The sequence below is a fragment of the Budorcas taxicolor genome, chromosome 5, assembly GCF_023091745.1.
Source record: "Budorcas taxicolor isolate Tak-1 chromosome 5, Takin1.1, whole genome shotgun sequence".
In the NCBI taxonomy this organism is placed as follows: Eukaryota; Metazoa; Chordata; class Mammalia; order Artiodactyla; family Bovidae; genus Budorcas; species Budorcas taxicolor.
The window spans coordinates 43,910,615-43,982,703 of NC_068914.1; the positions used below are offsets into that span (position 1 = coordinate 43,910,615).

The window sequence follows — 72,089 nt, forward strand, 5'->3', positions numbered from 1 at the left end:
AGAAGTCTTTAGTGAAATTGATTAGGAAAAAAAGGGAAGAGAAGAAAAGTCAAATTACTACAGACAGAAATGAAAATGGAGCCATTATTACTTATTTTATAGAAATATAATAAGAAGGAATATAAGAAAGTAGTAGGGACAATTGCAGGCCACCAAAATGAATAGCCCAGATGAGATTTACAAATTCCTAGAAACACACAACCTACCAAGACTGAATCATGAAGAAATAGAATATCTAAATAGACCTGTAACTAGTAAGGACATTATATCATTAATTTAAAATTTCCCAACACAGAAAAGCCCTGGATCAGATTGCTTCTCTTGGGATTTCTACCAATCTTTCTCAAATTCTTCTTAAAATTTTTTTTTTTAAATATAGATTTATTTATCTTAATTGGAGGTTAACTGCTTTACAATATTGTATTGGTTTTGCCATACATCAACATGAACCCGCCACAGGTATACACGTGTTCCCCATTCTGAACCCCCTCCCTCCTCCCTCCCCATACCATCCCTCTGGGTCGTCCCAGTGCACCAGCCCCGAGCATCCCGTATCATGCATCGAACTACTGAAGAGGAGGAAACACTTCCTAGCTTGTTCTGTGAAACCAGCATGTCTCTGATACCAAAGCCAGATAAAAATATTACAAGAAAAGAAAACTACACACCTTTACTTTTGAATATGATGTAAAAATCCTCAATTAGCAAACTGAATTAGCGGCATAGTAAGAGGATTATACACTGGGACCAGCTGGGATTTACTCTCAGAATGCAATGATGGTTCAACATATGGAAATCAATTTGTGTAACAAATATTAATAGAATGAAAGAAAAAAATCACATGATTATCATAACTGATTCAGAGTTGTGTTTTTTTTTTATAAAATTCAACACCTTTTTATTTTTTATTTTACAATTTTATATTGGTTTTGCCATACATTGACATGAATCCACCACGGGTGTACATGTGTTCCCCATCCTGAACCCTCCTCCCACCTCCCTCCCCATCCCATCCCTCAGGGTCATTCCAGTGCATCAGCCCCGAGCACCCTGTATCATGCATCGAACCTGGACTGGTGATTCATTTCATATATGATAATATACATGTTTCAATGCCATTCTCTCAAACCACCCCACCCTCGCCCTCTCTCACAGAGTCCAAAAGACTGTTCTATACATATGTGTCTCTTTTGCTATCTCGCATACAGGGTTATTGTTACCATCTTTCTAAATTCCATATACATGCGTTAATATACTGTATTGGTGTTTTTCTTTCTGGCTAACTTCACTCTGTATCATAGGCTCCACTTTCATCCACCTCATTAGAATGGATTCAAATGTATTCTTTTTAATGGCTGCATAATATTCCATTGTGTATACGTACCATAGCTTTCTTATCCATTCGTCTGCTGATGGACATCTAGGTTGCTTCCATGTCCTGGCTATTATAAACAATGCTGCAATGAACATTGGGGTACATGTGTCTCTTTCAATTCTGGTTTCCTTGGTGTGTATGCCCAGCAGTGGGATTGCTGGATCATATGGCAGTTCTATTTCCAGTTTTTTAAGGAATCTCCACACTGTTCTCCATAGTGGCTATACTAGTTTGCATTCCCACCAGCAGGGTAAGAGGGTTCCCTTTTCTCCACACCCTCTCCAGCATTTATTGCTTGTAGATTTTTGGATAGCAGCCATTCTGACTGCTGTGAAATGGTACCTCATTGTGGGTTTGATTTGCATTTCTCTAATAATGAGTGATGTTGAGCATCTTTTCATGTGTTTGTTAGCCATCTGTATGTCTGCTTTGGAGAAATGTCTGTTTAGTTCTTTGGCCCACTTTTTGATTGGGTCGTTTATTTTTCTGGAATTGATCTTTAGGAGTTGCTTGTATTTTTTTGAGATTAATTCTTTGTCAGTTGCTTTGTTTGGTATTTTATTTCCTCCCATTCTGAAGGCTGTCTTTTCACCTTGCTTATAGTTTCCTTTGTTGTGCAAAAGCTTGTAATTTTAATTAGGTCCAATTTGTTTATTTTGGCTTTTATTTCCAATATTCTGGGAGGTGGATCATAGAGGATCCTGCTGTGATTTATGTTGGAGATTGTTTTGCCTATGTTTTCCTCTAGAAGTTTTATAGTTTCTGGTCTTACATTTAGATCTTTAATCCATTTTGAGTTTATTTTTGTGTATAACACCATTTTATGATAAAAAAGAGTCAGTAAACTAGGAATGGAAAGAAATTTCCTCAACATAATAAAGGCCACATAAGAAAACTTTCATATCCAAAGGTGAAAGATTGAAACGTGTTTTTGTTAAGACCAGGAACAAGAAAAGGATGCTCATCTTTTGCAATTTCTTGAAGAAATAAAATTATCTCTGTTCACAGATGGCATGATCATATATGCAGGAAACCCAAAAGATTATACATAAAACTTGTCAGAATTAATAAATGAATTCAGCAAAGTTGCAGGACACAAAATCATTGTACAAAAATCAGTTGCATTTCTATACAAAAACAATGACAATCCAAAGAGGAAATTAAGAAAACAATTCTACTTACAATAGCATCAGAAAAAATAAAATACTTAGGAATAAAGAATCAAGGAGGCAAAAGTCTTGTACCCTGAAAACTGTGAAACATTGCTTAAAAGAAATTAAAGAATACACTAAAAAATGGGAAGACATTATTTGTTCACAAATTGAAAAGATTTTATGTTGTAAAATGCCAGTACTATCCAATGTGTGCATGCTCGGTTGTGTCCAAATCTTTGCAACCCCATGGACTGTAGCCCGCCAGTCTCCTCTGTCCATGGAATTTCCTGGGCAAGAATGCTAGAGTGGGTTGCCAGTTTTTACTCCAGGAGATCTTCCCAGCCCAGGGATTGAACCCCAGTCTCCCACATCGCAGGTGGTTTCTTTACCACTACACCTGGGAAGCAATACTATTCAAAGTGATCTGCAGCTTCAGTGAAATCCTTATCAAAATCCCAATGATTCTTTTTTTCAAAAATAGAAAAACTTATCTTAAAATTCAAGGTACCCTGAATAGCCAAAGAATACAAAGTTGAGGACTCATAATTCCAGATTTCAAAACTTATTACAAAGCTACAGTAATTGAAAAAAAAAGTGAGATACTGGCAAAAAGACATACACATATAGAAATGAAATAGAATAGAGAGCTCTCAAACAAATCTTTTCACATAAATAAACCTTTGCACAAGGATGCCAAGACCATTCAATAAAGAAAAGACAGACTCCTCAACAAATTGTGCTGAGAAAACTGGATATCCTTATGCAAAAGAGTGAAGTTGTACTCTTATCTTACAACATATACAAAAAAAAAACTACTCAAAATGGATCACAGACTTAATTGTAAGAGCTAAAACTATAACACTCTCAGAAGAAAACTGGAAAAAGCTTCATAACATTAGTTTTGGCAACAATTTATTTGCTATGCCACAGAAAGCACAGCAATAAAAGAAAACATACATAAATTGGGCTTAATCAAAATTTAGTTTTATACATTTCAAAGTACACTATCAACAGAGGGAAAAGGCAACCCACAGATTGGGAGATAATACACGCAAACCATAGATCTGATAAGGGGTTAATATTCAGAATTATAAAGAATTCCTGCAACTTAACAACAACAATTAAAACAACCTGATTTAAAAATGGGCAAAATACTTAAATAGATATTTATCCAAAGAAGATGTAGAAAGGCCAGTAAGCACATGAAAAGATGCTCCACATCACTGACTGGTCAGTCAGTCAGTCAGTTCAGTTGCTCAGTCGTGTCCGACTCTTTGCAACCCCATGAATCGCAGCATGCCAGGCCTCCCTGTCCATCACCAACTCCCAGAGTTCACTCAGACTCATGTCCATCGAGTCAGTGATGCCATCCAGCCATCTCATCCTCAGTCGTCCCCTTCTCCTCCTGCCCCCAATCCCTCCCAGCATCAGAGTCTTTTCCAATGAGTCAACTCTTCTCATGAGGTGGCCAAAGTACTGGAGTTTCAGCTTTAGCATCATTCCTTCCAAAGAAATCCCAGGGCTGATCTCCTTCAGAATGGACTGGTTGGATCTCCTTGCAGTCCAAGGGACTCTCAAGAGTCTTCCCCAACACCACAGTTCAAAAGCATCAATTCTTCGGTGCTCAGCTTTCTTCATAGTCCAACTCTCACATCCATACATGACCACAGGAAAAACCATAGCCTTGACTAGACAGACCTTAGTTGGCAAAGTAATGTCTCTGCTTTTGAATATGCTATCTAGGTTGGTCATAACTTTTCACTGACTGGTAGGGAAATACTAATCAAACCTCTGTGTGATATCACTTCACACCCATTAGAAGTATTGGCAAAGATGTGGAGAAACTGGAATCCTTGTGTATTACTGGTTGGACTGTAAAATGGTGAAGCTGCTGTGTAGAAAATTAAACACAGAATCACCATATGATGAAGGAATTCCAGTTATAGGTATATACTCAAAAGAACTGGAAGCAGGGACCTGAACACTCATGTTCACAGCAGCATTATTCACAATAGCCAAATGATGATAACAACCCAAATGTCTATTGATAGGTCAATGGAAGAACAAAATGTGGTATACAAAGCATGGGGTATTATTAAGCTTTAAAAAGGAAGGAAATTCTAATGCTACAAAACTGATGAACTTCGAAGACATTATGTTAATTGGTATGTCAGTCACAGAAGGATAAATACCCTATAGAGCCACTTATATGAGGTACTTAGAATAGTCAAAATTCATAGAGACAGACAGCAGAATGCTTGTTGCCAGAGTCTGGGGGAAGAAGGAGAGATGAATTACTGTTTAAGGTAAATGGAGTTTGAGTTTGGGAAGATGAAGACGTTCTGGAGGTGAGTAGTGGTGATGGTTGCATAGCAGTGTGAATGTACTTAATGTCACTGAATTATACACTTAAAATGGTAAATTTTGGGTTATGAATATTTACCAGGATAAAAAAAATCATTTGCATTTTTATAAGTTAACATCAATACTTCCTTACACAATTAAAAAATGTCTAATCAATAATTAAGCAAGATACATATCACTAGAGCAGGGTTTCCCAACCTTGGCCCTACTGATATTTTGGGACAGATGATTAATTGTTGTGGGCACTGTCTTTGCCTTGTAGGGTGTTTAGTAGCATCTCTGTCCTCTTCTCACAAGATGCCACTAGCACTTTTCCCCCTTTGTGACAACCAGGATTGTCTGCAGACATTGGCAAATGCCACATCCTTACTGGTTGGGAACCACTAATAAGAGTTTTGGAAATTTTGACTTGATCTCAAACTGAGAGTTGTCCAAGCAGCTTCAACTTGTAAGTCTATAGCTATAAATTTATTTCTTGAGGTATCGATTGTTAGACATTTCTGGTAAAATCTTTTCTACCAACATCCTAAGACCGTCATTCCCTGTTGTAATCCAGCTTCCAGAGTCTGTATTAATAGTTTAGAGCAGAGCAAGTTCATAGCTCAGAGAACTGACCTCCTTCGTGGTGTGCATGAAATATTCATGTAATTGACTTAAGTTCCTAAATAGACAAACAAGACTGTTAACCCAAGTCTCCATTGTATTTCATGTGGTAGAGAAAAATTATCAGCATCCTCCTATATGTTGCTGTGTCGCTTCAGTCGTGTCCGACTCTGTGTGACCCCATAGACAGCAGCCCACCAGGCTCCCCCGTCCCTGGGACTCTCCAGGGAAGACCTGGAGTGGGTTGCCATTTCCTTCTCCAATGCAGGAAAGTGAAAAGCGAAAGTGAAGTCGCTTAGTTGTGTCTGACTTTTAGCGACCCCATGGACTGCAGCCCACCAGGCCCCTCCGTCTATGGGATTTTCCAGGCAAGAGTACTGGAGTGGGTTGCCATTGCCTTCTCTGCCCCCTACATGGTTAGACCATAAAGCCAGACTCCTAATCATTGCTACAAGGAATACAATATTAGCCATGTCCAAATCAGAGCCAAAAGCAAGCTTGTCTAAAGACCTGAAACAGAACCAAAACCATGGGGCAGGGACAGAGGGCAGAGAAGCAGAGAGTCAAAAAAACGATTCCTATTACCACTTGAGATTCACTCCAGGAATGAACAAAATATGTTCCTGGGCTCACCTGGCCTCGGGGGTGCACTTTTTTGGGGCAATGATGTGCTGAAAGTTGAATCTACTTGGACGTCACATTGGGATCTCCAAAACTGTCAAGGTATATCCCATGGGCTGAATGGTGCCCCCTCCAAATGCATTTGTTGAAGCCCCAGCCCTCAATATGACTGTGTTGAGAGATGGGGCCTGTGAGGAAATCAATTTGGGATGCCATCAGGTCTACCTCTGGTGCGTCTCTGTCCTGCCTCAGTGGTAGAACGAGCGGGCTGATGGGAAAGAGTAAGGTGTCTGTGTCAGCAAGGGACAGACCAAGTCAGACAAGGAAAGAAAAGCTTCACTGGAAAGTCTGTCTCCACCCCCATCTAAAGCAGGGAGGGACACCTCCAGTGGAAAAAAGCCAGGGCTGTGGATGCCGCTTTTTTCTGTCTTACAGATGGGAGCTAGCAGTTCCAAGAACTACTCCTTTAAAAAGTATTTTTATAAAAACTGGGACAAGTTTGATCCCCAGAGTTTAAAAAAGACATGCCTGATCTTCTTCTGTGATACTGAATGGCCACAGTATCCTTTGGAAGAAGGGGAACGCTGGCCGGTTGAAGCGTATCTTAATTATAATATTGTTTTACAATTAGACTGGTTCTGTAGAAAACAAGGGAAATTGGTAGAAGTGCCATATGTGTTGCTCTTTTTCTCTCCATGAGACATGTCAGACTTGTGCAGATTCGGGTGTGAATCTGTCACCCACCTCCTATCCTCTTACTTTGCCCCTATATCTGGGGCTTCAAATTGAACAGACTGAGAACCGGGGCACCCTTCCAGGAGGGGTTGCCTCAGACTCAGTAGATATTCAAACAGTCCCAACTGTGGTCTAGGATCTAAAAAATACATAGAAGCCTTTATGGGACTAACTTTACTTTATGACTTTACTTGGAGATATGTAACATATGTCTTGGGACAGACACTGACTCCTGATTCAAGAGCTCAAGTTTTGGGGGAAGCTACTACTTTTGGAGATGGCTTGAATGTGAGACAAGTGGGAAAAGAGAACACAAAATAGCCCTCCTCCTGACTGGGAGCCGAGCATTTCCCATAGCAGAGCTAGACTGGGACTATAACATGGCTAAACGAACATGGGATCAGAGCCTTCTTTGTCATATGTATTCTTGAAGGACTCAAGCGAGCACATGCTAAGACTTTAAACTATGCTAAGTTGGCTGACATAGAACTGGGAGAAAAGGAAGCTCCTGACACAGACAATGGGAGGCTCTCTGCAAGTTTACTGACATTGATCCCAAAAGTACAGAGGGAGGAATGATCTTAAAAGAGATTTCTCATTCAGTCGGCTGAGGATATCCACTGTAAAGTACTAAAATAGGCATTCGGACCAAATCAGTCTTTAGATAAACTGCTGCAGACAGTTTACTATGGTAGGGAGGATGAGGAGGAGAAAAGGCAGAAAAACACCAGGAAAGACTGAAGCTCTAACAATGGCTTTCAGATCCATTCTAAAACAGCCTGAAAAATGCCCAGAGGAACCCAGGCGAAAAGGGACAGGCTTGTTATTACTATGGAAAGGAGGGGCATCTCAAGTGAGGCTGCCCTCAGGCATCTAAGCTGCTCCAGCTCCCTATCTGGTCTGGAAAGGACCACACTGGAGGAGAGACTCCCCGAGAGGCGTAGGCCTCAGGGCTTGGACTCTCAGGACAATCAGGACTGAAGGTGCCTGGAGGTCCCCACATGAGCCCCTCTTCTAAAAACACCCAAGGACCCCGGGTATTAATAACTGTGGGGGTGGGGGGGGGCAGTCAATTGATTTTCTTTTGGACTCTGGGGCAACTTTCTCTGTGCTCACTGAAGGCCCTGGCCTGCTTTCTTCCTGATCCACTATCGGGACTGTCCGGATGAGCCAAATGCTATTATTCCAGTCATCCTTTAAGCTGCAACTGGGACTCTAAGCTGTTTCTCATGAGTTTCTGATCATGTTGGAGTCCCCTTCACGCCTTCTGGGGAGGGATATACTGAGCAACGTCCAGGCCTCTGGTTTCATGAATATGGAGCCTGCTCTTTCTCTCCCATTATTTGAACAAAATGTAAATCCTAAAGTGTGGACTGATGGAAAAACTGGGTCGAGCACAAAATACTGTTCCTATCCTTGTCAAGCTCAAAGACCCTCATCTATTTCCATATCAAAAGCAGTATCCACTGAAACCTGAGGTTAAGGAAGGGTTAAAACCCATCATTGAAAATTTAAAGGAACAAAGACTATTAATTCCCTATAACAGTCCATGTAACATTTTGAGTGTAAGAAAAGTCAAATGATAAATGGAGACTAGTTCAAGATTTATGAATAATAAATGAGGCTGTGATTTCTTTACACCCCATGGTGCCTAATCCTTATACTTTATTGTCTGACTTTTAACTTTGATTATACATGATCTTTGAAGAAGGCAATGGCAACGCACTCCAGTACTCTTGCCTGGAAAATCCCATGGGCGGAGGAGTGTGGTGGGCTGCAGTCCATGGGGTCACTAAGAGCTGGACACGACTGAGCGACTTCACTTTGCTTTTCACTTTCATGCGCTGGAGAAGGAAATGGCAACCCACTCCAGTGTTCTTGCCTGGAGAATCCCAGGGACGGGGAAGCCTGGTGGGCTGCCATCTATGGGATCGCACAGAGTTGGACACAACTGAAGCGACTTAGCAGCAGCAGCAGCAGCAGCAACATACATTATCTTGATTTAATGACTATTTTACTGCACATAAATAGGTAAATGGGTCTAGAATGGGTGGTTTTCTCCCTGATGTTTATCAAATATGGAGTGAGGTCATATGGCTAACTCCTGAAAAGAGATACCTACTATCTAACACCTCCATATGCTGGGAACCAAAAGAGCCATCCCCAGAAGTTAGCTGACAACTTAATTATAACGACTAGAAACAGTTGGGATTTTTGCCCCAAGAAACAAGCAGTGTAACCATTCCTATGTGTTCCAATCCCAGTTCAAGTCCTCCTTTTGCCTGGCCAGGCACTGATTGGGACCGGATCCCTCAGTCACGCTGGCTTGCTCCTGACGGGACCCACTGGATGTGTGGCTCTGACCCATGGGCGTGGCCTCCCCCTGGCTGGACAGGGAGATGCACCCTAGGTCTCGATTTTAGTCATGACTTCATGGTTTCAGAGTTTCCAGAGAAGCCTGCTAATCTGCCACACCTTAAAACTCACTGGACAAGGTCTGTATTTCACTGGTATGATTATCTGGCTGCAATATTCATTCCCTCTGGGAACTACTGATATTGTGCTACGAGTTGATGCTCTGACTAACTTTACTCAACAGACTTTACAAGATTCTCAAAAAATCAATTTCAGCCCTTAATCCTGAGCAAATACAAATTAGATAGGTGGTTTTACAAAACAGATTGGTCTTAGATATTCTAATGGCTTCACAAGGAGGAACTTGTGCCATTATTCATACCCAATGTTGTACACATATACCAGATATGAGCACTAATGTTACTCACTTCACTAAGCACATGAACAAGATGATTCAGGCTATGGATACTCCTGAAGCCTCAGTCACCTCATTTTGGGAAACATTAACTAGCTCCCCATGGTGGATAACTATCTTAATAATAATTCTAATTTTTCTGTTTTTATTGTTTGCTCCCTGCCGCTGTAATTGTGTAACTGGGTTTGTTTCTAATCATCTGAAAGCTTTTCAGTTAAAGTGGTTGTCCAAGCTCCTGTGAGTGCCACAGTCTCTCCAACTATTACCTGGGGGCCCTGGATCAGAGGCTCAATGTGAGGGTTAGGGGAATATGCTGCCTCAACAATTTAGGGACAGTGCCCCATCCCAGCAGGAAGCAGTTATGGAATGAAAACACCACCCCTTTTCCTGAGCAACATAATTCTCCTCACAGAAAAAGGGGGGAATGAGAGTCAGTTCTTAGGTTGATGAGAAGTCTGGGGTCCCCAAGGATGAGAAAGGGGTCTGGGGTTCTCAGAGAGGTGAAAAGGATAAACCAGAGCTAATGATTACACAACAAAACAACTCATCTTGCTCAAGGATATTTTCTTCCTTAAACTCTGTACCAATGATTATATAACAATGTATCCTGCTCAAGGACATGTTTCTCCTTCTTAAGAAACTTCTGACTAATCCTGCCATCCGAAAGTATATGTCTGGTTCAGTTCAGTTCAGTTGCAGAGTCGTCTCCGACTCTTTGCGACCCCGTGGACTGCAGCACGCCAGGCCTCCCTGTCCATCACCAACTCCCAGAGTTGACTCAAACTCATGCCCATTGGGTTGGTGATGCCATCCAACCATCTCATCCTCTGTTGTCCCCTTCTCCTCCCACCTTCAATCTTTCCCAGCATCAGGGTCTTTTGAAATGAGTAGGTTCTTCACATCAGGTGGCCAAAGTATTGGAGTTTCAGCTTCAACATCAGTCTTTCCAATGAATACCCAGGACTGATCTCCTTTAGGATGGACTGGTTGGACCTCCTTGTAGTCCAAGAGACTCTCAAGAGTCTTCTCCAACACCACAGTTCAATAGCATCAATTCTTTGGCGCTCAGCTTTCTTTATAGTCCAACTCTCACATCCATACATGACTACTGGAAAAACCGTAGCCTTGACTAGATGGACCTTTGTTGGCAAGGTAATGTCTCTGCTTTTCAATATGCTGTCTAGGTTGATCATAACTTTCCTTCCAAGGAGAAAGCATCTTTTAATTTCATGGCTACAATCACCATCTGCATTGATTTTGGAGCCCCCCAAAATAAAGTCTAACACTGTTTCCACTGTTTCTCCATCTATTTGCCATGAAGTGATGGGACTGGATGCCATGATCTTAGTTTTCTGAATGTTGAGCTTTAAGCAAAAGCTCTTGAGTGATCAAGCCTGGTCCCTGGTCATCCCAAAGCTAAATCTTTTTCTTCAGAGATCACAAATCTGACATAATTTACCAAAGTGTTTAATTTTTACCTTCTACTCGTGGTTTGTTATACTCATCCACAATTCAAAAATTATACAGAAACACACACACACACACACACACACACACACACACACACACACACACACACGACTTCCCAAGTGGCTCAGTGGTAAAGAATCTGCCGGCCAATGCAGGAGACACAGGAGTGCAGGTTTGATTTCTGGGTCAGGAAGATCCCTTGGAGAAGAAAATGGCAACCCACTCCAGTTTCCTTGCCTGGAAAAATCCCATGAACAAAGGAGCTTGGTGGGTTACATACCATTGGGTCACAAAGAGTTGGACATGACTGAGCAACTGAGCATACACACACACACACACAAATACACATATACACACATATATAGGGCTTCCTCAGTGGCTCAGTGGTAAAGAATCCACCTGCCAATGCAGGTGATGTGGGTTCAGTCCCTGAATCGGAAAGATACTCTTGAGAAGGAAATGGCAACTCACTCCAGTATTCTTGCCTGGAAATCTCATGGACAGAGAAGCCTGTTGGGCTACAGTCCACAGGGTTGCAAAAGAATCAGACAGAACTTAGCAACTAAACAACAATAATACATACATACACACACACACACACACACACACATATATATATATATATACATTTAAGATTTTTGCATCGTTTCAATGTGAATTCCTCACTTTATTTTTTGCTATTGATTTATTACTTGCTGTTTATTTTATATTTATTTCAGACTATAGAAATGACGCTAGACAAAAAGTAAATTCAAGTTCAAAATGGGTCATAAAACAATGGAGACAACTTGCAACATCAACAAAGCATTTGGCCCATGAACTGCTAATGAATGTACAGTGCACGGGTGGTTCAGGAAGTTTTGCAAAGGAGACGAGAACCTTAAAGATGAGGAGCACAGTGACTGGCCATCAAAAATTGACACTGACCAATTGAGAGCAGTCATCGAAGCTGGTCTTCTTACAACTACACAAGAAGGTGCCCAAGAACTCAGCGTTGACCATTCTATGGATATTTGGCATTTGAAAGAAAGGTGAAAAAACTTGAGCTGACTGGTAAAAAAAATCATGGTTTGGATGTGCTGTCTTCTGTTATTCTATGGGACAACAACAAACCATTTTTTGATCAATGTGTGACATGGGACAAAAAGTGGAATTTATACAACTGGCTCAGTGGTCAGACTGAGAAGAAGCTCCAAAGCACTTTCTAAAGCCAAAATTGCAGCAAAAAGAGGTCGTGGTCACTGTCTGGTGGCCTGCTGCCCGTCTGATTCACTATAGCCTTCTGAATTCTGGCAAAACCATGACATCTGAGAAGCATGCTCAGCAGATCGGCGAGACGCACTGAAAGCTGCAAAGCTCGCAGCCAGCGTTATCGACAGAGTGGGCCCAGTTCTTCTCCATGACACTGTCTGACCACACGTCGCACAGCCAACCCTTCAAAAGTTGAATGAATTGGTTACGAAGTTTTGCCCCATAGCCATATTCACCTGACCGTTTGCCAACTGACTGACTACCATTTCTTCAGGCATCTTGGCAACTTTTTTTTTTTTTTTTTTTAGTGATAAAGAATGTTCATTTTATTAAAAATATAATCCAGCAAAGGTAGCAAAGACAATCACAGTCACTTGTCCACTTTGGTCACACAGGGGAAGTGGCAGGGCTGGTATCAAAACCCTTTCCTCCTCTGCCATATCTATAATAACCTTTATTTTTGTCAGAAATAGAAAGTTGCAGTATCACTCACTGGGGAGACAGGGCCATCAGGGAGGTTAGCTTCTTGTCACCTTTGCTCAAGTAAGTGCTGTGGGTCCTGTTTCCCAATTGTTGTCTCCATGCTCATCACCCCTTTTCCTGGCCCATCCCCATTCCTACATTTAATCACACACATCTCAGTGAGATTGCTAGGGCTTTATTACAAATTCAGTTGACTGCTTAGAACTCCCTCTTCAAACTTTCTTTTCTACACTCTTCCTCTCACTGCATCCCTTTAGGACAGGGCAGTAGGCCATCAGGGAAGAGAAATAAGGGGAGAGTGAGAAGGAGCAATGCTTTCCCCAGTCTTTAGAAACAACCATCGAGTCCTCCTGGCTCCAGCTAAGAGTCTGGTAGGAGGGTGAGATTCAGAGTCAGCTCTTATCTTCAAAGTCCTCCATGCCTACATGCTGGGGGGCTTTGGCCTTCCTTTTTAATTTGGGCTGTGTTTCACTAGTCCATTTCCATGGCTGCTTTCTCTTTCTGGGCAAGCCTGATCTGCTGGAGTTTTCTGCGCTTCTTCCCAGAGTCATGCTGGCACTGGATGCCCAGTTCTTGAGGTGGCACTGCATAAACAGCCTTCACAGCTCTGACCACCCAGTGCTTCAGTCGCTGATCCTGGTTCTAAATCTGCTGTCATTTGAACAGCTTCTTCTTCAGCTCAGGTCGTGGCTGGTTGATCTTTCTGCCTGGAGCACCCATGGGTGCACAGAGAAAATGCTTACACAACCAGCAGGAGGCAGAAAATGCTTTCCAAGAGTTTGTCAAATCTTAAAGCGTGGATTTTTATGCTACAGGGATAAACAAACTTATTTCTTGTAGGCAAGACATGCTGATGTTAATGGTTCCTATTTTGGTTAATAAAAATGTGTTTGAGCCTAGTTATAATGATTTAAAATTCATGGGGCCAAAACTGCAATTACTTTTGTACCAACCTAACACAATGTAGTGTTAGTTTTAAGTGTACAGCAAAGCGATTTATATACAAACATCTGAATGCAGAATTCCAAAGAATAGCAAGAGATAAGAAAGCCTTCTTCAGAGATCAATGCAAAGAAATAGAGGGAAAGAACAGAATGGGAAAGACTAGAGATCTCTTCCAGAAAATTAGAGATACCAAGGGAACATTTCATGCAAAGATGGGCTCGATAAAGGACAGAAATGGTCTGGACCTAACAGAAGCAGAAGATATTAAGAAGAGGTGGCAAGAATACATGGAACAACTGTACAAAAAAGATCTTCAGAACCCGGATAACCACGATGGTGTGATCACTCATCTAGAGAATCAGTATGAACAAAGCTAGTGGAGGTGATGGAATTCCAGTAGAGCTATTTCAAATCCTGAAAGATGATGCTGTGAAAGTGCTGCACTCAATATGCCAGCAAATTCGGAAAACGCAGCAGTGGCCACAGGACTGGAGAAAGTCAGTTTTCATTCCAATCCCAAAGAAAGGCAATGCCAAAGAATGCTCAAACTACCGCACAATTGCACTCATCTCACATGCTAGTAAAGTAATGCTCAAAATTCTCCAAGCCAGGCTTCAGCAATACGTGAACCGTGAACTTCCTGATGTTCAAGCTAGTTCTCGAAAAGGCAGAGGAACCAGAGATCAAATTGCCAACATCTGCTGGATCATGGAAAAAGCAAGAGAGTTCCAGAAAAACATCTATTTCTGCTTTATTGACTATGCCAAAGACTTTGACTGTGTGGATCACAATAAACTGTGGAAAATTTTGAGAGAGATAGGAATACCAGACCACCTGACCTGCCTCTTGAGAAATCTGTATGCAGGTCAGGAAAGCAACAGTTAGAACTGGACATGGAACAACAGACTGGTTCCAAATAGGAAAAGGAATACGTCAAGGCTGTATACTGTCACTCTGCTTATTTAACTTATATGCAGAGTACATCATGAGAAACGCTGGACTGGAAGAAGCACAAGCTGGAATCAAGATTGCCGGGAGAAATCTCAATAACCTCAGATATGCAGATGACACCACCCTTATGGCAGAAAGTGAAGAGGAACTAAAGAGCCTCTTGATGAAAGTGAAAGAGGAGAGTGAAAAAGTTGGCTTAAAGCTCAACATTCAGAAAACTAAGATCATGGCATCCAGTCCCATCACTTCATGGCAAATAGATGGGGAAACAGTGGAAACAGTGTCAGACTTTATTTTTTTGAGCTCCAAAATCACTGCAGATGGTGATTGCAGCCTTGAAATTAAAAGACACTTACTCCTTGGAAGAAAAGTTATGACCGACCTAGATAGCATATTCAAAAGCAGAGACATTACTTTGCCGACTAAGGTCCATCTAGTCAAGGCTATGGTTTTTCCAGTAGTCATGTATGGATGTGAGAGTTGGACTGTGAAGGAGGCTGAGCGCCGAAGAATTGATGCTTTTGAACTGTGGTGTTGGAGAAGACTCTTGAGAGTCTCTTGGACTGCAAGGAGATCCAACCAGTCCATTCTGAAGGAGATCAACCCTGGGATTTCTTTGGCAGAAATGATGCTAAAGCTGAAACTCTAGTACTTTGGCCACCTCATGCGAAGAGTTGACTCCTTGGAAAAGACTTTGATGCTGGGAGGGATTGGGGGCAGGAGGAGAAGGGACGACCGAGGATGAGATGGCTGGATGGCATCGCTGGCTTGATGGACGTGAATCTGAGTGGACTCTGGGAGTTGGTGATGGACAGGGAGGCCTGGTGTGCTGCGATTCATGGGGTCGCAAAGAGTCGGACATGACTGAGTGACTGAACTGAACTGATATATGTGTATAAGTGGATATATATATACACACACATATACATTTATATTCAGGATTCAAGTGTATTTAGATACTGATTTCCAATTAAAGTATTTAATATCTCTTATGTATCTTATTAGAGAAGGCAATGGCAACCCACTCCAGTACTCTTGCCTGGAAAATCCTATAGACAGAAGAGTCTGGTAGGCTACAGTCCATGGGATCTCGAAGAGTAATACACGACTTAGTGACTTCACTTTCATTTTTCACTTTCATGCATTGGAAAAGGCACTGGCAACCCACTCCAGTATTCTTGCCTGGAGAATCCCAGGGACGGAGGAGCCTGGTGGGCTGCTGTCTGTGGGGGTTGCACAGAGTTGGACACGACTGACATGACTTAGCAGCAGCAGCATGTGTCTTATATACCAACATGACATCTGTGTAGCTTTATATTACATATTTCCTGAAAATCTCATTGACTTAAAAAGTTCACATTTTACATGAATTTTGGAGCATTAATAACAATTTTCAAAAAAAAAAATTTAAGTCAGCTTCTGAAATACATGTGCTACAAGAAGATCAAATCTGTAAGGGAGGAATTTAGAGCAAGGAAAAGAATACAGCCCTGGTATGTTAATGCCCAAAAGTGCACCATGAATTTGGCTCTATACTTTATAGCAGCTGAAGCAAAGCAAAAAAAAAAAAAAAAAAAAATCAGACTTTCCAGTGTTCAAGATGTAAAAAACTAGTTAGCTTGTCAATATAAGACTGAGATGAATTTCTGCCATGGGTTGTCACAGAGGATTATGCACAAAGTGAGGACCAGGTCACCTCCCTTTCCAGATCCAACAGTTCTGTCGGGCTGTTTCCTGTCCAGATGCAATTCAGTAAAAGCAGTTCTGTGAGGGGCCAGAGCAGTGCTCTTGAAGTACATGGTTTTCTACTAAATTGGCTAGAATGCAAGGGAAAAAAATAGACTTTGGAATCCTAGAGCCATGGAGACAGTGCATATTCATTAGGGAATCCTCCAGGACAGATATTTTCTTGCTCCCCAGCCTGGCAGAGTTAGAGACTCTGTTATCCGGGGAGAAAACTTGAAATGTAGGGAGTCTGTGCTGCTGAACTAAGAATGTCATCCTCTCATGAAAATTCTGAAGCCTCAGAGAAAGACAGATATCCTTACATGCGTGGTGATGGGCTGATGCAATACAGGCAGTTTGGCCAAGAATGTCTTCAGAAATTTACTCAGTTAGGTGGCCCTGGGCTCAGCATCCCCCCACACAGAGCAAGACAGTCGGAATTTGAGTCTGGGCTCACTCTCAAAACAGGCGTTCCCAATGCTGTCAGAAGAGCTGCACATAGAATTTCATGTTCTGACAAATTGCCATGGTAATCACACAGTTTTTCTGGATTTGATGGCTTATTATCAAGTAGTCAAGGTAATTGGGGATATTTTTGCTTCTCTGTTAGATGGAACCAAGAGTGGAAACAGCAAGGAATGGGAGACAGGCACAGCTGGAAGTGGAAGGGTGGGGGGGGGAGGGTGGGGGGGAGATATGGGGGACTGTTCCAGAAAGGCCCTAGAAGATAAGAGGCAGCAGGGGGAAGGGGGAACAGAAGAGGAGGAGGGTTGCTATAGGCGGAATGTCCTTGTCCCACTAGTTCATAAGTTGAAACCTACCCCCCCAAGGTGATGATTCTAAGAAGTGAGTAAGGCCTTTGGAGGACCATTCAATCAAGAGGGTGGAGCCCCCATGAATGGGATTCTGCTATTATAAGAGATACTGGAGAGCTCCCTCACCCCTTTTCTCACCATATGAGGACACAGTCTGTGAGGGACGAACTAGATTCTCCCCAGAACTTGTCCATTCTGGCAGCTTGACCAGGGCTGTCAGAAATAAAGGTCTGTTGTTGATAAGCTGCCCAGTGTGTGATGCTTCATTATAGTGGCCTGATCAGACTGAGATGCGTCTTCAGCTGAGAGCTGTCCCAGGGCTGAGTAGCCTATCAGGCCACAGCTCAACTGGTGGCCCAGGTCAGGGTCTGCAGTCAGTGGGTCCTGGCACAGAACCTCTCTTTTCCTCTTCTCAGGAAGTGAACAACTCCAGAAGCCCCAGAGATAAGTAGGAGTCTGGGCAACCTCACTGTTGCATAGACAGACGGTTTTGCACACAGGTTGAGGTTTGCTGTTTGGGAATCCTCTTCTCAAGAACAGGCTCCAGGCTATCAACTTGGGGGTATTTCCCCAGGCTTCTTGGCAGGAACTCAAGCTAAATATTTTGTTGTTTTCAATGCATATTCTTGACTTTTTCTGTTGCTGGTACGACGTTCAGACATAAGGTTATGACCACCAGGACTGATCCAGTGAAACAAATGTTTCACCCAGATCTTATCCACAGAAAAGGAACTGTTCATATATATTTTTCTATATTGTAGTCCCTGACTACCTCCATTGTAGGCAAGAAGAGAAAAAGGGCAGTTAAACAGTACTGAGTTGTACTTGATGATTTTTTAAAAATATGATTTTTCTCTGCCCACATTTAGCAGTCTGGACCAGCTTGTGGCTCTGACAGCCCCATCCCATCCCAAGCCATAGGAGTGGCTTCCCTTGGCAGTCATCATGGGGGTGGGGCTGAGGGTGCAGTAACACAGCTGGGCCTACTGTTGCAGCAGACCCTTTGTTTAGATCAGGTCCTGTTCTCTGAAAGGCCACGAAGGGCGCTTGATGCTTGTGAGTTGTACTTCCCATCCCTGACCAATGTGATAAGGGGGGATGAACTCAAGAGACACTGTCTGATGGACAAGATCACCCTAGCCTAGCATGTGGGCACCCAGGCTCTAGAATGACCCTGACATTTTGACTCTATGACGAGGAGAATGAAAATGCCATTAACGAAATGGGGAACAGAGACAAAGGGATTGGTGGGGAGAGTAAGATGGGAAATATGAACACTGAATATGAGCTTCTGGCAAGCTGTGCACCAAGGGGGAATGTCCAGTGAGCTGCACAGTGGTCTGGCTCCGGGGGTTGGGGGTCAGAGGTATTGATGCCACAGTATACATAGTAATCACTGCTCTGCACAAGCGGTCCCTTGTGCAGAGATGGTAGGTGTGGAGAGGTGCAGAAAGAATGAGGAATCCTTAATTTAAAAAAGAGGAGGAGGAGGGCTTCTCTGGTGGCTCAGTGGTAAAGAATCTGCCTGCCAAATGCAAGAGACGCAAGTTTGATCCCTGATCTGGGAAGATCCCACGTGCCGTACCCATGTACCACAACTATTGAGCCTGTGCTCAGGAGCTGGGGAGTCACATCTGCTGAAGCTTGTGTGCCCTAGAGCCCATGCTCTGCAACAACAGAGGCCACCACAATGAGAAGCCTGCGTGCCACAACTAGAGAGAAGCCCCACTCTCTGCAGCTAGAGAGAAGCCAGCGCAGCAACAAAGCTCAGCACACCTATAAATAAATCAATAGATAAATTTAAGCAAACAAACAGAGGAGGAGGAATAGGAAGCTGTCAAAGAAACCAGATACCAGTCAGCAAGGAGGAAGGAATTAGGACAGTCCAGTGCATCAGGGTGCTTGCTCAGAGAAATCAACACTGCTAATTTTAGGAGAAAAGACATATATCAATATTTAAACACTGCTTGGGTGGCTTCCAGAATCTCTGGAACAGGTTTGGGGCTCTGAGAGGAAGAACACCAGTAGAGACCAATGGAGCTTGCATCCCTGACACCATTGGCTCTGGACAAAGGCATTTCTCCAAGTGCTGGGGCCACTGCTGCTCCAGGAACTTGGCTCTGAAATTTGCATTTCAGCCAAAGAGAAACCTTCTTGGTCCTTCCTTCTCAGCACCATCAGACCCTGATTACAAGCCTGGGGGCAGGAATATCTGATTAGTAGAGTTTATCGCTCCGTTGGTAAAGAATCCACCTGCAATGCACGAGACCTGGGTTCAATTTCTGGGTTAAGAAGATCTGCTGGAGAAGGGATAGGCTAGCCCCTCCAGTATTCTTGGGCTTCCCCTGTGGCTCAGCTGGTAAAGAATTCACCTGCAATGCAGGAGACCTGGGTTCGCCCCCTGGGTTGGGAAGATCCCCTGAAGAAGGGAAAGGCTACCCACTCTAGTAGTCTGGCCTGGAGAATCCCATGGGCTGTACAGTCCACGGGGCCACAAAGAGTCGGACACGACTGAGAGACTTTCCCTTTCAGGTCACAGGCCTCCATTCTAGCTGCAAAGGATGCTATGGAGAATATCTAGCATCTGTAGCGTCCACGGGTCTCCCAAGTGGCACTTACGGTAAAGAATCTGCCTGCTGATGCAGGAGACATAAGAGATGGGTTCTGTCCCTAGATTGGGAAGATCCCCTGGAGGAGGGTACGGCAAACCACGCAGGTATTCTTGCCTGAAGAATCCCATGAACAGAGGAACCTGGCAGGCTACAATCCACAGGGTCACATAGAATTGGACACGACTGAAGCGACTTAGCACATTAGCATGTGAGCTTCCACACTGGGGGTGGGGGGAGGTGGGTTTATAAAAAGGGTAGAGTGGATAGTGGATTCCCAAGTCTGTGTTTGGAGAGAGAGTGAAGTGAAGTCGCTCAGTCGTATCTGACTCTTTGCGACCCCATTGACTGTAGCCTACCAGGATCCTCAGTCCACGGGATTTTCCAGGCAAGAATACTGGAGTGGGTTGCCAGGGAGAGGGAAATAGAGAGAAAAAGAAGCAAAATCCAGAGACAAAAGGGAAGATGAAAGCTGATGGAGCACCAGGCGGGAGGGGTCAGGAAAGGCAGGAGGCACATTCCTGGAAAGAACACCTGGGGGAAGGAAGGGTGAATCGGGGGCGCTCTTGGAAGATGGCCTCTCTTAGCTCAGAAGGACACAGACATTGACAGATGGGATGGCACTCTGAGGGGAGGGAGTGGCAGTGCCCGGGGCCTCAAGATGCAGGACTCTGGAAGCAGGGAGCCAGGAAGTCCAGCCCAGCTTCCCTGAAGGAGGCCAGCCTGCGGGGCTTGCTACTCTGTGAGGCCGCCAGATGAAGTCACTAGCAGGTTTTCAGACATGGAACCTGTGCATTCGGGTAGCAAATCTCGATTATCTTTCTGTGATCTTTCAGGAGTCTAGCATCGACCTTCCTTTCTATCAGCTCCCACTCTCTCTTGTAGAGGGATCCACCCAGGGCTGCCTTATAGGGACCCTTATGGGGACCCTGCTGTCCAGTCTCTGACATCCCTTTGGTGTCTGTTTTCTACTGTTTGTTCTGGGAGCTCCACAGGCCAGCCCTAAAGTCTCCCTTTTGCTTCAGAAACCAGTTGCAGGTCCATATTTGCCACAGTTGTAGCTTATATTCTCTGCTTGTTGGTCCTGATTCTATCTAGAAAACAAAACAACACTGTCTTCTACACAGGCAGTCCTTCAGTGCTCTAGGAACAGAGGATTCTCTGCAGGAAAGGTTTACTGCCCCTGATAAAGAAATACAACTTTGTGGCTACTGCTTATGATTGTATTCAACGTCTTAACAGTTGCACCTTACCTATGGTCAACTAGAACCCAGAAGGTTCTCCCTACACATGCTGTCAAATTAGATCTTTCTCATCCTGCTTTTTTTTTTTTTTAAACACAAAGACGAATATATGGATGAACATATGTTGTTTTGTCTGCCTACCGCTCCTTCCTCTGGGGAGCCAGTCCTTCCTTGTTCCCCGTGGGTCTCCTGGGGCTGTCAGTTTCAGCCTCCCACCCTATCCCCATTCACAGGGATGGAAACATGACCCATTCCTGACCAATCATATCACCTCCTACCCCTGATGACAGCCAGAATCTTTCTCTATAACTGGAATACTAAGAAGTTGTCTGTTGCTGGTGGTCCTCAGCTAAGACAACATAAGCTTGGAGTATAAGTTGCACTTTCTCCAGCTGTGAAGAGGAAGTCCATTGTAGTGGGAGAAAAGGCCAGCCCCCAGAGGAAAGCTCAGAGACCAAGAGAGAGAAGCAGAGTCCCAATGATATTCACTGGATTCCTGGGTCTAGGTTTGCAAGAGCCAATCAATACCCTTTCTGTTTAAGCTAGTTGAATCAGGTTTTTGTCACTTCCAAGTGGTAAGCCCTGAATAACAATACATTAAAAAATAGAATGAATGGCATGCACCTATCTGCACAATAGAGAAATGTAAAACAAAAAAATCATTCCTAACCCTATTTTTCGGTTATACAGAAAATGGTGTCATATCTCATACTGTGTGTGTGTGGTTGTGTGACTGTAAAATACCACCACAAATTCCTCCATCCAGTATGCACACCCCTCTGCAGTAAGTAAGTTTGCTTCTAGTCCTCTCAGGGAGAGGTAGCGTTTCTTGCTCTCTGAATGTGGGCTAGCCTTGGGACTTATTTGAGCATTAGCTTGCAGCAGATGTTTCTGCTATTAACTTCTTAGAAGAAAGGGCCCAGTGAAGAAGCTAGGCTAACCTCCTGGGGGACAAGAATACAGGGAGGATATCAAGACAGCCCAGCCCACAGCCAGCTCCAATGTCAGGCATGTGAGTAAAGCCATGTTGAACCTTCCAGACCAGTTCTCCCTCCCGCTGAATGCAACTGTTTGAGTCTAAACCAGCAGAATGAAACCAGCTTTGGAATGGCCTAGCTAACCCATAGAACTGTGAGAAGTAATACATCTTTGTTTTAAACCACAAGTTTTAGGGTACTTAATTATGCAACCAAAGCTAACTGAAACAGATTGTGTTCTGAATTTTTTATGTAACCGCACATCGTCATTCCCCCCACATTATTAATATATTTATTAAGGTTCTTTTGTTTGCAGCCATGGGAAACCAGTTTAAAGAGAAATGCATTAGCAGGTTCCTGGGATATTTCAAGCTATATAAGGTAAAGTTGAGGAGGGGAGAAATCAGGGCCACCATGCGGGTGTCAACAGTGGAGGTCACAAGCGTTTTTCCAGAAAACTGCCATTAACAATTAGTGTTAATGACTTCTGGACAACTACCTTCAAGTTCTCAGAACAGGATGACTTGTCCTGCTTGGGCAGCGTCTACCTGTGGATCTTTTGGTTATGATGCAGGGTGGCGCAGGACATGGAGGCAGGAGGGAAAACAGACGCAAGTTGGTGGAAATCCAGTATGGAAGCCAGAACCTAGGCCTGCTTTTTAACTGCTAATGTTTTGACTTCCCCCAACTTCTTTGCGAGGAGAGATAAGAAAGCCTTCCCAGCGATCAATGCAAAGAAATCGAGGAAAACAACAGAATGGGAAAGACTAGAGATCTCTTTAAGAAAATAGAGGTACCAAGGGAACATGTCATGCAAAGATGGGCTCAATAAAGGACAGAAATGGTAGGGACCTAACAGAAGCAGAAGATATTAAGAAGAGGTGGCAAGAATATACAGAAGAACTGTACAAAAAGAGCTTTACCACGGAGATAATCACGATGGTGTGATCACTCACCTAGAGCCAGACATTCTGGAATGTGAAGTCAAGTGGGCCTTAGAAACCATGACTACAAACAAAGCTAGTGGAGGTGATGGAATTCCAGTAGAGCTCTTTCAAATCCTGAAAGATGATGCTGTGAAAGTGCTGCCCTCAATATGCCAGCAAATTTGGAAAACTCAGCAGTGGCCACAGGACTGGAAAAGGTCAGTTTTCATTCCAATCCCAAAGAAAGGCAATGCCAAAAAATGCTCAAACTACCGCACGATTGTACTCATCTCACATGCTAGTAAAGTCATGTCAAAATTCTCCAAGCCAGGCTTCAGCAATACGTTAACTGTGAACTTCCAGATGTTCAAGCTAGTTTTCGAAAAGGCAGAGGAACCAGAGATCAAATTGCCAACATCTGCTGGATCATGAAAAAAGCAAGAGAGTTCCAGAAAAACATCTATTTCTGCTTTATTGACTATGCCAAAGCCTTTGACTGTGTGGATCACAATAAACTGTGGAAAATTCTGAAAGAGATGGGAATACCAGACCGCCTGACCTGCCTCTTGAGAAATCTGTATGCAGGTCAGGAAGCAACAATTAGAACTGGACATGGAACAACAGACTGGTTCCAAATAGGAAAATGAGTGCGTCAAGGCTATCTATTGTCACCCTGCTTATTTAACTTATATGCAGAGTACATCATGAGAAACGCTGGACAGGAAGAAGCACAAGCTGGAATCAAGATTGTTGGAAGAAATCTCAATAACCTCAGATATGCAGATGACACCACCCTTATGGCAGAAAGTGAAGAGGAACTAAAAAGCCTCTTGATGAAAGTGAAAGAGGAGGGTGAAAAAGTTGGCTTAAAGCTCAACATTCAGAAAACTAAGATCATGGCGTCTGGTCCCATCACTTCATGGCAGATAGATGGGGAAACAGTGGAAACAGTGTCAGACTTTATTTTCTGGGGCTCCAAAATCATTGCGGATGGTGAACCATGAAATTAAAAGACGCTTACACCTTGGAAGGAAAGTTATGACCGACCTAGATAGCATATTGAAAAGCAGAGATATTACTTTGCCAACAAAGGTCCGTCTAGTCAAGGCTATGGTTTTTCCAGTAGTCATGTATGGATGCAAGAGTTGGACGGCGAAGAAAACTGAGTGCCGAAGAATTAGACTCTTGAGAGTCCCTTGGACTGCAAGGAGATCCAACCAGTCCATCCTATAGGGGATCAGTCCTGGGTGTTCATTGGAAGGACTGATGCTGAAGATGAAACTCTAACACTTTGGCCATCTCATGCGAAGAGTTGACTCATTGGAAAAGACCCTGATGCTAGGAGGGATTGGGGGCAGGAGGAGAAGGGGACGACAGAGGATGAGATGGCTGGATGGCATCACCGACTCGATGGACATGAGTCTGAGTGAACTCCGGGAGTTGGTGATGGACAGGCAGGCCTGGCGTGCTGAGATTCATGGGGTCGCAAAGAGTCGGACGCGACTGAGCGACTGAACTGAACTTCTTTTCTTTCAAATCTGAGTTACTAATGTATCCAGGCTCCTTTTCATAAAGGGGAAGAATCTGCTCGGGACCGCTCTGGAAACTGTAACAATCAGCGCAACATTGTATACTTAGCACAAAGCAACCAAGTCCGCCAAGGTTTTCTGTGCACCTGGGCCTCTGGGAGGGTGTGTTGGCAGTTTTCATCAATAGCTTCAAAAAAATGTTCCCTGGTGGCTCAGACTGTAAAGCGTTTGCCTGCAATGCGGGAGACCCAGGTTCGATTCCTGGGTCGGGAAGATTCCCTGGAGAAGGAAATGGCAATCCACTCCAGCACTCTTGCCTGGAAAATCCCATGGACGGAGGAGCCTGATAGGCTACAGTCCACGGGGCCGCAAAGAGTCGGACTCGACTGACCGACTTCACTCACTCACTTACTCAAAAAATGTTCGGGGGTGTAGACAAGAAAGGAGTTACACCAAAGCACTGAAAGGAGTTAAAGCCAGAGTAACAGGTGTTGTGAACAGAGCAAAGGAAGCAAGAGCCAACGCGCGCACGTGGGGTTGTTTCTGGGAAGCGCGACCCGGGCAAGCGTCGGGAAGAGAACACACAACGTCGCTGGGTGGGCGGCTCCGTTCCCTGACGCCTCCTGATGCGGCGGGGGCCCGGGGCAGCGCCTCCCACAATCAGGCTCGTGGGCGCCTCGGGCGGGCGGGGACCTGGCTACGGTCCTGGGCCAGCCGAGTCGCCCGCATCACACGCCAGGCGCCGAAGTCGCCGCCCCCACCGAGAGGGGTGGGGGCCGGGGACCGGGAGCGCGCGCGGGAGACGACGGCTCCCGGGACTGAGGCGGCGCCTTCCCCTACCGGTTGCTGCAGGAGCGACATCTTGCTCGGCAGGAAAGCGCTGGGAGAGCGGGCGGATCCGGGGTGCTGCGCCACTCGCGCCGAGGACCCGCCGGAGCCGCGGGGCTGGAGGTACAAGAAGGAGGTAATCGGCGCTGCCCCTCTTGCCCACACGTCCCGCTCCGGAGATCCCGAGGCCGCCCCGCTCCCCGCGCCCAAGACCCCGAGGCCGCCCCGCTCCCCGCGCCCACGCCTCCCTCTTGCACCTCCCATCCGCGGGCTCCCGCGGCCTCTGGCTTCTGGGCTCGCGAGCCGCCCTCCCAGGTGACCCCCGCGCCCTGCAGCGCGGGCCGCTCGGCCCTCCCTCGCCCCCGGGCCGCCCTCCTGGTCTCCGCCCCCTCCCCAGGCGGGCCGCGCCCTCCCCCCGCCCCTGGCCCCACGCCCCGCCCCCACCTCCCCGCCCCCGCCCCTCGCCCCACGCCCCGCCCCCGCCCCTCGCCCCACGCCCCGCCCCCGCCCCTCGCCCCACGCCCCGCCCCCGCCTCCCACGCTCCGCCCCAGCCCGCCGCGGCCGGGCGGGGCCCTGGGTTTAAACGTCGCGGCGGGCTGGGCTGGCGGAGGGGTGGGGCGTGCCTCTGTGTCGTGTCTTGGGCTCTGTAGGCTACCGCTCGGCGCCGAAAGCTGGGCTCCCGGGGCCGACGCGCGGCACCATGTCCCCGGGGAGCGGCGTGAAGAGCGAGTACATGAAGCGCTACCAGGAGCCGCGCTGGGACGAGTACGGGCCGTGCTACCGTGCGCTGCGCCACTACCGCCTGGGTCGCCGGCTGCTGGAGCAGGCGCACGCGCCCTGGCTCTGGGACGACTGGGGCCAGGCCGGCGCCTCGGACGACTCGGCGTCTTCGGCGTCGTCGGGCACCGGGGCCCCCGCGCCCCAGTGCGCCCCGGCCTCGCCGCCGCCGCCCGCGGAGCCCGAGGCGCGCGTAGGGCCGGAGGAGCGGGGCGTGGAGGCCGCGGGGGACGCGGAGACCAGGGACGCCGGGGACGCAGAGGACGCGGCGCTGCCAGGTACCGGGCCGGGGAGGGGGCTGCGAGGGGCCAGCTCGCGGGACTGGATTTGCTCTTGCGTCTCCTGAACCGCGCAGCCGTTTCTCGCAGTGAGAGCTCAGGGCGAGCTCTTTCTTAATTTTATTTAATCTATTTTTGGTAGGCGGAGAATACGCCACCCTTGACAAAATAAGGAAGGCGGCGGCCCCGCACCCGCCGTCCCACCCTGTATTTCCGTAAAGTGTGTCTCTGGGTTGAGCCAGCTGTGAACGCCGTAGACTTGCCGCTGGCGAAGTCCAGATTTTCACCAGGTAGCCTTGATGGCCTCTGGACCGCTAAACTCCCCTATGTTTATTTCTGAACGCTCATTTGTTTTATGAGAGGAGCCCAGCTTTCATTAGACGGCCAGAGGTTAGGAACTAACCTCTGTGAGCTAAGCGCATTGTCCTGTGACTGGGGCTGTTGTTTTCTGTGTTAACTCCCTGACCTGGCCGCGCTTTCCCTTGGGAATATTTTGTATTTGTTTCCACAGACTGTTGCATAAGTCCCGGCTGCTGGGAGATAATCCTTCTAAATGCCGGGTCCTCTCGGCTGCTCGCCTCCTCTCCTCCAGCTGCTGCTGTGAGCTTGGGGAGCGGCAGCTGGAAAATGGCTCTTTGGGGTGGTGCATCTGCTGCTCCCGGCGGGGCCCTGCACCTTCTCTCCTGCCGGAGGGTCGCAGAGGCGGGCTCTCGGAGAGTGGGGCCGGCCGAGTGGCTGCTGGTGCTCAGGGCCCAATTGAATGAATGCCCCAGATACAGCCTGGAGGAACCCCGTGGGGTTCTATTCTACTCTAACCTGGGCCAGGCACCACCCGACGTCACTCAGTTTTAAAGAGATCCCAGTGAGCCAGATAACTAAAATGGCCTGAGAGCTTGTCATGCATCCAGTCTCCGATCTTAGAGTATATATTTTCTTAGTCAACACTCAGAACAATTCCAAGAGGGAGGACCATTGTTTTTACCTAGTTTACCTCGATTTTATAGATGAAGAAGCAGAAGCTCAGAATCAATGATTGGTGACTATTTTTGTTTACCGCCTTGTAAGTGGTACTCTGATCAGATTTGTCTCTTGACTCTCATCCTAGCTTGTCAGTGAGATGCTGAGGAGGAGAGGAAGTTGAGTCTTGTTATACTGTTCCCAGCTGTTCTCGGCTCATCATGTGGCAGGGCTGCCCCTCCGTCCTCAAATGTTACTTGTGAATTCCCACTGATTCCTGACCTTTGCTAGAAGTTTGAATAACAGAAGATGGGGAGAGTATGGGGCACTGAGTTACTAGCTCAATTATGAGATGCACTTTATCAGACTGAATGAGCTTTTCTCTCTTCTTGGTTCTTCCCCTTCATTGCTTATGAAAGAGCTGTCAGTTATTTCCAGGTGTATATAAATGCAGTTTTTAGATAGCATTGTAGTATGGAGTACGGGGCTTGTGTTTGTAAGAGTTCATGATTATTTTTGTTCCCTTAGAGACACCGAATCCTCCCAGGGGCTGGCTGAGGTAGTTATTTCTTATTTGTTATTATTTCTGGTTTAGGAAGCTGGGAAGAAAAAATGTTTCTGCTTTCAGGACTCTCCATCCCAGGATCTTTTGCTTTGCTCATGCCTATCACAGCCTCTGTTCATCCCTATGTCTGGCAGGATTGAAAGTCCTTGTTTTTAAGTGGACAGAATGATGAGCACTCTTTTGAGTTTCTATGAAACATAAACATTTAGTTCTTGTCTTTACTGAAGCCATATGTACACATAGAATCATATGGTTATATATGGCTTAGTACAGAGATACAGCAGCCCTCCTCCCCCACACCAATTACCTATTCCTTAGGTGACCACTTCCCAGTCCTCTGGTTTTTCCTTGGTGTGTAATTCTGTTTTTCCAGGTAACATGGCTTTTATTAAGATTTGTTGATTTTTGTTGTTGTTGAGTTTTTAGTACCATCTATTATTGGCTTTAATTCTTTTTGTGTATGTGTGCTCAATTGCTCAGTCATGTCCGACTGTTTGCAACCCCATGGACTGCAACCTGCCAAGCTTCTCAGTCCGTGGGATTTCCCAGGCAGGAATACTGGAGTGGGTTGCCATTTCCTCCTCCAAGGGATCTTCCTGACCCAGGGATCAAACCCATGTCTCCTGCATTGGCAGGTGAATTCTTTACCACTGAGCTACCTGCTGCTGCTGCTAAGTCGCTTCAGTCGTGTCTGACTCTGTGCAACCCCATAGACGGCAGCCCACTAGGCTCCACCTTCCCTGGGATTCTCCAGACAAGAACACTGGAGTAGGTTACCCTTTCCTTCTCCAGTGCATGAAAGTGAAGGTGAAGTCGCTCAGTCGTGTCCGACTCTTTGTGACCCCATGGACTGAAGCCTACCAGGCTCCTCTATGCATGGGATTTTCCAGGCAAGAGTACTGGAGTGGGGTGCCAATGCCTTCTCCCTGAGCTACCTGGGAAGCCCTTAATTCTGTTTAGTGGTCTCCTAACCCATACATCTGGTCCGTCCTCACCCTTCTGGTATAGTCATCATAGAATTAGTTAGATTCACTTAGGGCCCGTTGAAGAGGTTGCTTAGAGCTACCCTGCATTGTTTGCTGTGACTCCCTTTTCTTCTGTTGCAATACCACCAACACATCAGGTTCACTGCCACCCTCCCCATCTTAAGACGCCCCTCCCGGGGCCTCTGACCTACTTCCACCTGGCCTGCGTGCTGCTCTGGCAGCCTGCTGCCTTGTTTCATCTTGGGAGGGCTCTTGGCCGCCACCCCAGGGACTCCCTGCCTTCCCTCTTGGTAGGACCCTCTGTTGTGTGCCTCTCACATCATCTTCCTGCCTGGTTTATCCTCTCCTGGCAGAGATTATCTTCTAGTACCTTCCTGAGAAAGGGTGTGTGAGAGGCTTAATTTTCTGAGATCTTGCATGTCCAAAGATTCTACCCTCACAATTCAGTAAGTTTGTGAATAGGCATGAAATTCTAGGTTGGAAGTTTTTGTCTCTAAGAAATCTGGAGGCAGTGCTGTCTGGTACTGGGACTTCTGTAGTTGCTGTTATATTCCCGTGTCGTTCTCACTCTTAACCCCTCATGGGTAACGTACTCCCTCCTCTGGAAGTTTCTAGGGTCTTCCCTTTGTCCTCTGTGTTCTGAAAATTATCCTCTGTCTAGGCCTGTCTTCCTCTAATGTGCTTCATGAATCCTTGCAATCAAACTCCTATCTTGTAATCCTGGGAAGTTTTCTTGTTTTCTTATTACTATTATTTTTTTCTCTTTTCTTTCTGAACTCCTTAGTTGGATGCTAGACTTTACAAATATATCCTCTAATTTTCTACTTTGGCTTCCAATCCATCTGTCTTAAGAACTGATGAATTGTTTTCTGGGTTTTCCTTCCTTCTCTCCTTCTTTTAATCCTCTTTAAAAAATAGTATTCTGTTCTTGATTTGTACATATAGTATCCTCACTTGTCCTGCTGAGGACTAGGAATTTTTAGTTTTTGCATGTTTCTTTGGCACAGGTTCCGCCTCCCTTTATCTGGATGTGTGTGTGTTTTAATTTAATTTGTAATCCTGTATTTCAAGTTAGCAGCTTTCCTCAAATGTCTAATGATTCTTGGCTTCTTGTTCTTATTTAAGAGATGGTACTAAAAAGCTGTTGGGAAGTTGCCTGTGTGTGGGGTGTAGGTGTGGGAATGCTTGTTCACTGTGAAATGCCTTCTCTCTGTAGCCAACACGCTTTCAAGAGTGTCTAGAATGTCTCCAATTCATTTTCTTCACATTTCTTTTTAAATTAAATTTTAGTTTTAAACCAGTTATGCATATGCATAATTTTTAAAAATATGCCTAAAATGAAAAAGTAATCTTGGCCCATTCACCACCCATGCCCCTTGCTCTCTGGAGTAACTCTTTACCTTTCTTTTCAGTGCTGTGGCCAATGATTGTCTCATTCAGACTAATGCTGGCTTTTTTATTTTGAAAATTGTATATTGACTTCCCATAATGGGAGATGATTTAGTTTAAGATCTTAGCTTGGCTATTGCTCAAACCCTCCCTTCTTCCCACCTAGACATACACAAGCACCTCTTTTGTCCCACAGTATTAACTATATGACTATTTCATTTAAGTACTATCCTATATTTGGATGATCATGGCTCTGTGTTATTTGCAGATAATCCATACAGTACATTTTGATTATATTTTCTTTGTTATTTATGTTTTCCCTAGAGGTAATTGTTGCTTTACTTGTATATTTGCTTTTCTTTTTCTCTTATAATGTAGCCAGAAATAGTCTGGTGGGACTGTAAAACTTGTTGTATGCCAGGCACGTTAGGTGTTCTATTTATTGCATTATCTTCCTTGGGGAAGTAATTTTGGGGAGCCCTTGATGCTCTTGTTTTAATTTAGACTTTATGCTGTCCAGGTCTGACACTGCTGTCATGCTGGAACTTCTCTTCATGTTTGCCGAGTGTTCTTTTTGCTTTCCTCCTTTATCTGATCCCTGTTCTAGAAGCCTCCAATCTCCCTTCCTTTTGGTGGAGCATATCTTCTGTAAGTCCTGAGAAATGTTGAAAGGGAAGTAAAGGTTTTGTCACCTTGAAGTCTAAAAATGCCTTTATCCAAGGCTGGATTGCCATTTGGGCAAGACAGAGACTTCCTAGGTTAGATATTTCAGTATTTGAAGGTATTATATTTGAATCCTAGGTTTTGGTCTTATTGTTGAGAAGTACCATGTCATCTGACACTTCTTTTGTATATGTAACCTTTTTCTCTTTTGAAGTTTTAAGACAGTCCCTTTATCCTAGGTATTCTAAAATACTATGTGTCATTTTTCATTCATTGGGCTGATAACTTGGTGGGACTTTTTATTTAGGTTTTTAAAAAGCTTATTTTAGGCCACACTTCATGGCATGGCATGTGGGATATAGTTTCCTGACCAGGGATTGAGCCCATACTCCCTGCCTTGGGAGCACAGAGTTAACCACTGGACTGCCAGGGGAATCCCTTGGTGAGCCTTTTAAATCTAGAAACATTTATTTTCAGGCACTGTTTAAAATAATTTCTGTTCTGAGGACTTCCTTTGTGGTCCAGTGGTTATGACTCAATGCTGCCATTGCAAGGAGTATGGGTTTGATCCCTGGTCGGGGAATTAAGATCCCACATGCCATTCAGAGAGGCCAAAAGACATTTTAAAAACTTTTTAAAAAAATTTCTATTCATTTTTTTCTTGATAGTTATTTTTAGCTGGTTTGTATACCTCCTGGAGCAAACCTCTAGTATTTTTATTTATTTATTTATTTTTGAAAAATTGGAACTTTGGTTTTGTTTTGAGAATGCTTCAATTTTATCTTCTAAATTTTGTTGAAATTTTAAATTCTACCATTCTGGTTTTTAATTTCAAAGAGATTGCTTTTTTGTCCCAAATGTTCTTTTAAAAATTAACAAAAAATAGCATCCCTTTCTCTAATTCCCCTTCCCCTCCCCCCCCGACCCACCCACCCTCGCCAAGCCATAAATATCCTTTGAGAGCTCTCTTATAGTCCAAGCCTAGTTTTTTCCTCTATATTTTGGTCTTTTTCTTATTAAAGGATGTACTCGAATGCTTGCTTTTAGCCTATCTGCTTATTTAAGAGGGAAGCTTGAAGGGCTTTTTGAGAGCTGTGTGCATGGAGGAGCTTGTGACTGTAAATTGTAGGGGGACTCTGCTGCTTTTCTAGGGGCTGCCCACATCAGCACCCGCCTGTTCCTGTGTCAGCTTACCAGACACTGCTCCTCCATCCTCCTGCCTGGGAGGGCCCGAGCCTGGCTGTCAGCATCCTGGGAACAGAGCTGGGGGAAAGGAGGAGGAACCCCATTCTTTACCATGCCATCCTGTTTTCATCCTGCCCCCCTCACTTCTCCTGTGCCTTCTGCCTGCTGGTCCTCCTCCTTTAGGGACCTGGGCTATGGGGTGGGGTGGGCGGGCAGCCACGGGCCTTGAGGACCACAGGAAGGACTGTTGAGGGAGTATCCATTGCTGCACAACAGGCTTAACCTGGAAACTAGTACTTCAGGTTCCAGTTCTCAGCTGTGAGCTCATGGTTTCTGTAAATTAGAATTTGGCCAAGGCACAGGGTGTGCCTTATCTCTGCTGTGTGCTGACTGCAGCTGTCTGCTAGGACACTTGCAGGTGACTTCTTCATGTGCCTGGCCCTTCTCATCACTTGCAGGCCGGCCTCCAACAGTGAGCATTCCTGAGAGAGAGCTGGGCAGCTGCTGTATTGCCCATCATGACTTATTTCCAGGAGCCATGTGGCACCTCTTTCACCCCATTCTCTGCTCACAGAAATCTGCCCAGGTTCAAGGGCAAGCAGCATGGACCCTGGTTCTCAGCCAAGGCACATCCTTGTTAAGCTGTCATTGGAGCACATGGCCTGGGGCACTGACTAGGCCTAGCCTTCTGGGAAGTCTGGTGCCTCAATGCCAGTTACGGCATGGCTCCACAGCGTCCTGTGGGCCCTTCTCCAGCAGGGAGTTTGCATCATTCTGCTGAGTTCCGTGAGTCATTTCTACATCTTCATCCCTTTGCACCTTCCAAAATTTGTCTGGTGTCGCTGGCTGCTTGCTTGTCGTCCCTTCCCTCTTTGGCCTTTGTTCCTTCACTTTAGTGGCTTTGGAGAGGAAGGGACTATAATCTTGTGTCACCAGTGCACATTTAACCTGATGACCTCCTTTGCTCTGTTTTTACTTATTTTTATTTTTTACCCTCTTTCTTTATTAGTCTTGCTAGGGGTTTGTGAATTCTGTTCATTTTTGTTCCATGTCGGTTTTGTTTATTATGTGTTTATTAGTTCACGATTTTTCCCCTTAGTTTCATTTTTTAGTGCTTATTTTTATAATTTTTTAACATCCTTTTTTATTTTAAATTTATTTTTATTTTTGGCTGTGGGTTCTTGCTTGCTGCATGGGCGTTTCTCTAGCTGCGGCAGTGGGGCTGTTCTTCATTGCCGTGGGCAGGCTCCTCGTTGCAGTGGCTTCTCTCTTTGTGGAGCACAAGCGCTAGGGCTCAAAGGCTTCGGCTGCTGTCCTACGCAGGCTCTGCAGCTGGGGCTCCCAGACTCGAGAGCACAGGCTCAGCAGTTGAGGTGCACGGGCTTAGTTCCTCTGTCACGTGTGGGATCTTCCTGGACTGGGATTAAATCCATGTCTCCTGCATTGGCAGGCGGAGTCTTTACCACTGAGCCACCGGGGAAGCCCTTTTTATAACATTTTAAGATGGATGCTTATTATTGGTTATTTTTTTCTTCCCTTGCCTTTTTTTTCTTTTTGATATATTGATTTAAGGCTCTAGATTTACTTCTGATTACTGCTTTAGCTGCATCATACTTAATGAAGAAATTTAGAAATATTTCTAATAAGAGTGGAATTATGCTCTCTATCACCATTACTTTTTTATTTTTAAAAATTGTGGTAAACACACAACACAAATTATCATTTTAACAATTTTTAAGTGTATAGCTCAATGACATGGAGAACATTTACATTTTTGTGAAATCCTATGATTTATTTTTGACCCATGCATTATTTAGAAATGTTTTTAAGCAAAGGGATATAGTAGGAGTATGAGATTAACAGATAAAAACTACTATGTATAAAACAGATAAGCAACAAGGATTTACTGTCTAGCACAAGGAACTATATTGAATATCTGATAATAACCTATAGTAGAAAGTGACCTGAAAGAATATATCTGTATAACTGAATCACTTTGCTGTGACCTAAAACTAATACCATATTGTAGTTCAATTTAAGAAAAAAACAGAAATGTTAATTTTATAACTGGAGATTTTATTTATCTACTGGCCACGCCACGAGACCCACAGAATCTTAGTTCTCTAACCAGGGACTGAACTCTGAGCCTCAGTGGTGAAAGCATGGGGTTCTGACTACTGGACCGCCGGGGAATTCTCCTCTAGCTGGAGATTGTACAAGATACTTTTGCTGTTGTATCTAGCTTAATTAGGGCTTCCCTGGCGGCTCAGCGGTAAAGAATCCATCTGTGAGCAGGAGATGGGAATTTGATTCCTGGGTTGGGAAGATCCCCTGGAGGAGGGCATGGCAACCCACTCCTGTCTTCTTGCCTGGAGAATCCCATGGACAGAGGAGCCTGGCAGACTTTATAGTCCATAGGGTTGCAAAGAGCTGGAGATGACTCAAGTGGCTGAGCATGAGCACGATCTAGCTTAATTGCACAGGAGTCAGAGAATACATACTGTATGATTCCAGTTTTGTGACTATATTAAGATTTTCTTTATAGCTTTGGCTGGGTAAATTCTTGTAAATGTTCCGCATGTGCTTGATAAGATTGTGTATTCTGTGGTTTTCAGTGCAGTATTCTGTATGTACCCATTGGGTCAAATGTGTTAATTTTGTTCAAATAGTTTAAAAAAATCAATCTGTTCAAGTCAAACTTTGTAATGACGGGCAGTTTCTCTGTCTGGACCATGAAACATGCTAACCATGAGCCACATGTTTGAGCACTTGAACTCTGGTATAACTGAGGAAGTGAAAATTTGTTTCTAGCTAATTTTAATTAATATAAACTTGAATTTAAGTCACCTCTGCTTCATGGCTTTTGTAATGAACAGCATAGTCCTAAATCAAGGCTGAGTTGATTTTTGTCAGTTACTGAGAAAGGTGCTATTAGAATCTTCCACAGTAACTGGTGATGACACTGTTTTTATTTGCCTGGAAATGGCTTTATTTAAAACTTTGAATAGGATTTTGAAACATATATACACTTTTCTTGTACCAGGCACTGTTTCAAGAGCTTTATAAGTATTAATTTTATAGTGATAAGTTCTCTCCTGTGTTTTCCATCTTTTTTTCCTGCTACAGGTATTTTTGAGCTTGTGTTCCTTCTTTAAATACATGTTAGTTTTATGGTCTGTCAGTGATAACCCCATTTCCCCAAGTCTCTCGCTCCTGCTGGACTTCCTTACTGTCTTGTCTCCTGAGTGACTGGTCATCATCCCCAGGACACTCACTGTTGGTGTTCAGAAAATTATCTGTAGGAATAATCTGAGACCCAGGCTCCCTAGAGAGGATTTTAGTTTCTTGTGTTGGATACTGGTGGACACTGCTGTTTTTAATGTCAGAACGTTCAGTGATCCATGGTGAGGAGATCACTGGGGTCCCCCTGATCTGCAGCCTGCTGTGACCTGGCTCTCCCTATCGCCTGTGCTCCTCTCGGTCATGTGAGACAGCCTGACTGCCCAGACCCAACTCTGTCTTTTACAAAACTTGTGTAAATATTTTATCTTATGTTCCTTTATTTTATTTAATTGTGGTGCAGCACACCTAACATAGCACTTAACCATCCAGTTTTTTAATTGAGGTATATTTGATTTATATGTTTCAGGTTTACAGCATGAAAGTCAAAGTTGCTCAGGCGTGTCCAATTCTTTGCAATCCCATGGAATTTTCCAGGCTAGAATACTGGAGTGGGTAGCCTTCCCTTCTTCAGGGGATCTTCCCAACCCAGGGATCAAACCCAGATCTTCTGCATTGCAGGTGGATTCTTTACCAGCTGAGCCACCAGGGAAGCCCAGGTATACTGGAGTGGATAGCTTATCCCTTCTCCAGTGGATCTTCCCAACCCAGGTATTGGACCGGGGTCTCTTGCATTGCAGGCGGATGCTTTACCAACTGAGCTATCAGGGAAGCCCTGGTGTACAACATAGTGATTCACAATTTCCATCTAGAGTTAGACGAAGTGTTGGCCGTATTCCCTGTGCTATGCAATGTACCCTTGTAGCTATTCATGTTTACATAGCAGTTTGTGACTCTTAAGCCCTAGAATGCCCAGTCTTGTTTTATCCTCATTCTCCCGCCCTCTCTGTAGAATTTGGCTCTGTTGATTGCTCTGTCCTTTTCTGAACATCCTTCCTCACCTTCTCTCCTGGAAGCTTCTAGACTTTGCTGGCTGTTCTTTTCCCTGGCTCCCTCTCTGGCTCTCCTCATCCCTTCTACCGACTCAGTAGGTGCTGGTGTCCAGGGGGCCAACCTCTGCTCCCCTTCCGCTGACTCTGTTCCTTCTGGGGGGTCTGCTCTGTATCTGAGCCTCAGCCCCCACCCACCTGCTTATGACTCTTTCCAATTCCACATTCTCTTTAGGGCCCCTGATTAAGGGTCCTGCTGTGGCCTGCTTGGTGGTCCTAGGGGTGTCTCATACCTGAGTCGTCAAGTACCCTTTCCCCATCCTTGATGGCTTTCTGCTGGAGAATAGTGTGACCATCCACTCCCAACCCCTGTAGGGGCCCAAGATTCCTTTTTGCCTCCCAGCATTTGCTTTGTGTCTGTCACCCACTCAGCTGCCTGTCTAGCCCTCTGTGGCTCTCTGGAGAGGCCAGGGTACCACCTCCCAGTTCACAGGTGCCCAGGTGAGTCTGAGCACCAGCCAGGTATGGTGAGCACTATCTCCTTTTCTCCCTGTTTGGCCCCTGCCAGCATTGCCCCCTACCCTGGGCTCTCCATCTTTTCTGCCCCCACCTCTTTGGGGGCAAGTTTGTTGCTAGATGCCTCATTCCTGAAATGCAGATAGGACCATAGCATTTTTCAGCCTAAAATCCTTCAGTGATTCTTCTTCATTGTTAGGAAAAAATAAAACTCCTGTGTTTGGCATAGAAGGTCTCTATTTCCCCACTGCTACCCACTCATGCCTTCAACCATAGACTCCCTATGTACCTGTCATTTTTAATTATTCTTTCTTCTCTTCATGTCTTTGTAGAAGCCAGTTCCCCACTTGCTGGAATTCTCTTTCCTAATCTCTCCTTGGTTGGCTTCAGCTTGTCCCGTGAACCAAATCATTATCATCTTCTGTGGACATGCTCTCTGGAAGGTCTGAGTTAGACATATGGGGGCTAGAGAGGAAGAGAAGGAAACGAATCCCTGAAGATGAGTTGTTTCCCCCTCTCTCAGTGTCGTAACTGTGCCAGGCATGGACCCCCTTCTACTTCCCGTTGTCTTGGTCCTGATGGGCTCTTTCCCTTCTACCTAGATCCAGGGGAGGGAAGAGGATGAGGTGTGGACACATCACTCAGAAGAGTGAGTGATGAGGGGACTTGGGGTCTCAGGATTCAGTGGAAGACTGGCATCTCACGTGTCCCCAGACAGCCTGAGTGCTGGGTTTATAGATATGGTGCAGAGCCGTGCGAAGCGCTGAACCCCAGGGCTGGATGTGTGCTGTCTACTCCTTAAAATGCTTAATAATAAAGGAACTGATTCGGTAGATAAAGGTCATTGCTGAAGACAGAAATGCAGGTGATGTGTCAGGGTTCACACATGTGCACTGTGTCTGGATTACATGGATGTCATCAGGGAAGTGTTCACTATGAGTGAGGGACATGAGTATGTCCTAAAAATGATGGGGTTTGGGAATAGGAACCTGTAAAATCACCACCTAGAGCCAGATTCTGGAGCCTCAGGAGCAAGGGGTTTTCTACAGGTTTGAGCAAGGGGGTCTGTAAAGTGGTGCCCTGGATGTACAAGAAGCTCTTTCAGTTCAGTTCAGTCACTCAGTCGTGTCCGACTCCTTGCGACCCCGTGAATTGCAGCACGCCAGGCCTCCCTGTCCATCACCAACTCCCGCAGTTCACTCAGACTCATGTCCATCGAGTCAGTGATGCCATCCAGCCATCTCATCCTCTGTCGTCCCCTTCTCCTCCTGCCCCCAATCCCTCTCAGCACCAGAGTCTTCCAGTGAGTCAACTCTTCGCATGAGGTGGCCAAAGTTTCAGCCTCAGCATCATTCCTTCCAAAGAACAGAGATAAAACATAGGTTCACTAGGGCTTTACACAAGGAATACAACCTGTATAAGATCACAGAAGATTATAAGATCATATAGGATTATACAAATGGTTATAAAAATAACGATTGGACAGTCATAAAGGGTAATCAGGGGAAATAGCTGTGTTCTGGAGTGTGTCCTGAATATCTGAGTACACCTCAGGTGTGCAGTCCATTCCCCACCAGAGTTTTACCAGCCTTGCTGCCAGATTTAGGACTGTGTAGGCCAGGGGCCCTGGTTCATGTTGTCATGAATAAGAGCCCTCTTCCCGGCTCCTCCCCCTGGGTGCACCCAGTTGTACATGGAGGTGAGGAGCTATGGATAACGCTCCTTATTGTGATGGAGGGCTTTTCATGTTAAGGTCACCAGCCAGCTCTTATAAGGAGCTCGGGGGAGCTGAAAGGAGCATTTTCCATAGTTTTGGAGCATGACAAAGCAGTACAATCCTGAAGCTCTAGTTGAGTAACTTAAAAACTAACCTTTTGCAGCTGGTGAATGATTGTCACAAATCCAGGTCTGTCCCTGAAGCAAGATGGTAAAATGACTGGATTTATCATGGGGAAAGCGATTAGGCCCAGTGTTTTCTAGCTTTTTAGCTTTTAGTATTCAGTTGAGACTCGTAATCTCAGAATGCGAATGATGGTTGTTACTTTTGAATAGGCTTGGTTCAATCTTGGTATTTACTGTTGATTTTAAAGTGGGACAGACTAACTTGTTTCTGTCTGTCCATTTTAAGTGAAACGTGTAGAATCGAGCTGTAAGTAAAAAAGTTACTGACTTAATTAGGCATTATGAATTTTCCATCCCAGATATTTAAATTGTGTGTAATTATATGTATACCTGAATTTAAAGCATTCATCCTGTCTTTTCTCCTTTTTCAAAAAGCACTGCCAGTGAAAGATGTAGAAGAGAAGCCTGAACGACAGATCCAGGTGAGAGGCTCTGAGAAAGCAGCCGGCAGCACCGACCCTCAGCCACCACCAGGTGCCTTAGCTGCCCGAGGAGGCAGGAGAACCAAGAGTCCCCAGAGGTCATCCGCGAGAATAAAAGAACACAGGCACCCGTTTGCCCTCTACGGGTGGGGAGAGAAACAGATGGATACAGGAAGCCAGAAGACTCACAACGTCTGTGCTTCTGCCCCCACGCGCGAGGTAGGTGCCAGTGAATGGGCTTTTCTGCTTTCCCCTGGAGGGTGGGGTTGGCCTGGCCGTCACTGGCTATCATACCTGTGGTTGCTGTGATGTTTCGGGACATGGTAGGTCTCAGATGGGCCAAGGAAAGCCCAGGACTGGGCATCTGATCACAAACAGGATGCAGTACTTAGCTGCCTAGAGATTGGGGTTTTGCTGGGAGTTAGCTGGTAGCTGGAAGATTTTACTGACACCAAGCCAGGTATGCAGATGACAGCACCCTTATGGCAGAAAGTGAAGAGAAGCTAAAGAGCCTCTTGACGAGTGAAAGAGGAGAGTGAAAAAGTTGGCTTAAAGCTCAACATTCAGAAAATGAAGATCATGGCATCCGGTCCCATCATTTCATGGGAAATAGATAGGGAAACAGTGTCAGACTTTATTTTTTGGGGCTCCAAAATCACTGCAGATGGTGACTGCAGCCATGAAATTAAAAGATGCTTACTCCTTGGAAGGAAAGTTATGACCAACCTAGATAGCGTATTCAAAAGCAGAGACATTACTTTGCCAACAAAGGTCCATCTAGTCAAGGCTATGGTTTTTCCAGTGGTCATGTATGGATGTGAGAGTTGGACTGTGAAGAAAGCTGATGCCGAAGAATTGATGCTTTTGAACTGTGGTGTTGGAGAAGACTCTTGAGAGTCCCTTGGACTGCAAGGAGATCCAACCAGTCCATTCTAAAGGAGACCAGTCCTGGGTGTTCATTAGAAGGACTGATGCTGAAGCTGAAACTCCAGTACTTTGGCCACCTCATGCGAAGAGTTGACTCATTGGAAAAGACCTTGATTCTGGGAGGGATTGAGGGCAGGAGGAGAAGGGGATGACAGAGGATGAGATGGCTGGATGGCATCACTGACTCGATGGATGTGAGTTTGGGTGAACTCTGGGAGTTGGTGATGGACAGGGAGGCCTGGTGTGCCGCAATTCATGGGATCGCAAAGAGTCGGACACGACTGAGTGACTGAACTTAACTGAACTGAACTGGTAGCTGGAAGGTTTTACTGACACCGAGCCAGGTGGAGAAGGGGCAGGACACGGGGCTCTCAAGTTCCTGGGGCCCAGGAGGTATAGCCGAGGGGCACAGCCAGGGCTGGCAGCTGCCGGTCTAGATTTGCCTCTGGCCTCCTGAGAAGCTCCTGCTCTGTTGGCATCTCACACCTTGTTGCTGTCTGTCTATCCGATCACATCTCCTGTGTTTCTCCACAACTATCTAGACTCCTGTTTTCTCTTTGGATTAAATTAGAGTGAGTGCATGTCCCCTGCTCGTCCCTCCCCCAAGGTTTAGTTCTCCTTGGACTCAGGCCTGGCCTGTCCCCATGCAAAGACCTGAGAACAAGGCAGACGAGGGTGCCTCACGTGTGGGCTCATACAGCAGTGACTGTGTTAGTGCTAACAGCATCCACCAGCCCAAAGCATAGAGGGGGTGAAGAGAAGCAGAGGTGCAGGCTGTTTGAATTCTCATTAAATACCACAGTCCAAGTTTACCAAACAGACTTCTGAACTCTAGCAGATAGTGTTGTTTGGAGTGATATTTGAGATAACAGAGTTGTCCTCTGGAGTTGAATGGGGTTCATTAAACGTCTTAGGCGGTAAAATCTTGAAATTTGTTAGTATTTTGCTATAAAATACATAAATTCCTTCAATGGAATACTTATTCTTGCTTAATGCAAAGGAGTTCCAATCCTTTTCCAGAGCCAGTTTCTTAAGGCACATGTAGATTAGTTGCTTACCATTTAAACTGAAATTTAGTCCAGTGGACATTTTCTGTTGCCTAGTTTCTGTATTGCTGACAATGGGTAAGACAGAACTCAGGGGAATGGCTCTTCTGGAGAAACTTTTATTCACAGAAGTCCTGAATATGGCAAGACTGACTTGCCTCTGCCCTGCTGCAGGTGACCTGGAGGAAGCTTCATTGTGAATATTCTGGAAAATTACTGCCAAAGCCACTTGAGTGACTGTTCATTCATTCTGACTCCCCTTAGATCCATGAATCAGCACTGCGAGCCAAGAGCAGAAGGCAGCTGGAGAAGAGGAGGCTGGTGGCTCAGAGGCAGCGGGCTCACTCTGCTGATGTGGAGAAAAATAGGCGGGTCAAGCCTGCCTCCTCAGAGAACCCGTGGATGACAGAGTATATGAGATGCTACTCTGCCAGAGCTTGAGGGAACGAACAGCTGCTTGGACAACCTCTTTTTAAAAGTGTAAATGAAAGAAAAGAACAAGACAAAAACTATCTAAAGAAATTGGACACAGGTTTAAGAAACCAACTGATTATGCAAGATTTTTTTTTGGGAATTTCCAAAAGATTGTCTCTTTCGATGAATCCTGGTCACCTACCTCAGCAGTAGGGTGGCAGCTGAAGCCATAGAAACTTGGTTACTTATGAGGAGAATTCCCTAAATCTTTGATATTCTTCTAAGGGTTTTGTTTTAAAGCATCTCAATCTTTTAAGATACTGACACCAAATGCCTTTAAATGGCTGACAGATGCTTAACTTCAGTATCTGTGCTCAGTTTAGGTGAAGCCTGTTTCCCTCCTGTTCTGAACAGCTTCTCAGATTCCACAGCTGGTAAGGTCACGCCAGCTTGCCACAGAAGATTCCTTTTCCTTATGTGTAGTTTGCTTTGAACATCAAGTTAAAAGTGAGTTTCAACACTACTTTTGATTCCATGTATAGTGAAAGTATTGTAGAACACTGGTAGTTCCTAAACAATTAAATGTTTTCTGCGTTTCAGTTCGAGTACCACTTCATGTGGACTGTGATATTTAAGAACTATCTGGGCTGGGTGAGGGTCATCTTTTCTCTTTAAATTGTCATCTAGGCACATATTAATAGTTTAGTTCAAGTGCATTCCAGTAAATGAAGTGTTTAGAAGTAGTACTGAAGTTTCTTTTGAGTCAAAGACTCACTTTTTAATTAAGATTTTTTAAGGACACTTAATGGGGTACCAGTCACTTGTTGCAGCCTGGCCTTTTGGCACTCACAGTTTAGCAATGATACAATTTAAAATCTGAAATTTCACTTAGTAAATTGAGATTGTCTTGCTTACTGGGGGTGGGGGACAGATTTTAAGTCACCGATTAGAGATGTGGATCACCCCTACTTTTCTCCTCCATGGAACTTACCAATAACAAAGCCTTGAAGATGTACATTGTTCAGACTTTTGGTTGAAATACATTCATCATAGGTTCCTAGCTGGTAGATTTTGTATAGGAGCTAATGTGAGGGGATGCTGCTGTGTGTATGGGCATAGATGTGAGCATTTCAGTGAAGTGTTTCCTTCTCTCCAGCACATTTGCTTTTGGGGTAGAAAGTGGTTTTGAGAAGCATTTTTTCCATTTAGTAGAGACAGGAATCTACAGTAAGGATGAATGCTAAATTCCTGATAAGAGAGAAAAAAGTTCTTTGCCAGCTTACCATGTAGAGATGTGTGAATGAAAATTTGGTGTTTGATGTGCATTTGAGCATTTCCTTGATATTTTTACTCTCGGTCTTTGAAGTATTATGGTTGATTTCTACAAAAATGTTTCATTCCATGTAAAATCTTCACACAGTATCATCTTACACAATCATATTAAGCTTTGCAAATTCTTATTGAAGAATCATGAGCTTTAAAAAAAAAACTTAAAATATTTGCATTATTTTGAGGTGAATATATAGAGAGCTCTCCTAGTCACTATGATGTATGTTTAGTAAGAGAAAGGTCTATGTGTTGTCCAAAATGTCCTTGCTAGGGATTCTGGTGAATCTTGCTGTTATTATAATCCTTAAATACTGCAGGTACCTAAAGATGAAATTTCTGTGGTAATGTGGTAGTGGAAACTGTTCCTTTAAAACCACTTTCTGCATGTATAGTTTCAACCACCAGCTCCAGTGTTCTGTTCCCATTGTAGCCTACAGTCTTAGGAAGAGGCTGTGGGGAGTAGCTCAGGTCTACACTGATGGACTGCCTTAGAAACCCGACCCCTCAAGGCCCTGAGCAAGCCAGACTCTCTCCTTTAAAACACAGACTTGTATTTAATATGCTTAATTACTACTGCAAACTCCACATGCAGATCTGGAAGGACCTAGAGGGTGATATTGGCCAGTATTTCCCCCCTTTTAAGTAGAGGACCAATGAACAAGATTTTTTAAAGTGTTTTTAATGTGCATGAACAATGAATGAGTCAATATGACGTAACTGGGAGTCCCCTTCCTGTGTCCAAGCCATTAGTTGGTTAGGGTTTCATTTTGTTCTTTCTCTTTAGGGGTAAAGATGATCTTTTGAACCTACAAAATTTTTTAAGTTGAAACAACTTGATGTCCCACTTTTTTCCTTCTCACTAATGTCATTGAGATCATGTTCTTATTGCTTAAGACAGCTTATGAAACAGCGAGGTAATTTAAAATTGCCTTTCACGTTGAAAAGTTTGAAACTGAGAATCCAGTGATATTTAAAATATAGATTGAAATAACTGCTGCATAAGAGTCTCCTTTTAAAATTTTAGTTTTTAAGTTCTTAATTAAAACAACTTGTTGTAACATGTTTTCTGTGTTTACTAAAAGCAATAATAAAATATTAAGTAACACCTGAATACTTCTGGACTGAGGTGAATGAGAATAGGAATCTGTCCTTTTTCTTCCTTTTAAAACCTAAAAGACTGCTCTATTTATGAGGTGTCAAAATGCTTGTACTCCCCCACTGCCAGAAAATTCCCAAGTACCTATATACATTTCTTTTAAAGTCTACTAAAAGTAAAAGAGGGTATAGTTTATCTGAATTGCTTGTAATGTAGTAAGCACACATTTGTGGTGCTTCTTATGAAAAGCCTTGTCATTGATTCATCAGATGTAGATTACTAGTAATTTGAAAGCTTTGAACACTTTGATGCGCAAGTACTAACATTTCTGCTGATAAAGTTTACGTCCAGCACAGCCTCAGCACTCAAAAGCCACCTTTCTGTTGTGCATTTTAGCGGGCTGAGTTTGCATGATGCAGCTAAAGAGCACAACAGAAAGGTGGCTTTTGAGTGCTGAGGCTGTGCTGGACATAAACTTTATCAGCAGAAATGTTAGTACTTGCTCATCAAAGTGTTCAAATGTATTACTGGCAAAGAGGAAGAGGGGCCAAGCATATGTTAAAAGTGAAAACAACTGTCTTGTTGACTACTTCAGTGAAAAATAGCTTAGTGGGCAGTTTTACATTTCACTGGACTAGATAAAAAATGGTGCTAATATTTATACAGTCTGATTCTGTAGTTGGTTTGGGATCAAACTGCCAATGCCTGACTCATGGGTCCTTACCATAGTCTTGTGATCAGTTAAATAGGATTTAAAAAGTGATCCTAAAAGTGTAACCATGTATAATATTTGAAATGGATTTTGTACAATAGGCTGAATAGGGAGCTGTCCACTCTAAGTGTTTGCTTAGTACCAAATTCTGTGAGAGGAGCCATGTCCAGGGTTGAGGCCCAGGTTTCCTCCCAGCCTGCTGGTGTGAGAGGAGAAAGCTGCTCCTTTATTATCTCCATTTTGAAAGTCAGGACACCTGAGTGAAGACACTGGAGGCTTCTTTTTGGATTTCTTTATAATCAGCAGAACTGGTTTCAGAGCTATCCCCCTGTCTTGTTGCTGTATGTTTATTTTGAGCACTGCACTCACTTTAACATTCTGAAGGCACTAAGGCCAGGCACCTACAGTCACAGGGCTCAGGCGGTGGGCATTCGGGGCTGTGTTTCCTAAGAACTGTGTGTTGCTTTTAGCTTGTATTTAATATTGTAGTTACTTGGAAAAATGTGAATAAAGTTCATTAATACTACAGGCTAAGCTTCTGTTTTGTGGGCAGTAATTCTGATTAGTACATTAATGGTTGAAGAGAATTCAGTGATTATATTGACTCCTAAATGTATTTTTCATTAGATAAATATTCAGTAAGGTATATTACATCCAGGAAAAGATACTTTCTGTGTATATACTTTGAATTAAACTCCACATTTTCCCCAGTCTTTCCCTCATACCTTATTGCTTTGAAAATAAGGGATAGGACATGGGCAAAAGAAACTTAGATGTGTTGTTTAGTTGCATTCAACTCTTTGTGAACCCATGCACTGTAGCCCACCAGGCTCCTCTGTCCATGTGATTTTTTTCCCAAGCAAGAATACTGGAGTGGGTTTCCATTTCCTTCTCTAGGGACCTTCCTGACTGAGGGATCAAACCCGAGTCTGTTACACTGGTGGGCAGATTCTTTACCACTGAGCCACTAGAGAAGCCCTAACTCAAAGTGAAGTGTGGAGTCGAAAGTGAGAGTTCCTTCTAGTACCACCCCTCACCAACATTCTGCATCCCTTCTTAGAGGAGACCAGGCCTTTTCTCCAGGCACTTGGAGGTACATATACAATTTTTTTTTTTGCACAAATATGGAATAATGCTATACATATTCTGTAACTCCCCAGCTTTCCCTCACCTGTTCTCCTTGTTCACACTGTCCCCCTGATCCTAATTAGCCAGCCAAGCACCTTTGAGAGTGGGCTGCCTGGCAGACCCCTCTCGGGTCTCAGACTGACCACAAAATTCTGTACATGTGAGGCAGGTCCAAAGAGCACTGCAGAAGCTTTGAAGGCTGAACTGGCATTGGAACCAGCAGGCCAGGACTTGGGGCCTGAGCCTAAACAGATTGATTACTCGATAAAACAAAAATGCCAGCATTCTCCACAGGACTTGGTTGTGTTTCACCATGTAGTATTCAAAATACCTATGAGGCACTCCAAATTACTCAGCATATGAAACCATGAAAATGGCTGTCATGGAAAAAGGCAATCAGTAGCTGCCATCATAGACTTGAAGGAAGCTATTATTGAAAAGTTCAAATGAATGATCACACTCTTGAAATAAGTATTAAGCTAGAAATTATCAGTAGAGAAATAGATAATAGGAAAACTGACAATATTAGAACTGAAAAATACTCCAACTGAAATTTAAAATCTATCTTGCTGGATAGATGGAATAGCAGGTTGAAGATGACAAAATAAAGATAATAGATCAACACAGATCATCCAATCGGAAGAACAGAAAAGGGCTGGAGAAAAGTTTCCAGGTTGTGTTATAGGAATCATAGAAAGAGAAGAGGAAGAGTGTCGTGCTTTAAAATCATCTGTGGAAATGATGGCTAAAATCCTTCCAGGTGAGCTGAGTGAAGCTGAAACAGAATAAACCCAAGAAATCCAAGCCCAGACACGTCATTAACTTTTGGAAGCTAACAGACATCTTGAACGCAGCCAGGGAAAAGTGAGAGGTGACCTACAGGGGGACAGTTCCTATGCACGTGCATTTTTTAAATCAGAAACTATGGAGGCCAGAAGTAAGTGGCACATTTCTTAAAGTGCTGAAAGAAAAGAATTGCCAACTTAGAATTCTATATCCAGTGAAATATCCCTCAGGAATGAGGGTGAAATAAAGACATTCTCAGATGCAGGAAAACTAAGAGAATTGATAGCCAGAAGACCTGCTTTAAAGAAACAGCCAAAGGATGTATTCAGACAGGAGAGAAGTGATACCAAAGGAAGCTGGGAGCGTGGGGGAAGGAGAACGGGAATTCTAGAATTTGGTCATTCGTTCTTGGCCCCAGAAACAGCTCCAGAGCCAGAAAGTGAAAGGAGTGCCTTGTCAGTCGTAATAAGCCCCCTTTTCAACACACATTTTTGAAGTGACTTTTGGCCAGCCCTAAGAATACTGTCTGGTTGCCAGGGAAACCGATTGGGAAGAAAGGGTTGGGACTTTGAGTCCTATCCCCGATCTCTGACCTCCAGGGAGGAGAGAGGGGCTGGAGATTGAGTCAGTCACCAATGGCCAATGACTTAATCACTCACCCTATATGATGAAACCTCTGTAAAACCCACAAATCCAGGGTTCATGGAGTTTTCTGGTCAGTAAACAGGTGGAGATGTGAGAATGGTGTCCACAGAGCAGGGAAACTGCACCCTTTCCCCTCCCATGCCCCCTACATGTCTTCCATCTGGGTGTTCTTGAGTTATATCCTCTACAATAAGGCAGTAATCAAGTAAGTAATTTGTTTTTCTGACTTCTGTGAGCTGCTCTAGCAAATTAGTTGAACCCAAGGAGGGAGTTCTGGGGTGGTTGCTCAGAAGCACAGGTGACAGCCTGGACCTGTGACTGGCATCTGAAGCTGGGATGGGGCAGGCTCATGGGGCTGAGCCCTTAACTCGTGGGACCTGCCACTCTCTCCAAGTATGTTGTCAGAATTGAGCTGAACTGAAGGACACTCGGCTGAGGCTGAAAAACTGTTTGATATGTGGGAAGCCTCTTCTCACCTGGGGTCAGAGTTGGTCAGAGGCGGAAGAGTTCTATAGTAGAGGAGACACAGCAGCGGGCTTCCACTCAGACCCTAACTACAGAGCTTCCAAAGAGATGAGCATCTGTGCCAACAGTGAGAGTGTGAATGTTCCTAAAATCTGGCAGACTCTTGTGGGAAGCATGGCAGACAGCATCTCTACCAAGTGGCAGAATGCGAGATGAACTGGCGTTCTCTGCACGCACGGGGAAAGCAGCGTGATGACAGGGAACACAGTGGCTCGGGCGGACGGATGTCACTGATCCTCCTCTGTCCTGTCAGTGCAGTCTCATAAACGGGTCTTCTAGTAAAAGGGGAAAAACAAATAGTTAAAAGGAAATACATGCCAGTCATCAAGTTGTAAGGTTTTTATAGCCGGGACTCAGGGCCTTTGATATATCTAATACTCCATACGTCACAGGAGCCATTTAAATCACTGTCTTTAATATGGATTATACAATAAAATAAAAATTATTACTCTATTAAAAAATTTTAAAACTACAAAGCAAATTGTCCTGAGGCAAAATATTTTGAAGGAACACATCTGACTCTGAGAACTAGACAAATTTACAATTATAGTTAAGGACTTCAATACTGCTATCAGTAATAGAACTAGTAGACAAAAAATTAATAAAGACATTCGAAGGGCTAGACAACACCATTAACCAACTCACTGACATTTACACAACACTCTACCAAAAAAAAGAACAAAAAATTTTCACTGCACATGGAACATTCATCAAGACAAGTCCATATCCTGGTTATTAAAATAATCTTACATTAAAAATCATACAACTCATGTTTCTGACTATGATGGAATTAAACTAGAAATCCGTAAAGAAGGGAAAATCTCAAATCAGTTGGAAATTAAATAACCTGCTCATAAATAATCCACCAAAAAGATGGTCTCAAGAGAAATCAGAAGATATTTTAAATGGGAGAAAAATGAAATGTTGTAATTTTGAAGTTTTTAAAAATTTTGGGCACAGTTAAAGCAGTGCTTAGAAGGAACTGATTAGCATTGACAGCTTATGTTAAGAAAGGTCTCAGCAATAATCTAAGCTTCCATCTTAGACTAGAAAAGAATAAGCAAAGCAAGACCACATCTTCAAGGATGAAGGAAAAAGAAAAGCAGAAATCAATGAAATTGAGAACAAAAACAAATGAAGCCAAAAGCTGTTTTTTTGAAAGATCAATAAAATTGATAAGCCTCTAGCAAGCTTGACAAAAAAGAACAAGCCATACATTAGCAATATTAGGAATAAAATGTGGTTATCTGAATCTGAATTTCACTATTAGCCAGGGTTAGCTTCTTTTTCATGCTGATCAATCATTTATTTTTTTGATGAATGGCGTATTTATGTGCTTTACCAAGCTTAAACTTATTTGGGACAAATGGGAAAAGCACACTGCCTTTTAATTTTTCAGTGGGTTTCTATCTGCTTAACTAGCTGGGATCTCTGTAGGTCTGATACCACTCTTCTGGTAAACACATTGCAAATACTTCGTCATAGCCCAGTGCTAACTTTATGCTTTCTTTTGTTGTATTGTTTTTCAGTCACTAAGTGGTATCCTACTCTTTCTGACCTCGTGGACTGCAGCACACTAGGCTTCCCTGTCCTTCACTATCTCCCTGAGTTTGCCCAAACTCATGTCTGTTGAGTCGGTGATACCATCCAACCATCTTTGGAGCAACCAAAACTGTTGCTCCTCTTTCCTCTTGCCCTCAATCTTTCCCAGCATCAGGGTCTTTTCCAATGAGTTGGCTCTTTGCATCAGGTAGCCAGAGTATTGGAGCTATAGCATCAGTACTTCCAATGAATATTCAGGGTTGATTTCCTTTACGATTGACTAGTTTGATCTCTTTGCTGTCCAAGGGACTCTCAAGAATCTTCTCCAGCACCACAATTCAAAAGCATCGATTCTTTGGGGCTTGGCCTTCTTTATGGTCCAACTCTCATATTAGTACATGATTATTGGAAAAACCTTAGATTTGACTATTCAGACCTTTGTCAGCAAAGTGAACTGACTGCTTAGCTTTGTCATAGCTACTCTTCCAAGGAGCAAGCATCTTTTTTAATTTCACGGCTGCAGTCACAGTGATTTTGGAGCCCAAGAAAAAAAAATGTCACTGTTTCCATTTTTTCCCCATCTTTTTGCCATGAAGTGATGGGATCAGATACCATGATCTTAGTTTTTTGAATGTTGAGTTTTAAGCCGGTTTTTTCACTCTCCTCTTTCGCCTTCCTTAAGAAGCTCTTTAGTTCCTCTTCGCTTTCTGCCATTAGGGTTGTATCATCTGCATATCTGAGGTTGTTGATATTTCTTCTAGCAATCTTGATTCCAGCTTGTGATTCATCCAGCCCAGCATTTCACATGATGCAATCTGCATGTAAGTTAAATAAGCAGGGTGACAATATACAGCCTCAACATACTCCTTTCCCAATTTTGAACCAGTCTGTTGTTCCATGTCCGGTTCTGTTACTTCTTGACCTGCATATAGGTTTCTCAGGAGGCAGGTAAGGTGGTCTAGTATTTCCATCTCTTTAAGAATTTTCCAGTTTCTTGTGATCCATGCAGTCAAAGGCTTTAGCGTCATCAATGAGACAGAAGTTTTTCTGGAATTCCCTTGCCTTTTCTGTGACCCAGCAGATGTTGGCAATTTGATCTTTGGCTCCTCTGCCTTTTCTCTATTCAGCTTGTACATCTGGAAGTTCTTGGTTCACATACATATTGTTGAAGCCTAGCTTGAAGGATTTTGAGCATTACCTTGCTAGTATGTGAAATGAGTACAACTGTGTGGTAGTTTGAGCATTCTTTGGCATTGTCCTTCTTTGGGATTGGAATGAAAACTGACCTTTTCCAGTCCTGTGGCCACTGCTGTGTTTTCCAGATTTGCTGGCATAATGAGTGCAGCACTTTAGCAGCAGCATCTTTTAGGATTTGAAACAGCTCAGCTGGAATTCTATCATCTACACTAGCTTTGTTCCTAGTGATGCTTTCTAAGGCCCACTTGACTTCAGACTCCAAGATGGCTGACTCTAGGTAAGTGACCACACCATTGTGGTTATCCAGGTCATTAAGATTTTTAAAATACAGTTCTTCTATGTATTCTTGCCACCTCTTCTTAATCTCCTCTGCTTCTGTTTGTTGTATAGGAAATACTAATCTCAAACCTCAAACACTTTCTTTACAGATGAGGTATGTAGTGTCACCTACAGAAAGAGTCACTCTTTGGTCATAATAAAAATTCTGTATGTTCTTCCAGTGCCTTAAAAAAAAAAAGAGACAACTCACCTTTTGCTTTTAGACCTTTAATCCAACTAAATTAATTTTTGGTGAATATGAATTTGAGATCAACCTTTTTTAGAAAAAACTGAATTAAATGGGTAGGAAAAGGACTTAACACCATCCAGTGAAAAAGCCCTTACTGATTTAAAATGTCACATCATACATTTTCATAAACTGCAACAGATACAAGGGGAAGGGTCTAGATGCTGCTCCTCTATGGATCTAAACCTGAGCTCAAAGGTTTTAATTTTACAGTGCATTTTAGTATTTGGTATGGCAAATCTTTTTCTTGGGGATGGTCTTGATTCCTGTCTCCTGTACACTGTTACGAATCTCTGTCCATAGTTCATCAGGCAATCTGTCTATCAGATCTAGTCCCTTAGAATCTATTTGTAACTTCCACTGTATAGTCATAAGGGATTTGATTTAGGTCATACCTGAATGGTCTAGTGGTTTTTCTCCAGTTTCTTCAATTTGAGTCTGAATTTGGCAATAAGGAGTTCATGATCTGAGCCACAGTCAGCTCCCGGTCTTGTTTTTGCTGACTGTATAGAGCTTCTCCATTTTTGGCTGCAAAGAATATAATCAGTCTGATTTCAGTGTCAACCATCTAGTGATGTCCATGTGTAGAGTCTTCTCTTGTGTTGTTGGAAGAGGGTGTTTGCTCTGACCAGTGCCTTCTCTTGGCAGATCTCTATTAGCCTTTGCCCTGTTTCATTCTGTACTCCAAGACCAAATCTGCCTGTTACTCCAGGTGTTTCTTGACTTCCTACTTTTGCATTCCAGTCCCCTATAATGAAAAGGACACCTTTTTTGGGGTGTTAGTTCTAGAGGGTCTTGTAGGTCTTCATAGAACAGTTCAACTTCAGCTTCTTCAGCGTTACTGGTCGGGGTATAGACTTGGATTACCGTGATACTGAATGGTTTGCCTTGGAAACAAACAGAGAACATTCTGTTGTTTTTGAGACTATATCCAAGTACTGCATTTCAGACTCTTTTGTTGACAGTGATGGCTACTCCATTTCTTCTAAGGGATTCCTGCCCACAGTAGTAGATATAATGGTCATCTGAGTTAAATTCACCCATTCCAGTCCATCTTAGTTCGCTGATTCCTAGAATGTTGATGTTTACTCTTGTCATCTCCTGTTTGACTACTTCCAGTTTGCCTTGATTCATGGACTCAACATTCCAGGTTCCTATGCAGTACTGCTCTTTACAGCATTGAACCTTGCTTCTATCACCAGTCCCATCCACAACTGGGTGTTGTATTTGCTCTGGGTCCATCCCTTCATTCTTTCTGGAGTTATTTCTCCACTGATCTCCAGTAGCATATTGGGCACCTACCGACCTGGGGAGTTCATCTTTCAGTGTCCTATCTTTTTGCCTTTTTATACTGTTCATGGGGTTCTCAAGGGAAGAATACTGAAGTGGTTTGCCATTCCCTTCTCCAGTGGACCACATTGTGTCAGACCTCTCCACCATCACCTGTCCGTCTTGGGTGGCCCTACACAGCATGGCGTAGTTTCATTGTTAAACAAGGCTGTGGTCTGTGTGATCAGATTGGCTAGTTGTCTGTGATTGTGGTTTCAGTCTGGCTGCCCTCTGATGCTCTCTCTCAGTGCCTACCATCTTACTTGGGTTTCTCTTACCCAAGATTCTTAAATTTCTCCAAGCCAGGCTTCAGTAATACATGAACTGTGGACTTCCAGATGTTCAAGCTGCTTTTAGAAAAGGCAGAGGAACCAGAGATCAAATTGCCAACATCTGCTGGATCATTGAAAAAGCAAGAGAGTTCCAGAAAAACATCTATTTCTGCTTTATTGACTATGCCAAAGCCTTTGACTGTGTGGATCACAATAAACTGGAAAATTCTGAAAGAGATGGGAGTACCAGACCACCTGACCTGCCTCTTGAGAAACCTGTATGCAGGTCAGGAAGCAACAGTTAGAATTGGACATGAAACAACACACTGGTTCCAAATAGGAAAAGGAGTACGTCAAGGCTGTATGTTGTCACCCTGCTTATTTAACTTATATACAGAGTACATCATGAGAAACACTGGGCTGGAAGAAACACAAGCTGGAATCAAGATTGCTGGAAGAAATATCAATAACCTCAGATATGCAGATGACACCACTCTTATGGCAGAAAGTGAAGAGGAACTAAAGAGCCTCTTGATGAAAGTGAAAGAGGAGAGTGAAAAAGTTGGCTTAACGCTCAACATTCAGAAAACGAAGATCATGGCATCCGGTCCCATCACTTCATGGGAAATAGATGAGGAAACAGTGGAAACAGTGGCTGACTTTATTTTTCTGGGCTCCAAAGTCACTGCAGATGGTGATTGCAGCCATGAAATTAAAAGATGCTTACTCCTTGGAAGGAAAGTTATGACCAACCTAGATATCAAGTTAAAAAGCAGAAATATTACTTTGCCAACAAAAGTCCATCTAGTCAAGGCTATGGTTTTTCCAGTGGTCATGTATGGATGTGAGAGTTGGACTGTAAAGAAAGCTGAGTGCAGAAGAATTGATGCTTTTCAACTGTGGTGTTGCAGAAGACTCTTGAGAGTCCCTTGGACTGCAAGGAGATCCAACCAGTCCATCCTAAAGGAGATCAGTCCTAGGTGCTCACTGGAAGGACTGATGTTGAAGCTGAAACTGCAGTACTTTGGCCACCTGATGCGAAGAGCTGACTCAGCTGAAAAGACCCTGATGCTGGGAAAGATTGAGGGCAGGAGGAGAAGGGGATGACAAAGGCTGAGATGGTTGGATGGCATCATCGACTCAATGGACATGGGTTTGGGTAGACTCTGGGAGTTGGTGATGGACAGGAGGCCTGGCGTACTGCAGTTCATGGGGTTGCAAAGAGTTGGACCCAACTGAGTGACTGAACTGAACTGATGGCAAGTCTCCCCACCCCTACCTTGTTCTTTACTTTCTTTGGTTATTTTCTTTCCTATATGAACTTCTGAATGAGCGTGTCAGTTTCTATTTTAACATTCCATTTGGCAATTTCATTAAGCCGTATTGAATTTATTAATTTTGAGGCAATTGACATCTTTATAATAGTAGTGAGTCTTTGTATTCCCAAATAGAATATGTCTCCTTTTAAGTTGGGTCTTTATGTATTTATTTAATAAAGTTTTCATTGAAAAAATCTTTCATATTTCTTGCTAGATTTCTTTTCCCCCTTCCATCTTATTTTGTAAATTTTCTTGCCTCTGCATAAGAAGAGCCTGAACTAGGAGGAATGACGTTACTTTTCTAATGAATGTCAATGAAGATAGAAATTGATGATGCTGTCACTAATCATATATTTTGGAAGTACCTCATGAGAACCAGAGAACTGGAAACAACCCAGTTGTTTATCAGTAAGGAGCTGGTTACAGAAAACATGGCATATCCACACAGTGGAACATTCTGCAGCCTTCAGTAAGGAGAAAGCTCTCACTCCAAGATACAATGTGTATGGAAAAAGACAATGTGTGTAACACGTTGCTTTTTGTTTAAGAAAGGAAGCAGTAATAACATGTGTATCCATGTCAAGCGACTCTGGAGGGATACACACACTAGCCCGTGGTTACTATGAGGTTAGGGGAAGGGAGGGAGCCAGGGGGAGGCTAGCAGGCCCCAGGGTGACTTTCCACACTGCTTTGACTTTTGACACATAAGAATGCATTAGCATTAAAACAAACAAACAAACAAACAAAACTACAGAAAACAGAAAAAAGCAAAAACTAGATACCCACTCTTTGAAAATGTGTATCCCCGTGAAAACTAAGCTTATGATGGTTAAGCCAGGCGGGCCCCCATATCCACAGCTGGGGGCCTGTAGGGCCAAGGACCGCAGCCTCCTCTCCTGGGCCTGAACCGGTTGGGAGCATACCTTGAACATCTGTTGCTGTTGTATAGTCTCTGAAGTTGTGTCCGGCTCTTTTGCAACATCACGGACTGTAGCCCACCAGGTTCCTCTGCCCATGGGATTTCCCAGGCAAGAATACTGGAGGGGGTTGCCATTTCCTTCTCCAGGGGACCTCCCTGGTCCAGGGACCAAACCCGCATTTCCTGCACTGGCAGGCAGATTCTTTACCATATTCAAACATGGAGATTGCTGGACAGTGAGGTGTAAGTCCTGAATTTACACCAAACAGACTAACCTTCAATGGCAACCCACTCCAGTGTTCTTGCCTAGAGAATCCCAGGGACGGGGGAGCCTAGTGGGCTGCCGTCTATGGGGTTGCACAGAGTCAGACACGACTGAAGCGACTTAGCAGCAGCAGCAGCAGACTGACTTTTCCTAGGAATAAAATTTTAACTTGATTACACTAACAATAGAAGCTTATCACATTTTTCAGAAGACCCAGGGCTTGCTTAGGTAAGCCAGGCTGCTGGTTTTTCAAGCGCTCCCTTCTGGACAAACTCTGTTCTACCTTCCTCTACAGCAGGACTGACTTCCCAGGAACAGCTGTGGTGTCCACTTCATGACAGCAGCATTCCTAGCCTGTGACTGCTGTTTATAGGTTAAACAATACCTTCTTCATGACCGCCAAAGGTTAAAATTTAATAAAGACAAAATGTAAACCTTAATTGAAAAAAAAAAAACAAAAAAACTGTGTCTTTTTTGGGTAAACAGCATGGATTTAAGTTTGGGTCTCCTGCACTGTTGGGCTTCCCTGGTAACTCTGCTGGTAAAGAATCTGCCTACCCTGGTTCAATTCCTGGGTCAGGAAAATACCCTGGAGAAGGGATAGGCTACCCACTTCAGTATTCCTGGGCTTCCCTGGTGGCTCAGAAGGTAAAGAATCTGTCTGCAATGCAGGAGATCTGGGTTTGATCCCTAGGTTGGAAGATCCCCCAGAGGACATGGCAATGTACTCGAGCATTCTTGCCTGCAGAATCCCCATGGACAGAGTCTAGTGGGCTGCAGTCCATGGGGTCACAGAGTTGGACACAACTGAGCGACTAAGCCCAGCACAGCACTCCCGCACTGCTAGTGGGAGGGTAAATTGGCATAAGCTGTCTGGAGGGCAGTTCGGCTTTATGGGCCTTAAAGATGAGCACATCTTTGGCCACGCCACTCCCAGGCTTCCCCCACATCCACACGCGGGCAGATGCCCTGGCCCAGGGAGCTGATGACAGTGCAGCCTCCCAAGCAGAAGGGGGCACATTCACACGCTACTCCCCTCCCACCATCAGGAGCTGCCTATAGGGGGTACAGTGAAGAAAGGGAAGTGAGGGGGGTCTTCAGCATCAGGAAGGTCCAGCAGATGCCCTCTGCCCACGTCTGCACCGGTGCAGGGAGCCCGGTGGCCTGTGGGCAGGGGATACTATGCCCGTGGCCTAGGATCTTGCTGTGAATGTGGCTTTGATTTAAAGCCAAAACATTGGCCATACTGACTGTGAGAGGTAGATCGAACTAGTTAACAGTGACTATTTGTGACAACTAGGCATTCCTGGTGGCTCAGATGGTAGAATCCACCTGCAGTGCAGCGGTCCCAGGTTCAATCCCTGAGTCAGGAAGATTCCCTGGAGAGAGAATGGCAACCCACTCATGTTCTTGCCTGGAGAACCCCATGGACAGAGGAGCCTGGTGGAATACAGTCTGTGGGGTTGTCAAGAGTCAGACACAATTGAGCAACTAAGCACACAAGTACTTGTGACAACTATCATCGCTGTTAATCCATCCTTTACTGGTTTTACAACCTAGGTGTTGACTGGGGCCTGAGATCTTTGAGGATTTCACAAGAATGGGGGCAGAGGGAGATTCTTCTGTCTCTATGCTTCTGCCCCTTGAGAGGAACCTTAGGGGTTGGGACCAAATACCTGCTTCCTGCCAAGAGCCCCCTTCAACAGCCCACCTTGCTGGGCCCCCGTGCTAGGCACTGCACCTGGTCCCTCACGGATGGTTCCCTCCCAACACTGCTGGCTGTGCCTTCAATGATGCTTTTCTGTGAACTAGACTTGTACCCACACCCAGTCAAGCACTCTGCTGGTGTGAGGTCACCCCATGAGAACAGCTCTGACAATGAGTGAGACACCATCCACTGGGACGTCCCTGAGGACAAACAGCAGACTTGGCCTAAAGTTGAGGCCAATACATGGATCCCAAAATGTAACTGAATTGAGTAAAAGTCTGAAGTCACCCACCAGTGTTTAAAGCCAACATTACTCTCGGAAATTAGAAAAGGAAGGCCAGAGTAGAATAATTAGATGGTTACAAATCAAGTAAAAATAAGTGCGTAAAGACACTTTTCTTCTATTCTTGCTCAAGGACCAAGTTAGGTAAGCAGAGAAGAGAAGCACAGATGAGGGCCAGCCGGGGTCAGGACTTTATTGGCAGATGGCACGAGTGTTGCCACGGTAACCACACACAGTACACGTAGTGGGAACGGGCGTGAGACAGAGGCACCCCCCAGGCCAGGAGGGCCACGGCCAGAGCGCAGGCCCCCAGGCAGGGTCTCACCTTTACAGAGTAACATCTGACCCACAGCAACTCGGATACAGCTTTCACCACAAAACACAAGAATACTGTGACAAGCATTCTGAAAACCAGTTGGCATGCATTTTGAGTCATGCATTTTCAATTGATAATATTTTCAATGTGTTGAAGGCAAGGACAATAAAACAAGTTATCAAACTTGCAATTTTCTCTTTTTTAAAGTATGGCTTCACAGTGATGAAGTCAACTTGTTTCCCACCTCGAACGGTTTAGCACTAAAGGTATTTTAAACATGGAAAATACTTGTACCAGTTAGGGTGGGGAGGGATGTGGGAGAGGGGTTCAGGATGGGGGGCGACACATGTATACCTGAGGTATCATGCTGATGTATGGCAAAACTCATCACAATATTGTAATTATCCTCCAATTAAAACAAATAAAATTAATTATATAAAAAAGAATGCTTCACAGTTCTTGAAATTTCAATAAACGTGTGTGTTTGAAATTGCCATCAATTTTGAAGGGGAAAAAAAAGATTCCAGTCAACAGAAAACCCAGTGTTCTGTCTGATGGTGCTGCATGGTGGAAGCACAGGGCTTCCCTTGGACCTGCCGTCCACTTCCTGGGGGTGGTGGCCCCTGCCTCCACATCTCAGGCATCTGGGCTGTGAAGTGGGCCTACTTCTGTTCTGTGCCACTGCAAAGGGCTGTTTTGAAGGTTCAATCAGATGTTACATCTGAGAACACTTTTAAATTGTAAAAAATGCTATGCCCCTTTAGGTCTCAGTTACAGACATTTCAAATGACAATATTAAAAATGAGTGTTAAACTAAAAATTCTCCATAATTTCTTGATAAACTGTGTTTTTTTTTTTTAAAGGAAGAAAAGTGGGCACGAAATCCTATACCTTGATCAGAGATACAGTGAACAACCAAAGCAGCGCTTGGGTACTGAATTTCACCAAGTGCAAAAAGAGAGTTCTCACAGTTCAGGTAGGATGAACATTTGAAAAATCAGCTAAAAACAGGCATAAACCACGTAAATAGAAAAACAAATTTAAAAGCTTCAGGTGAAATCATTTCATCTTAAAATTAGAGTAGGGAAACTATTATTTGCCATTCCTCTACTACTGCTTTGAAAAGGCAGCAGTTAGTTTTTATAGCCACAGCTTCTGCTTCAACACAAGGACTTGTCAATTGTAACAGAGTGTGTGTTAACAGAATTGAGCGATTTCACATATTTCACCCCAACCATTTATTATGACCCATCCTGTAAGTCTTGGATAGCTGAGCAGGTCTAGGCCTGAAAGCAGACATTTATCGACAATCACACCCTCAGCTGCTCCTCACAGCCTCATGTACTGGTCAGTGCAGACAGACAACACAGCATCCTGGACAACTGCTTGCCCACAGGCTGTACTGTCATGTAACAATAGGCCAAACTAAGAGTGTACAGATAGCGTTTCCAAGAAATACTGATCCAAACAACAAAACCTGCAACTTAAACAGTAAGGCTCTTCACCTAAAATGTAAAACAACTGGATAACTCTGCACTGAAGCCAACAGTCACAAATGAAGAGGCTGCTCTGGGAGTTATGGTTTTAGACAGTTTTGTTAAAAATGTGTCTTGGAGAAGAGTGTTTTGGACTGAAACCTGGATGTCCAAATGCCTACCCAGGTTTGGGAAGTTCTCAGTCATCATTTATTTAAACAAGCTTCCTACCCTTCCTCCCCCTCTTCTCCTGGGGCTCCATTGATGTGCAGACTGTTTCTTAATGGTGTCTCAGAAGTCCTGTAAGCTTTTCATTTCTCTTCATTCTTCCCCCACCCCCTTCTCTGGATGATTTCAAATGCTCTGTTTTCAAGCTCACTGATTCTTTCTTCTGCTTGATCTAGTCTGTTGTTGAAGCTCTGTATTAAATTCTTCAGTTCAGTCATTGTGCTCTTCAGCTCCAAAATTTGTTTGGTTCGTCTTTATGTTTTCTATTAAACTTCTCATTTTGTTCTTGCTTTCATGATTTTGTTAATTGTTTTATCTATGTTCTCCTGTAGCTCTCTGAGCATTTTTAGAACAATTATTTTGAATTCTTTGTTGGGCAACTCATGTATCTCCATTTCTTTAGGGAGGGTTGCTGGAAATTTACCATGTTCCTTTGGTGGTCTCATGATTCCCCGATTCTGTGATCCCTGAAGTCTTGCATATAGGTGTGTATGCAGTTACCTCATCCGAACTTTATGAGCTGCCTTTGGTGTAAGACTTTCACCTTTGGTTGGGGGTGTGCTGGAACATGCTGTGACCCAGGCCCAGTGGTACAGGGTGTCACATGCAGGTGTGTGTCTGGGTGGGAGGGATACTGTCATTAACTCGGGTCACTGAGGGTCACAGCATCCACTGTGTAGTTCCTGACAAGCACTGTCGGGGGTCTGCAGTGTCTGCAAAAGCTGGTGGGTTCCCCAGTGGCACCTCTAGGTTCAGCATCTAGGGATCAGGGCCGGAAGCAACGATGACCTGGAGCTTGAGGCATGCACACATCTGGCTGGGGAGGCCTACTGATCAGGGCAGGAAGCAACAATGACCTGGAGCTTGAGGCACGCACACATCTGGCTGGGGAGGCCTGCTGATCAGGGCGGGAAGCAACGATGACCTGGAGCTTGAGGCATGCACACATCTGGCTGGGGAGGCCTGCTGATCAGGGCAGGAAGCAACGATGACCTGGAGCTTGAGACACACACACATCTGGCTGGGGAGGCCTGCTGATCAGGGCAGGAAGCAATGATGACCTGGAGCTTGAGACACGCACACATCTGCCAGGGGAGGCCAGATGATCAGGGCAGGAAGCAACGAAGACCTGGAGCTTGAGACATGCACACATCTGGCTGGGGAGGCCAGCTATTCAGGGCAGGAAGCAACGAAGACCTGGAGCTTGAGACATGCACACATCTGGCTGGGGAGGCCAGATGATCAGGGCAGGAAGCAACGAAGACCTGGAGCTTGAGACATGCACACACCTGGCTGGGGAGGCCAGCTATTCAGGGCAGGAAGCAACGAAGACCTGGAGCTTGAGACATGCACACATCTGGCTGGGGAGGCCAGCCAGATGTGTTTGAGGCACGCACACATCTGGCTGGGGAGGCCAGATGATCAGGGCAGGAAGCAACGAAGACCTGGAGCTTGAGACATGCACACACCTGGCTGGGGAGGCCTGCTGATCAGGGCAGGTAGTAACGAAGACCTGGAGCTTGAGACACGCACACATCTGGCTGGGGAGGCCTGCTGATCAGGGCAGGAAGCAACGATGACCTGGAGCTTGAGACACGCACACATCTGGCTGGGGAGGCCTGCTGATCAGGGCAGGAAGCAATGATGACCTGGAGCTTGAGACACGCACACATCTGGCTGGGGAGGCCTGCTGATCAGGGCAGGAAGCAACGATGACCTGGAGCTTGAGGCACACACACATCTGGCTGGGGAGGCCTGCTGCAGGTGCATGTGCAATGGCAGGGGCTGGTTGTAGACACACACAGAGTGGTGGGGAACGGAGCAGGTAGCAAGGGTCTGGGCCAAGTGTGGGCCCATCAGACAGGTGGTGTGCTTTCCCAGAGCTGCAGTGTCTTCCCACAGGCATGTACACAGCAGTGGAAGCTGGCGATGGGGATCAGCCTGGGCGTGTGCAGGCACACAGCTGGAAGGGGCTGGCCACAAGTTTGCACCTGGCAGTAGGGGCCCAGCCTCAGGGGCCTAGGCTGGCGTCTTGCACCTACGGAGCTTCAGAGGTCTGGGTAGGTGGCCAGTCCAGATCCTGGGCTCCAGTGGGGCCAGGGGAGGGCGGGGAGCAGGCAGCGGATGGTTGGGGATTGGAATTCCCATGGGGTGGTAACTATCGAAAGCTGCAGAGGGCTGTGGACCAGGGCACTAGGACCCATGGTTTTAACAGCTGCAGGGCTGACACTTGTTCTGTGTCTCAGCTTTGCCGGTCTCTGAGTGGGATAAACTCAACAGGTCCTTTGTTTGATGCCCCAAAAGGCTGGGGAAGCTGGTCACGCCCATGCCCTTTCCTGGGGCGGGCAACTCTCCCTAGTCTGGGAGGTTTCTCTTGGTGCTGAGCAGAGCCTGCCTAGGGGATGGGAGATTGCAGACACAATGAAGCTCTTTTTCCTCCCATCTCTGTGTGATTATTCTCAGGTTTTTGTCCCACTGAGTTGCTGAATTTTCTTAAGTAAACTCCTGAGCTCTCTCAGAGCTGTGTATTTTTGCAGATAGCTAATTGTTGGTCTCTGGGTGGGTGGATGGCAGCTGGGGCCTCCTACTTCACCATCTCGGTGATGTCAATTGAAAATGAGCTCTAGGAGTTAGGAGGCTCCCTCCCAGAAAGGAAGGGACCAAACGGGATCATATGACCACTTTTTAGGGGACTTCATAAAACAGGTACCTTGCAGTGGATAGGCTTGATGTCCATGTACTTTAGAAGGACTTGGGAACAAACCCAACTCCGATCATGTGTTCTTTTCAAAAGCACTTCAGTTCCTTCTATGTGCCAGGCCCTGGGCACACAGAAGGCACCCATTTCAAAGGACATCTCAGCCCAGCAGTGAAGACAAAGACAATACATGGATCAGTGTGACCAACAGCAAAAGAAAGGCCAGGACAGAAACATACTGAAGCAGCGTGTGTCTGCATGTGTCAGGGGTCAGGGCTGGGGACAGCTCCCAACTGCACCTGTCAGGACAAGGGGGCTTCAGCCTGAAAGACCTGGACAAACAGTGGGGTGAAGTATAGGTGAGGATAACAACACACAGTCCATACAAAGGCGCAGAGGCGATGAGAAATCAAGGGGCGTTCAGACAAACACAAGTGTCCTATGATAGCACCATTTTCCCCGGGAAACAGGCACAGCATGAGGGCATATGACCAATGTTTATGACCACAGAAACCAATAGGATGACTTTTCTGATGTGTAGACTTACCCAGAAATAATTACATCACAAAACTTCCTAATCAGTGTAAAATGATTTGAGGGCTCCCACCCAACATACATAAATCAGCAGTTTTACTCTCATACAGTTAGCTGGCCCACAAATATTTAATGAATCCAATTATTTCTATGGTATTTTGGAATGTGACATTTTCAGAAATTTAGCATTTTTTCTTAAAATTTTTCTTAAGGTGCTAGTTTTCCTTTAAAATGAAATTTACACATGACACCAAGAAATTAGAGAAGGGAGCCGTCAGAGCACAGGCTATCTGCTTTTCATCCAGTTCCCATAGGTGAAGGACAACATCCATCCTTGAGTATGAAGGAGCAGGCTGACATTCCTGTGGACTCAACCACATCATACTTGGTTAGTGTGAAGTTCCATAGATATGTACATCAAGTTCAGTACATTCCCTCATGTGGACACACAGAAGAATTAATTCAGAGGGCCTTGCATTACTACCGTAGCAGGGGTGATACTGAATGTCTTAACAACCAGCATGACCAGGGCTCCCGCTTCTGAGGCTGCACCAGCTGTGAGTGGCAGGTTGGCTGCCCTGTGTCCCTCCTGAAGGCACACTGTCCTCTGGGCTCGGAGACAGAACTTCCAGTACAATTAGCCACATGCTGGGAAGTCACCTCTAGTGATACTGGATAAAGGATGTGTATCTTGCTTCTTCAATACATCCAGAAAACAACTTTATATAATTCCAAGAGAAAAACCATAACCATTCTTGGCTTGTAATAGTATCTCTTCTGAAGTTCCCAATGGTATGTTGACAATAACAAATTTTAAATATATATTCTTGTTGAGATGTATGCTGAACTATTTTTGGGTGAAATGACAGAGGCTTTGGATGCTTGCAAATACTACAGTGTAAACAAGTGGGGCAAAGGTAGATAAAGCAAGACTGGCATAATGAATAGACAGTTGTGGAAAACAGCTGATGTAGCGGTTCTATATGCTATTTTCTCCATGCTGTGTATGTTCAAAAACCCTCAAAATTAAAAAAAAAAAAAAAAGGAAAACAACATAAATTCTATTTTAAAAGAAAAAAAAGACTCCCTGATCACATTATTTTCTGGCAGTTAGTTTCTAACATTGGGGGGTGATGGCCGACAACTTATTTCTTCTTACTGAATCTGGCAAGTTGAGTGCTCTCAAATAAATCCCTCTAAAAATTTCTAAAAACAACTCCTTAAAGAAGTAAACATAATCAGGAAACAACCAAGCAACAACTGGGACAAACTTGGACTGTTTTCAATTGATTAATAAAATCACTTTATAACTAGTACAAAAAATTATTCAAAATTTACTGGTGTTTTAAAGACTAACTTTCCCCTCTGGAAAAAAAAGCAAAAACATAGGACAAATGTGACAGAAAATAAAGCACCATCTACTGTGTCACAGTATGAAATGCGAATCATTTAGATGATTAATCTTAGCATTTTCTTCATTCTGAATAATATTGATCTGCTAGGAATCAATGTTCTTAAGATTTCAAGAACTCTTATTATTTTTCAATAAAACCATTACAGTATCCCAATTTGTAATGTTTTCATTTTCACTTAGATGCTGGACTGTGAAAAAATAAATTAAAATCTCAAGTCTAAATGGAGTGTAGAATCTTCTAGGAAAACTGAGAAAATGCTTTTCTAGAAATGTAAATTAAGGACATCCTGCAAACTTAACAAATTGTGGGAAATGTACACATTTAATAACATCCACTATTAGATATATTTGGTCTTTATTTCTGGTTCCTGACACAAAGCTCCTAAAAGACTAAGAATTTCCTGAGTTTTAGGGGTTCCTTTTGAGCAGAGTTTATGCTGATGAAATGACTTCAGGGTCACCCTAGAGAGGTTCAGGGTGCAGCTGGTCACAAGAAAGATCTAAGGAAGTTTTGGCTCCACCCACTGACCTCAGAGAAGGGGGTGCTAGAGATTAAGATCTAGTAAAAAACTTAAACAAGATTTGAGAAGCCTCTTGTTTGGTGAACAGGAAAACCATGAGCCAGGAAGGTGGGGCACCCCAAACTCCATGGGGACAGAGGCTCTTGTGCTCGGGATCCTTCCAGGCCTGGCCCTATGTGCCTCCTCATCTTCTGTTCATATGTAGCTTTTGTAGTAAACCAGTAATCTCATGCGCTTCCCCGGTGGGCTTCCCCGGTGGGCTTAGCGGTAAAGAATCCGCCTGAAATGCAGAAGCCATGGGTTTGATCTCTGGGTTGGGAAGATCCCCTGGAGCAGGGCATGGCAACCCATTCCAGTATTCTTGCCTGAAGAATCCCATGGACAGAGGAGCCTGGTGGGCTATAGTCCATAGGGTCACAAAGAGTCAGACATGACTGAAGCGACTTAGCACACAGCATAATCTCATAAGGAAACTTTCAGTTCTATGAGCTGCTCTAGAAATTAATTAAACCCAAGGAGTGGGTCATAGGAACCTCAGGTTTAGGGCTGGCTGGTGGGAAGCACAAGTGACACCCTGGACCTGTGACTGGCGCCGAGAATGTGTCGGTTTGGGTGGTGGTGGGTGTTGATGCAGGCTTTAGCTTGTGTGATCTGATGCCATTTCCAGGGAGACAATGTCAGAACAGAACCCATCTGGTGTCAAAAGAATCAGAGGATTGGCTGGCGGTAGAAAACACTCCAGGGACCATATACCACATCTTCTCTCCTCTTCATTTTTTCCTAAAGGCCTTTATTACGAACCACCATGGTTTGGTTCTCCAGCAAATTTTATTGGTCAAGGGATGTGGAATTATATGCAATACCTGGGGTTTAAATTAACAGGCTCACTTTTAAACCAACATTTACCTTATTTTAAAAAAATTTTGCTTTTGCATAAACTGATGTAGTCAAACAGACATGCTCCTACCTATGCAAAAAGCTGTTCAAAAATGAGCAGCTTGCAAACCCACTGTTAACAAGACACTGAATGAAACATTCTTCCAGTGAGGTCCAAGAAGCAGATCAGTCTGAGAATTTGCTTCATATTTTGACTTTTCAAAATCAAATATTCAAGATATAAAGAAGCAAAATTAAAATATCTAAAAGTTACATCTTGATATTTTTATCCAAGTCACTTCCAGAGTTTGTAGTGCTGCTGTGCTCTATTGATTAAAACAAAACAACAAAAGCAGTAGGCAGCTTCTAACTTACAGGTAATCAAATTTACCACTTTGAGCTAAAAGTCACAGTGGAAGAACACATGTAAGGTGAAGAATGCTATTTAAACCTTTCAGTTTTAAATAGTACTGTATTTTAGCTTTAAAGAAAAGTTCTATTATATATTTTTGCATAAACATTTTAAAATATTAAAACAAGTCTTTGTAATACAATATACACTAACTCATGTCAATTAAAAACCATGTCAACTTGATATCTGTTGTAAGGCATTTAAGTATTTAGCAAAAGTGTACAGAAATTTCTTAGAGGTGTCCCTTTAATATTAACTTTAGTGGGTGTCCTTAAAATGAACGCAAAACAATAAAACACTAAAAAGGAGGCAGTGATGCTGTAATACTTAATCCCAGAAAAAGCACAGTAGCAAAAATGAGTTTTCTAACAGGAAGACCAGGTGATCAGCAAACCGGGACCAGGAAAACAGCCCTGGTTCAGCTACTGCACTGACCAATGCTGAGAGCTGCATCTGTTGCCTAGGAAGTTTGGTGAAACGTACCAGCGTCCTTAGTGATTGAAACACATCGGGTGCTTGGCTCTCCTTCCTGAACTGAGCTGATGAAGATGCTTTAAAATCAGAGTGCTAGACAGTTCATGAGAAAATTTCATTTACCGCTTTATTTCAGTATGTGAGTAAATTCTGATCTAGTATTTCCAGTGTGGCTCACGTAACACCTTGTGGACTGTGGTAAGTACTGCATCGGTCATCAATGCCAGAATCTCTGAATATCAGGTTACAAACATAACCAACTGTGCAATATAACCGACATAATGATCAAAGCACACCTCACAATGAACAGACTTCAGTTCAGACGATTAAAAAAAATAAAGTATTAGACTGCATTTAGTGCAGTGCTCTATCACACCATATGTCAGATACCATGCTGTGGAGAGGCACTGGACAAGCATACGTACAGTACACAGCCAGGATCCAAACCAGGGTGAAAGGGCAGGTCCGGGACAGAACACTTCCACATACGTGTATACATTTAACGGTCTCGTCCATTGAACTGGATTTATTATACAGTTTGCTGTGCCACATCTACTAGCTTGCGTAATATACCAAATTATTATTATTATTATTTTTTTTTTTTGCACAAAGATCTACTTCCATATAAAGTAGAAAAAGACGGTGGTTAAAAAAAAAACCTTCTTCTTCAAGCTTCAATAATTGTGTCCCAAATACCACTGTATGAATACCTAAAAAATATTAAGAATGATTTAGAAATATGCATAATTACAAATGTCCAAACATAGCTTAAAGTCACAAAGGGAACCAGTGAACGCTTCCAACTTTTATTTAAGCTTACTTATGCCTATTAGATAATGTTGACTACACATAAAAAAGAGGAGGCTTTAGAAAGTTAAAATCTCAACTTGCAAATTTTATAAAGAAGCCTTAGCTAGAGGCACATTGATTAGACTTCAACCCAAGAAAGACTCATCACTGACATGAAGGCAGGAGAGTCTGTAACCCAATCATTCCCATCAACTTTCCTTTCTTTCTGAGCAGGAGCATAAAGATTTCCTACAAATTATTTCAAGCAGAATATCTAATTTTTTTTAATTGGGAAGGTTTACGCTAGCATTTTGTTCCGTATTTCCCCCATTTGTTCTATGTCCTTTTTCCTTCTTTTTCTGTCTTCTTTCAGATTATTTAGATTAATTATGTGTTTATTCCATTTTAATTCCCATGTTGATTTAAATTTGCCAAGCCCTTTGTTGTGTTGTTTCAGTGGTGGCTTTAGGTTTTTTTCTTAAGATTTAATTTTTTTTTAGTGCAGTTTTAGGTTCCCAGTAAAACTGAGGAGGAAACAACTATACACAGTTCCCAAACACCCCCGACCCTCACACATATACAGCCTCCTCCATTACCAACATCCCGCCCGCTGGCACCTTGTTACAGGGGATGAACCTACGCTGACACATAATAATCACCCCAAACCCACAGTTAAACCACAGTTCACGCTTGTAGATTGGTCAAATATACGCAGACATATATTCATCCCTCTCATCCCCAGTCTTTTCACTGTCTCCATAGTTTTGCCTTTTTCAGAATGTCACAATCAGGTAGCATGTAGCCTGGCGGCTTCTTTTACTTAGTTTCATGCGTTGAAGGTTCTTCTTTCATTTAGTTATATGCATTGAACTTATATGCTAAGTCTTTTCATGGCTTGATAGCTCATTCCTTTTCAGTGCTGAATGATATTCCATGGTCTGGATGGACCATAGTTAACCCATTTGCCTTCTGAAGTACAACCTGTTTGTTTGCAAGTTTTGGCAATTATGAACAATGCTGCTATAAACATCCATGTGCGGGTATTTGTGTGGACATGAGTTTTCAACTACTTTGTGTAAATACCAAGCAGTGAGACTGCTGGATTATATAGTAAGAGTATGTTTAGTTTTGGACTGTGAATAAGGCTGAGCGCCAAAGAATTGATGCTTTTGAATTGTGGTGTTGGAGAAGACTCTTGAGAGTCCCTTGGACTGCAAGGAGATCCAACCAGTCCATTCTGAAGGAGATCAGCCCTGGGATTTCTTTGGAAGGAATGATGCTAAAGCTGAAACTCCAGTACTTTGGCCACCTCATGTGAAGAGTTGACTCATTGGAAAAGACTCTGATGCTGGGAGGGATTGGTGGCAGGAGAAGAGGGCAACAGAGGATGAGATGGCTGGATGGCATCACTGACTCGATGGATGTGAGTCTGAGTGAACTCCGGGAGTTGGTGATGGACATGGAGGCCTGGCGTGCTGCGATTCATGGGGTTGCAAAGAGTCGGACACGACTGAGCGACTGAACTGAACTGATGCTTAGTTTTATAAGAAAATGTCAAACTGTCTTCCAAAGTAGCTGCACCATTTTGTACTCTTCTCAGGAATGAACGAGAATTTCTATTGCTCTACATCCTCACCAGCATTTGCTGCTGTCACTGTCTTATTTAGATTTTGGCCATTCTAATAGGCTTGTAGTGACAGCTCATTTATGAAGTATCTTTTCCTGTACTTACTGCCATCTGGATACCTTCCTTGGCAAGGTATCTGTTAAGGTCTTTGGTCCATTTTTAAATTGGGTATGTTTTCTTTCTTATTGTTGAGTTTTAAGAATTCTTTGTATATTTACAGTAACAGTTATCAGATATGTCTTTTGTAAACATTTTCTCCTGGTGTGTAGCTTGTCTACTAATTCTGTTGACACTGTCTTTTGTAGAGCAGAAGTTTTTCCTTTTCATGAAGTTCGGCTTACCAATTATTTCTTTCATGGATTGTATCTTTAGTGTTGTATCTAAAAAATCATCAAAATACTCAAGGACATCTACATTTTCTCTCACTTTATGTTCTATGAGTTTTATGGTTTTTCATTTTACTTTAGATCTATGACTCATTTGGAGCTAGTTTTTGTAAAGGGTATAAGGTCTGATGTCTAGATTCATTTTTTGCATAACGGTGGCCAATTGTTTCAGGACCATTTGTTGAAAAGACTATTTCTGCTTCACTGTATTGTCTTTGCTCCTTTGTCAAACATCAGTGTATGGGTCTATTTCTGGGCTCTCTATTCTGTCCCACTGATCTCTTATTTCACCAATACCATACTGTCCTGACTACAATAGCTCTACAGTGCTTTGAAGTTGGGTAGTGACAGTCCTTCAGTTTTGTTCTTCTCTCTCAGTACCGTGTTGGCTATTAGGGGTCTTTTGTCTTTTCTCCACGTGAACTTTAGAATCAGTTTGGTTTTCCTCATATAGATGTTGTTAAGAGTTCTGCCTAAGTATTTCCTTTTTTGGGAAACTGATGTAAATGGTATTGTGTTTTTCAATTCAGACTGCACTTGTTCATTGCTGGCATACAGAAAACTGATAGACTTTTGTATATTAACCTTGTATCTTGCAACTGTGCTATTAATATATAATCACTTATATGGGAGTTTGTGGATTCTTTGGGATTTTCTACATAATCATGTCATCTGCCAACAATGTTAGTTAATTTCTTCCTTCCCAATCTGTATACCTTTTATTTCCTTTTCTTACTGCATCAGCTAGGACTTCTGGTTTGAACATGTTGAAAAGGAGTGCTGAGAGGGCACAATCTTGCCTTGTACCTGATATTCATAGGAAAGCTTCAACTTTCTCACCATTAGGTCTAATTTTAGCAGTAGGTTTTGGTAGACTTTACTAAGTTGAGGTGATTCCCCACTATTCCTAGTTTACTGAGAGCTCATTGCAAAACAATATTGGAACTTGTCAACTGATTTTTCTACATCTCTTGATGAAATCATGTGATTTTTGTTCCCTGTTGATGTGATGATTACATTAATTGATTTTGGAATGTTGAACCAGTCTTGTATATCTGGGATAAATCCCACTTGGAAGTATGTAATTCTTTTTATACCTTGCTGGATTCAATCTACTATTTTGTTGAGAATTTCTGTATCTATGTTTACAGGAGATGCTAGTTTGTAGTTTTCTTTTCTTTTAATGTCTGCCTGGCTTTGGGATTAAGATAATACTGGCCTCATAGAATGCCTTAGGAGGTGTTCTGTCTGCTTTTGTTCTGTAAACAAGACTGCAGAGACCTGGTATAATCTCTTCTTTAAATGTTTGGAAGAATTCACCAGTGGAGCCACCTGGGTCTGGTACGTTCTGTTTTGGAAAGTTACTAGTTATTGGTTCAAGTTCTTTAAAATAGATATAGGCTTATTCACATTATCTGTTTCTTCTTGTTTGAGTTTTGGCAAATTCTATCTTTGACAGAATTGGTTTATTTCATCTACATTATCAAATTTGTGGGCACAGAGTTGTTCATAGTCTTCCTTTATTATCCTTTAAATGTCCATAGAATCTGCAGTGATGTCCCTGCTTTCATTTCTGATATTAGTAGTTTATATTGGTTTTTTTTTTTTTTTTTGGCCTGGCTAGACTCATTGACTTTACTGTATTTTTTCAAGGAACCAACTTTGCTTTTACTAATTTTTTTCTATTGATTTCCTGATCTAATTTTTATTATTTCTTTTCTTCTTTCTACTTTGGATTTCATTGTTCTTCTTTTTCTAGTTTTTTTATGGAGGAGACATATGATTATATTTAGATCTTTCTTCTTTTCTAATATATGCCTGCAATGCTATAAATTTTACTTTAAGTACTATTTGTGTTGAATCTCCCCCAAATTTTGATAAGTTGTATTTTTTTCATTTAGTTCAAAATACTATTAAATTTCTCTTGAGACTTCTTCTTTGACCCACTTATTATTTAGAAGTATGCTGTTTAATACTCACATTTCTGGATTTCCCAGTTATCTTCCAACTATAGATTTCTAGTTTTATTCCACTGTGCTCTGAGAGAGGACACAGAATGACTTCTGTTCTTTTAAATGTCTTCAAGGGTGTTTTATGGCCTAGATGTGGTCTGTTTTGATGAGTGTTCCATGTGAGCATGAGAAGAACGTGTATTCCACTGCTGAGAATAAACTTCTAGTTATGCAATCACCTCTCCTTTCCATAATGCAGCTTCAAAAAGCAACGACAGCCTCCCCGGTTAATCCTGTGTGGGGCTCTGGGTGGGAAACAGGACAGGTCTGAGGGAAATGGGACAGGTCTGAGGGAAACGGGACAGGTCTGAGGGCGACAGGACTGCTGCAATGTGGGCACCTACCTGCGCGCCCGAACTGCCTCAGCAGCCGCACTCCTGCGCGCTCGGGGCCTGTGCACGGCGCGGGGACCGCAGCTGTCTCAAGGCTGCATCTCCGTACTGGATACCTGAGCCCATTCTTTCTGGGTCCAGCTCACCTGAGGATCGAGTAAGTCTTTAGAAAAAGTTTTTATGTTTCTGTGATCCCCAAAATATATTAAGTGAAAAAAGCAAAGTGCAGAACACTGTATATATAAAACATTATTTTGAATAAAGAGGAAAAATACACACATATTTGATTGCATGGGCATAAAAATATCTTTAGATGGGTACATAAAAAACTGGTAATAGTGGCTGACTTCAAGAAAGAGCTCTAGATGCAGGGGATAGGAGATGGGGGAAATAGAGGGTGAATTTCACTGTATCCTCTACTTGAATCTGGAATTATGTGAATATATTACGTATACAAAAAGCATTGAAATGAAACCACAAAGATAACCATTCTTCTCTATGAGACTGGTAAAGACCCAAACATGATAATATATCCTGTGGACATGGCTTTAGTGAAATAAAACACCTTCATTCATACTAGTGGGATGATAAACTGCCTCAAGCCTGAAAGGAGGAATCTGACAGCCTCTACATAAATTCCAAATGCCTCTGTTCTTTGACCCAACAACTCCATTTCTGAGAATTTATCTTATATATACACTCACACAAATGTGAAATGATATACAAAAGGTCATTTACTGCAATATTGTTTGTAACATCTGGCAACAACTCAAATGTCCAAAGCAGACTGGTTAGATAAATTA

General features: G+C 43.8%; 1 protein-coding gene across 1 annotated transcript; it reads left to right on the forward strand.

The window, feature by feature from the left end:
• Positions 1-26,076: 26,076 nt before the first annotated feature.
• CCSAP (centriole, cilia and spindle associated protein) lies at positions 26,077-42,224 on the forward strand. The gene is made up of 3 exons (XM_052640820.1): positions 26,077-26,431; positions 39,139-39,404; positions 41,423-42,224. Exons 1-3 carry the CDS (start codon positions 26,077-26,079, stop codon positions 41,597-41,599), a joined length of 798 nt encoding a protein of 265 aa, XP_052496780.1. The 3' UTR covers positions 41,600-42,224.
• Positions 42,225-72,089: the final 29,865 nt, after the last annotated feature.

Coding starts and splice junctions, on each gene's coding strand:
- CCSAP (XM_052640820.1), top strand. CDS start 26,077: ATGTCCCCGGGGAGCGGCGTGAAGAGCGAGTACATGAAGCGCTACCAG. Junction 26,432..39,138: donor AGAGGACGCGGCGCTGCCAG/GTACCGGGCCGG, acceptor TTTTTCAAAAAG/CACTGCCAGTGAAAGATGTA. Junction 39,405..41,422: donor CTTCTGCCCCCACGCGCGAG/GTAGGTGCCAGT, acceptor GACTCCCCTTAG/ATCCATGAATCAGCACTGCG.